The following is a 72,089-nucleotide window of genomic DNA, read 5'->3' on the forward strand; positions in this document are numbered from 1 at the left end:
ATGTAATCTTGATGAACCAGATTCTTCACTTAGAAATCTCTTGTGTAAGTCTGAATTTTCCAAGAAACTAAAGATAATATCATCAGAGATTAATGAGACATTTTAGCACATGGCACAAGAGTATACTGATGACAATATGAGACTGAGCAAAATCTAATCTAATTATGTACAAAAATTCACAGATTTTCTAACCATTTTTTGGAGTTAGAACTGATTCCTTTTAGGTGATCTTAATCATCCCTAATTCTAACCTGTTCCTTTCAAAGTGATCTCTACTTAGAGCTTTTGTGAAGATGTCAGCTATTTGCTTGTCAGTAGCACAAAATTCTACAGTGATCAAACCCATTTCATAGTTGTCTCTCAAAACGTGATGCCTAACATCTATGTGCTTAGTTCTTTTTTGATGAACCGGGTTCTTGGTCATACTAATTACACTAGTGTTATCACAAAAGATGGGGATGCAACCAACATCAATTCCAAAGTCTATTAATTATTGTTTGATCCATAACAATTGAGCACAACATGAGGCAAAAGCAACATACTCAGCTTCAGCAGTAGATAAGGCCACATAATTTTGCTTTTTGGTGGCCCAAGACACAAGACATGAGCCAAGAAAGTGTGTCATACCTGAGGTGCTCTTTCTATGCATAAGAACCTGCATAATCAGCATCAGCATATCCCACTAAGTTAAAATTACAAACTTTTGGATACCATAGACAAAGTTTAGTGGTGCCTTTTAGGTATCTCAAGATCCTCTTGACAACAGTCAAGTGAGACTCCTTTGGATTTGCTTGAAATCTAGCACAAAGGCCTACACTGAAAACAATGTCAGGTCTGCTAGCAGTGAGATATAACAAAGAGCCAATGATTCCCCTATACAGCTTCTGATCAACAGATGAACCAAGTTCATCTACATCCAATTTTGTGGTTGTTGCTATCGGAGTGTCAACTTCTTTGGAATCTTCCATTTTAAACCTTTTAAGCAACTCTTTCACATACTTTTGTTGATGGATCATAGTTCTATTTGAATTTTGTTTAATTTGTAAGCCTAAAAAGAAATTAAGCTCACCTATCATACTCATTTCAAATTCACTCCCCATTAGTTTAGCAAATTCTTTAATTAACATATCAGTAGTTGCTCCAAAGATTATATCATCAACATATATCTGAACTACCAAGAGATCTTTACATTTTTTCTTTCGAGAATGAAGTATTGTCAATTTTACCTTTCTTGTAGCCATGCTCAAGCAAGAATTTTGATAATCTTTCATACCATGCTCTTGGAGCTTGCTTGAGCCCATAAAGTACCTTATCAAGCTTGTAGACATGATCAGGATATTCCTTGCTTTCAAAGCCCGGAGGTTGCTTGACAAACACTTCTTCCTTTATATAGTTATTGAGGAAGGCACTATTGACATCCATCTGATGGAGAGTGAATTCCATATAAGCAGCAAAGGCTATAAGGAGTCTAATTGCCTCCAATCTTGCAACTGGAGCAAAGGTCTCATCATAGTCTATGCCCTCCTCTTGACTATATCATTGAACCACCAATCTTGCCTTGTTCCTTGTAACGATTCCATCTTCGTCAAGTTTGTTTCTGAAGACCCATTTTAAGCCAATTACTAATCTGTCCTTGGGTCTTGGTACCATATGCCAAACTTGACTTCTCTCAAATTGGTTGAGTTCATCTTGCATTTCATTCATCCAGTCTGCATCCTGCAAAGCCTCAGTAACATTTTTAGGTTCAATAAGACATAAAAAGTCATCAAAAGCACAAAGATTCTTCAAAGAGGATCTGGTTTTGATTCCAGAGGTTGGATCAGTAATTATGTTCTCAATGGGATGAGAACTTTGATACTTGTATGGTTTCACAACCAGCTGGTTTCCCTTAGATATTCCTTCAATATTTTATTGCTGAGGAACAAGTTCATGGACAGATTGCCTCGAGGTTTGAGGATCAGTTCTTCTTTGTTCAATTCCCCCTGTCAAGTTGCCCTCGGTGGAAGGACATGTTCTATCACCTGTTCCTTCCTCTAATGCAGCTTCAGCATGGGCTGTGATTTCATTTGAGTTTCTTACCAGCCCAATTGCTTCATCATCATGTTCCTACCTCTTATAAAGAATGTTAGTTTCATCAAAAACCGCATGTACACTTTCTTCTACACACATAGTTCTTTTGTTATAAATCTTATAAGTTTTACTATGTAAAGAATATCCCAAGAATACTCCCTCATCACTTCTGGGATCAAACTTACCTAGGGAGTTTTTACCATTATTGTGCACAACGCACTTGCATCCAAATGTCTTAAGATGGGATATATTTGACTTTCTCTCTTTAAGTAACTCATAGGGAGTCTTCTCAATAAGAGGTCTAGTCATGCACCTAATTATGATGTAACATGCAGTGTTCACAGCTTCTGCCCAGAAACTATGGGGTAGTTTACTAAAAAGAAGCATAGTCCTAGCAATTTCCTCCAATTTCCTATTCTTTCTTTCAACCACTCCATTTTGTTGTGGAGTTCTAGGAGCAGAAAAATTATGATCTATGCCATGCTCATCATAAAATTCAGTAAATTTAGCAGTTTCAAATTCATTACCATGATCAAACCTAATTGATGCAAGTTAATTACCTAGTTGTTTATGAGTTTTTCTAACAAAAGAAGTGAACATGTCAAATGCTTCATCTTTAGATGTTAGAAACAGTGTCCAAGTAAACCTAGAGTAATCATCAACAAGCACTATAACATATCTCTTGCCACCTCTGCTCAATGTTCTCATTGGTCCACAAAGATTCATATGGACCAGTTCCATCGTCCTGGTAGTGCTTAACATTTTCTTGCTTTTGAAAGAGGATCTTACCTGCTTCCCCCTTGCACAAGCCTCACAAACTTTATCTTCCTTGAACTTAATGTTAGGCAGTCCTATCACTGAGTCCTTGGAGACTAGTTTGTTGAGTTGACTTAAACTGTTATGTCCAAGTCTATTGTGCCAAAGGAAGGGATCATTATCCAACACACTTAAGCAAGTGAGTTCATTATCTGAAAGTGTGGATAGATCCACAATATATATGTTGTTTACTCTTTTTCCCTGCAAAACTATCTTGTCAGTGATAAGATTAATTACAAAGAATTTTGTAGAGGTGAATGCTACCATATTACCTCTATCACACAATTGTGATACACTTATTAGACTGTACTTCAGTCCATCTATCAAGTACACATTCTCAATAGAGTGAGAATCAGTGTTTCCTACCTTTCCAACCCCAATGATCTAACCTTTTTTCCCATTTCCAAAGGAGACATTACCTCCTTTAAGCTCCTCAAGTGAAAGGAACTGGTTCTTGCTTCCTATCATATGCTTTGAGCAGCCACTATCCATGTACCATATTTGGTTGTTCCCCTTCACTTGGACCTGCAAAAAGAAATCAGGGTTTAGTCTTAGGAATCCAAACTAGTTTGGATCCCTTTCTATAGGCAAAAGGATGAATCAAATTATTTTTAGCTCAACTTGGTAACCTATTCTTCCCTTGAACAAATTCTTTGTTCTTTTGACTTGCATTTTCTTTTGAAGTGCATTCACTTTTATAGTGACTTTTTTTTACCACAGTGTGTACAAATCTTGTTCTTAGAAAGTGTGAGGTACTTTCTTTTGGGATCCTACTTAGGTGTCAGGTTCCCAAATCCAAGTCTTCTTCTATTGCTACTATGGTGTTCTTATAGCCATGAAAATGCATCAGAGGACCTGTTCCATTTAAAAGTTTTGTCTAGCTCATGCTTGACCTTACTTAGATCCTCCTTTAGGATTCTTACCTGCTCATCCCTTTTGTACAACTCATCTTTTATTTTTTCTATATTTTCTTCTAAAGTGAGTTGTGTGTGATCAGCTGTCTTTTTACCTATTCCTAATTTCAGTTTTAGATCTACAGATTTAAGCTCTAGGACAATTGAGTCAAGTGCATGAATCTGGTTCTTTAACACAGTATTTTTACTTACAGTTTCACTAACCCTAAGTTCCAGATTTTTGCATTTAGCCTTCAAAATCACATATTCTTTAGACAGATGTTCCTTTTCATTGTTTACATCCTCAGATTCATCAATTAGTTCTAGAAGTAACTCATAACCTTTCTCTAGATAATAATTTAATCTTGTCTTTGAGATGAATTACACTTACCTCAGTTTCTTCATCAGATTCTCCAATGGCCATAAATACTTGTTCATCCTCATCATCATCATCTGAGATTTCATCTGAGCTTTCTCCCCAAGCAGTGACCATAGCCTTGGTTGATCCTTTGTTGTTGCTTTTCTTGGGTTGAACATGTTCCTTCTTCCTGTTCCTTCATTTAGCTCTTTCCTTTTTCCATTCAATTTCCCATAAATGGCAGTTCTTAATGTGGTGATCAGTCTTTTCACACTTGTATCAACCATCATTGGTTTGCTTCTCAGGAGTTTTTGACTTGCTATAGCTTCTACTTCTTGAAGAACCTTTTCCTCTCCTCAGGTACTTCTTGAAGTCCTTGGTGATCATAGCCATTTCAACATCTTCTAGATCAGAACCTTCAGTGATTCTGAGTGTCAAGCTCTTTTCCTTCTTAGGTACATCCATTTTCATGGTTTGTCTCCTAAGTTCATAGGCAGTGAGATTTCCAATTAATTCATCCAGTGGAAGAGTGACAATATTATTTGATTCCTGAATGGCAGTGATTTTGCTCTCCCAAGTGATAGGCAAAACCCTAGTCAATATCTTCTCGACTCTATCTTCTTCAGGAATAATCCTTCCAAGAGACTTTAGCTCATTTGTCAGTGTAGTAAACCTTGTGTACATCTCTTGAATGGTTTCTCCTTCCTTTATAGCAAAGTTCTCATATTGAGAATACAGTAGAGTTCATCTGGATCTCTTCACCTGAGGTGTTCCTTCATGAGCCACTTGCAATGTATCCCAAATTTGCTTAGCAGTGGTACAACTTTGGATTCTGCTGTACTCATCTGGACTAAGTCCACAAACAAGCCATTTCTTGGCTTTAGCATTCTTCTCCCATTTTTTCAAGTCCTCAGCAGTGCAATTCACTCTTGTCTTTGGCACATCTACTCCTTCAACATTTTTCTTCAAGGTGGCCAGTGGACCATCGGTGACAATGTCTCATAGCTCATAGTCTTATCCTATAATGTGATCTCCCATCCTGTTTTTCCACCAAGAGTACTACTAGCCATTAAAGAGTGGTGGCCTAGTAGTGGATTGCCCTTCCCAATTTCCAGGTGGTGCACTCATGTTGATCTTCTCCTAAGGCGTAAGCCTCTTCAAGGAGAACCCGCTCTGGTACCAATTGATGTTTTATACTTCAATGCCACACAGGGGAGGGGGTGATTTGCGTAGTGTCCAATTTTCGCGTGCACTAACTATAGAAGGACCTGGTTCTTCTATGTGTTCCTTATACTACTGTTGCAGAAATAGTAAATGCGGAAAGTAGCACACAAGTATTTTTACGTAGAAAACACCCGGCTCAAAAGGTGAAAAAACCACGACCTACTACTCAGTAGGATTTTCCCCAACACTTCACTAAATCACTGAGCCAAAACAACATTTATAAAATTCTTTGTTTACCTAAGGATTACCTCTAATCCCGTTGTGGCAACCAACCTCTAGTTGTTGCGACAACTTCAAGTTAACTCTAATTTGAATACTCAGAGTACCTAATACAATTGCTTCTAGATAAAGCTGAAAGGTACAATTTGAAAACACACACTACAATGAAACTAGAATAAAAGACAGACACCTGGAGCTGGTTCTTCTATCAGGTTCATGTAGCTTCAGGATCGCACACTTGAATCACACAAGAGTTGCTTGCAAAATGCCTTGCTATTTTGCTCTCAACTCACGTTTAACTTCATTGTTTGTGCGTACCTCTAAAATGAGAACATCCTGCAATTTATAGAATTAATAGAATAGGAAATAACTAGAGTTCCAATGCTATACTCTTTCTTGGTGGAAGAGTTCTAATTATCTTCAACTTCTAACTCCTCCTTTATCTTGGATAAAGTTCTCTTCGAGTAAGGAGTCCTTCTCCTTATCATTTATGCAACCTTTTCGATCATGAGATATCATATATAACAACTTAAGCTTATCTCCTTCACGTGCATCCCTTATGCTCGAATCCGCCCGTGACTGTGTACACTGTGTATGGACCTGGTTCATGTTTGAGTTCCTTTGTCAATCATTAAAACAAACTTTACTTGGGCCAATATTTCTACATGGAGGAACAAAAAGAATGACTAACCTGCAATTTGAACTTTGAACTTGCTGCTATGAATGAAAATGGAGTTCTTTTTGTATTTGTAAAAGAAAAAATTGAATATTTGTTGCTTTTAGGAGATATTAGCAGACTAGCGGACAAGATAAAGAATTGGAAAAGATCATAAATTAGAGCTTCAATCAATAAAAAAGGTCTTGACTTTTAAATTTAATACATTTTAGTTCCTTTTTAATACTTTTGAGTAATTACAAGCTGACTTTTGAGAATTTGGGTATTATATGAAGGACATATTCAACAAATTTTATTTTAATTTGAAAAAGTCTCTCGGGCTTACGCCTCACTACAAAAACGTGCCTCAAACGCCCGAGCATATGCCTCAAATGCCCGGGAGTACGCCCCGAACGCCCGAGCATACGCCTCGAATTGTTGGGCATACGCCTCTTGAGACTTTCGCCCCACACCATCGCCTCGGGGCATTTTTGGTGTGCCTCACCCCGAAAATGCATTTTAAAACACTGCTCCTGCCTTATAAAGATAGAGAGCTTGTTTCCGATAAACCCTCGACTCAAGACAAGCATAATCACAGCAATAATAAAAAGTACGATAGTGAAGAAGCCATGAAAAGAAGCAGAATTTTTCCCTGAGATTAGTTAATGAGAATGGTCTCTTTGTAAAAGGATTTAGGGTTGAACAATATTTAATGAATATGCTTTCATCTTGAAACTCCTAAATTTAAAAATTATCTCAGCTTTAGTGGTTAAGTTAGTTTAGAGTATACCTGTTAATCGGGTCGGGCCAACCCAATAACATCCCGGTTCGACCTGGTTCGACCCGGTTCAGCCCGGGTCAGCCCGGTACGCTAGAGGTGGGACGGGTTGGGGGGGAGCCAAGCTTGAACGAGCATGTTTTAGTAACCGGTGCCCCGGAACCCGGTTACCCCTTACCGGGGTTTTTACCGGGCTACAGCCCGGTTACCGTTGTCAATTTTTTTTTAATGTTTTGACTGTTGCCAACAGTCAAATTTAAAAATGACTGTTGGGCAACGGTCATTTTTTGCAAAAATGGCCATTTCGGCCTACCCCCTTAAAACAAAATAGCCCCTCCACCCCTAGTAATTAATAATTTACAATTTTAACCTTTTAAAATCTATAAATAGCCCCCCTTCTTTATTTTTCTCACAGTTTGCTCTCTTACTACTCTATTTCTCTCTAGATTATATTACTTTTTGCTCTTAAATTCTCAATTACTTATTATTTAAAGTTTCATCAAATATTTAATTTAGTCACTACAAAATTATAATTATCAAATATCAAGTATTCAAATGAAGTGTGGTATCAATATTCAATGTCATCAAATATAAAGTATCAGTCTATCAACTGAAGTTTGATATCAAATTTAGTGCACCACCCGAAATTCCGGTACACTCGTTTCATCTCTTTCTCTTCTTTAGTGTATATTTTTATTTTATTATTTAGAATTATTAATTTAATTTACATAATAGATATATTTAGAGCAGCCAAAAAAACGTGTACTAGTAGGGGTGGTAGTAGTAAGAGTAAAACTTCTAAAAAATTAAGAGGTGGTGCTGGTTCTTCTAGTAGCTTTACACATATTTTTGAAAGTTCACCTAAAAATTTAAATGTAGATTATGAGCAACTTCAAAAGAATTATGGTATAGATGATAATTTAGATGATATTCAATCGCCTGATAATCTTGAAACACCACCAACTATACCTGGTAATGCTAGTCAAACTCAAAATACTAGGGGTGAAGGTCGTGGTAATACAGGTAGGCCTCCCCTCCCTATTAAGAGAAATCGAAGATTAACAAGTAAGTGTTGGAATTTTTTTGAAAGACTAGAAGAAGATAAAAATTATGTAAGATGTCAAATCTGTAAGGAAGTTTATAAACATGAAACCGGAGGTAAGGCAGGGGGAACGGGTCAACTTCGTAGACACGTGGTAGAATTTAAAATTGCATCTACACCCACCACTTCCTGAAATATTTCATGTTAGGTGTACATGTCATATTTATAATTTAATTGTGAAGAGTGGCCTTGAATTATTTAGAAATGAGATCACTTTAGTTAGAAGAGTTGTTGGTGTAATTCAAGAAAATAATAGATATTCTAGATTAAATGCATTTAAGGAAAAATATGTACAGTATGGACTAAAACCAAGACCCATGCCTGAAGAAATAGTTACTAGGTGAAATTATGCTTATTTATTCTTAAGATGTTGTCATAAATATAAAATGCCTATAACTGAAGTTGCTAATTCTCATTGTACCGTTCCTAACCGTTTGCTAACATCTAGAACTTGGGATGTCATTGAAGATGTTGTAAAAAATTTACAAAAAATTTATGTGGCTACACTTGAGTTTTCTGGAGCTTATTATCCTACTATTGACAATGGTTTAGTTCATATTTCTGAAATTTCTCTTTTACTCCATAATTTGAAGTAGAAAGAAGGATATTCTTCTGTTGTTGAATCTATGCTAGATAAATTTAAGAAATATTTCTACACAATTCTCTCTATTTACCTAATTGGTGCTATTTTAAACCATTCTATCAAAATGGCCACTTGTCGCCAATTAATCACTGCTTTATATATTTATATGGATATTGGACCAACTGAAACCCCTGATATTGAAACTTGTATTTCTGATCTACACAAATATTTACAAACTTTATATAATTATTATGCTAACATTGTTGACGCTTCTGCTGCTGTAAATGCAAATATTCCTTCAAGTTCAGTTTCAATATCTACATCCGGTGCTTTGGAGGATAATGATGGTATTGAAGATTATTTGATTTGGTCTACACTAGGAGAGCATCAACAAACCAGTAGCAGGAACATTGATGAACTCCAATTCTACTTGTAAAAGTCACTAGAGCCCCCGCACAAAGAAATTTCTATCGATGGGTTGGTGGAGGAGCAACTCAAATCAATTTCATGTTCTTTCAGCCATGGATTGAGACATGCTAAATGTGCAGATTTTAACAGTCGCATCAGAAAGTGCATTAAATCAAGCAAGGCAACAACTAGGAGATACTCGTCATTCATTGGGCAGCAACGCTTTGGAAATTTTAGTGTGTTTCAGAGATTGGATAAGATCAGAACGGAGAAATCAAGGGCATGAAGAGGTAGATGAAGCGGATGATCAAGAAATTGGAGATATAATAGTTTATGGTTCTGATTCAAGCAATGCCGGAAACCAAGAACCTCATGTTGACATGGATGAACTTACAAAAATGATGCAAAGCATGTGATGTACTCTTTCTTATTTTTTATAATTGTTGTAAACTTTTAATTTGCAAGTTCAAAAATAAAAAAAATCAAAATAAAACTTGTAAATTAATTTGAAGTATTATTTATTATTCAATGAAAATATAAAACGAAAGCCTTCGGAGTTTGATCCTTACATATTGCCTATTGCTCTTATTAAATAATTTTTTGTAGCCACTTACTTTCAAATTTTAATTTTAAAATTTTAAAATTCAAATATCAAATTTAAAACTTTAAACTTTAAAGTTAAGTATCAATAACATTGAATAAGAAAAAAAAATACTATAATTAAAAAAAATAAAAAAAAGTAACACGGCCCGGACCCGTTAAGCCCGAACCCGGATAGGCCCTAGTTAGACCAGAATTTTTCAGCCCGTTTATCCAGCCCACTATCAGCCCGGAATAATAACCGGACGAGCTGTATTTTTTTTTTTGCATCCAACCCGAACCAACCCGTGTGATTAACACCTCTAGTTTAACCAACCCGTGTGGTTAACACCTCTAGTTTAGAGTATCACTAAGGGGGCAAGATGGACCATACTTGCTCCTCCGAACTTTTAAAAATACCATTGTTTTGTCGTAACTTCTCCTTTAATAACTATAATATGTATCTTATTGTCGTCCCCTAAATGGTAAAGCATATAGGCCCTCTCTAACTTAAAATAAGTGACACTTTTCATACGAAATGTGAAATATCACAAGGATCTTAGATCCTGAAAACTTGTCTCATAGTCTAAATTAGGGGGCGGAGAAGTACGCATTTGTTACATTTATATATGATGGTTGAGGGCTAAACAAAAAGGAAAAGCCAATCTAAACTGACACTTGTCCTGCTGATAAATCATGCCTTAAAGATGTAGGACTTGGATCGGTATCACAAACTTTGTAATTTGTCATTACTAAAAGAATTGGAATAAGCTTTGAAGTTCATCGCTAATTTGTCGACAAATCACTAGAAGTTAACAAATGTTTTTTGATAATTTGTTGCGAACATATCACTAAATAGAATTAGCGATAAATTTTACTGTTTAACTATATAATTTGTTCGTTGCTAATTCCTATTTTTTTAATGATGTGTTCCTCTGTTCCTCGCTGCTGAAGAAGAGAATGAAGAGAACGGGATTGATAAAAAGTATGCCAAGATGCAAATCTAGTTAAGAAGAATATGTACTAATTAATCTAATATATTTAATTTTGTATTCTTAACATATTTGTCTATTCTTATTAAGTTAGGTGATTAAGTGTCAGTTACTCGATCAATTAAGCTTCAATCTCAAGCTAGTCGATATCGATTATGCAAATATATCTCAAACTTCATTCAATCACATATTAGTTACTTGAAATGTAGTTTCAAAAACAATTGAGCAAAATTCAATTAAGAGATGCAAAGGAAGTTGACGCGGAGGCACATTTAGGAGTCGTATGTTATGAGTTCAAATTTCAAATTCTATTGCGACCCATTTGATTTACTGGAATATTTAAAATCTATTATTTTTACTTATTTAATGAATTTTTTTATACATATATTATGTCTGAGCCAAAGTTCTGAAAAGACGCTTCATATAACATGAAGTACAATATCACCATAGAATTTAGAAAAGCAATGATGTTTTTAGGATGCCCAAACCGACCTCGTGTATCAGAAACTAACAGTTAGAAAGATATATGTAGTACTGCCAAAAAGAACCAAGCAAATATGTCAATGCCGCACTAGAAAAGGAGTCAACTGAGAGTACCAACTTATTTTTGCTTTAATGGTCCTATTTTGATTTAACTCATCATCTTTCACTGTAAAAATGGTGTCTGCTGAGGATTTTGACGTTGTAACAATAGCCATTATCTCAATAGGAAAATAGTAAGTAATTTGTACAACGACAAAAGAAAAAAGCTTAAAGAGTAGTAAATTATTTGTACAACGACAAAAGGATAAAGAGAAAAAAAATAATATATACTAATAATAAATTAGATGAGTAAAGGTTGTTATCCATTATACTTTATAAGTTAGTTTTCTGATAATCATTTTACCATTGACAAGTAATTACAGCACTTAACACGTTTATATTTCGTACTTGGTAAAAACAAGAAAATAAGCAGACTTGCTTCTTTCACCTAGCTATTAAATTGCATATATTAGAAAGGTGTGAACAAAGATCTTCCACAGAAATCATGATCACCTCAGTTGCACAAACAACAAAATCAACAATATGGGGTCCAAAGTGCTAAGGTTTTTCCATAATTATCAGAAATCTTAGGGGCATTCTTGTATCTCATTTCCTTATAAATTGAACACTGGTATGCTCTAAACAAGCTTACTCAAAAACCAAACTTGTACTTGCATTCCATAAGTTCCTCATTCCTTATCAAACACAGCATATAGCAAAACAATGGGAAATTGCATAGTTTTGCAAGAAAAGGTTGTCAAAGTAATGAAAACAAATGGGAAAGTCCTTGAATATAAACCTCTGGTGAAGAAAGACAATGAAGTGTTGCCTCTAGTACAAGAGCCACCAACAAAAGTGCCTGTCAAAAAGAAGGTCACTTTTGCAGAAGAAGTTGAGGAAAGTAGCAAAAAAGGTTCAGATCAGGTTTTAAGGATTAAGCTTGTCATTAGTAAGAAAGAGTTGCAGGCTCTTTTGAGTGAAGGAGGAGGATTAACAGTTGATGGAATGGTTCAATATCCACTTCAGAAAGAACACAACTCCAATATTGAGATAATCAAGAGTGATGAGTTCACTGATGATGACAATGATCATTGTATACGATGGAAGCCTGCTTTAGATAGTATACCTGAATTATACTAGCTTATTAGTGAAGGGGAGCCTCGGAGTAACGGTAAAATTGCATCCGTGTGACCTAAAGGTCATGGGTTCGAGCCGTGTAAGCAGGCACTAATGATTGCATTAGGTTAGGTTGGCCCTTCCCCTGACCATGTGTGAGCGCGGAATGCCTTGTGTATCGGGCTGCCTTTTATATACTAGCTTATTAGTCTTCTTTGGGTTTTAGTTTCCCATGTTGTAAACTTGTAATATAACTATAGTCAACTATAGTAAGATGCTAAGAACCAGAGAGGTACCAAGAAAACAGGTACTACTGTTTTAGTTTCTCCTCCTAGAAACAGAAGTACTTGTTTTCTTAGTTCAAGTGAAACTTTGCAAATTCAGTAGCTAGTCTTCTTCAATATCTCCACTTTAATTTCCCCTACGCAAGTTCTGGCGCCAAAGTTAATAAACTGCAAAGTTCAGGGGAGTAATCAGGACCAGAAATAGTTCATGCACCAAATAAAATGTTAAGTTTAGGGGGTCCCAAGATATTTTGCCATTTTAATATATTTACAATCTTGCTACTACTTCTAAAGCGCTTTGTTACTTACTATATTAACATCGTTAATAAAAAATACTCCACTAGAATGAATTATGAATGAACACACCAAAGAAGCAGTCTGGAATTCTCATCTACAGCTAGTCCTCAACCTTACTCCATTTTTTGCTGGAAAACCTCCCCTTGATTCTTTGAAGGACATGGTCACGTAAAGATAGTTTATGTGTGTTTTTCGCTCGTCACTCGCGCCTTGTATGAGTGAATAATACATTACTTGAGGGGATATTAGTTCTACTCCGAAAAAAAATTGGAAATAAGAGGTCATCTGCAAAGGTTAAGCGTGTAGCTATACTTTACGAGACAAATTTAAAGAGAAATTATATGGTAGCATGGTGCATGAAGCATTCCACGTTCACGCAGGATCCAGGGAAGGGCAGCACCCCAAGGTGTGTGATATAGGCAGTGGCTGATTCCACGGTTCGAACCTGTGACCTATACGGGGATAACTTTACCGTTGCTTTGGGGCTCCTAAACAGAAACTATATATTGTCCTATTATGTTTAAGGGTGGAGCAAAACCATGCTCATGTATTAGCCATTGGGTGCCCTTAGACTTTGGGTAATGTAAGGGAAGAAAAGAAAAAGGTAACCTAAGTGGACTGGCAGCAGCCATAGATTAATGGGTGAGAGTGACTAGTTCAGCCCTTGACACCAGAAAAGTCATCAAATAATACTGAGGTACTAAGTTGGTTGGTAATAGAAATGAGATAAGTAGAAAAGATTTTAGGGTCCTACCCAAATTCTATGCAGAAAAAACTATCGTAGCAAGTAATTTTGTTCGCTGAAATCCCAAAAAATATAGAGATTAGCACATGACCTAAGTTGAAGCTAATATTGTTCCGCAATGGTTTATCAAGTTATTTAAAAATATATGAAGGCATAGGATCACTTTCCCTGAATGGGGAGCGGCAAGCTAGTGAGTTCCGAATACTATTGGTAATACCAAAAAGAAAAAAGAATTCATATTCCTATAGATAGGTAGATGTTATGCATTTTCCTGCACTTTTCTGGTTAACTACACCACACAGCTAATTGTTAGGACATAATATTATTTGGTAAATATGGACAGAAATTAATGGATTACCTGTTACTAGAGCAGCTTCCACTGCACCGTATGCAACTTCCTTACATCATGATGGAGAGCTCCTAATGATGGTTTCACCACATCTAAAGGCCAAATTAATTTTATAAACACACCCTCCCTAGTGCATATATTCACGTTTCTAACAATAAGAACATGATTTAGTGTCACATGAAAAGTTTCCACTAATAATAAATTGCATTTTTTAAGGAAAATTGGAGGACTCTCGAGTGAAGGTAGAATAACAATGAAAATTGGGACAAGGTAATGCTCCTCTCACCAATTCATCACTACAATAGAAATGAGAAAGATATTTCACAACTAAGGTTAGATTGACACTCAGAAGGAAAACTCAATCCTAACGGAGATATTTGAAAAAATTGGTCTGATCGCAAATCAGCTCACATCTTCGTGCTATCCTACAGGCGACAAGGGAGATTCAGAGGTTTAATAAGTTTGAACTCAAGTCAGCTTTACTTCTTCGGGCTACCTTAAAGGGAGATTGAGATGTGCTTGACAATCAAATTACAACTCTTCTATTTTGAAAAAGTTAAAGATTATTGTAAATTACGCATGTACTTGCTCATATAATCAATCTCAAACCATGACAAAGAAGGATGGTTGCAGTATGTTAACGACAACCTTAAATCTAGTCAATTTATGATTAATCATTAAAATATTTGGACATAGTATGAATATTGATAATTCATATGCAACTTCTAACTAGATTGAGACTTATACCTAGTTGTTGTTGCATTGTCGTTATGTAGGGTGTGATGTAGGCAACCTACCCTGAAGCAAGCATCAGTGGCTGATTCCACGGCTTGAACCCGTGACCTATAGATCACACGGAGACAACTTTACCATTGCTCCAAGGTATCCCAGGACAAAACCATATTATCTGCTATTCAAACATCGATCAGCTTCCGGGAGATTAATAATATTACCCAAGATATGCCCAATAGAATTCAAATGGACGATCGAGAAGAGTATTAAAGACAACGTGTTATTATAGAGTTGAAGCATAAATGACCTTACATTTCTGTGCATGTACATAACCTTGTTACCAAAATGTCAAGCAATCACCAAATATATATACATATATATATATAATTTATTTACACCATATATGTTTTGTTTCTCTGGTTTCATCAGTGCACGGATTTATCTGCAATATACTGCACACTGACTAGCTATTCCTGTTCCCTTTCAACTTCCAGGCTAATCTCATTCCGACGTGTGAACGGAAGAGTAAATGGTGGATTATACTGCAAGCAGAAGTATAAAAAACACACAACTAGTATGTCATTTGGGGGTTACACTAGGCCAAAATATGTTCCCCAGGAGAATTACAAGTACTATTGAAATGGTTCTACGAATATACCTGTGCAACTTCTATTGAGGCACCATCTTTTACCCGAAACTCTGCATCTCCCTTTAGCGCAGCACGGAGTCTTGATTCTCGGGCTTTAACTTCTTCATCAGTCACAAAACCTTTGTTGAAATCGAATGGGAGAAAACTAGCTAAGTTAGGATGTAAAACTTCAAAAATAGAATTCCTAAATGTTTTTGCTTTTGAACTCTGAATGGAAATTGCTATCTACCACAGCAGGCATATAGGACATCAAAGGAAAAACACAGAAAATACAACTAGATGAAAAATTCTCTCATGTCATAACAAGAGAAGCTATCAATAAAGCACTAAGTAAACTTAAACAAGATTTACTTCCATAGACCAATGAGACAGAGCTCTGCTTTCCGATTACTAGGATATTGAATTTCAAATTAACTTAAAATGCAAATCTGTCTAGAATTTTATATTAGCAGCAACAACTACGCCTCAGTCCCACAAAGTTGAGGTCGGCGCTATGAATCCTCACTTCTTTCTGTAAGCTCAACTCATATCATCATCATACAAAATAGAACTTTATATTGACATGCTAAAATCTGAAATCACAAACCTGAAAAAGCAACAACGGCGACAGTTTTCCTAGGCACCTCCTTGATAGTTACGGAGGAATCCTTTGGTAGTGGCAAGTCTGAACCATACTTTGAGGGCATGACAAAGGACATCCTCCACTTTCCTTGATCTTCCACCTAATGAAATTCTTAATGAGATTCCAGTGGGTGTAATTTTGGTGAAAATATGAGCGCATGACATTCCAAATTAGAAAAACATCCTCTCTACCTTCCCGCAAGTAGGGGTATGGTCTGCATACACGCTACCTCCCCAGACTCCACTTGTGGGATTTTACTAGGTTTGTTGGTGGTGGTGGAGGCGCGGCGGAGAAAGAAAGAGGGGGGGTGGGGGGGGGGGGTGTTAAGAACTATAATATTATGATCAGACATCAAGCTAAACTGAGTTTTTCTTTTCTAGAATGGACTAATTCTGGTTTCAAAGGTTCTGGAAGTAAGGAATTCTTATAGGATGCCAATCAATACGGCGGGCCCATTTTCACAAAAAATTGGTCTTTTAAGTTACAAAATGTTATTCTCGGAGATCTACTTAAGAATTACAAGAAAATGTGTTATCATTTATATGGGGGTGTATTTTATTCGGACCATAATCTTTATCATTATGAAGATTGTTCTTTGTGACTGTTATTCCGTTCGACACTTGTTCTGGACTAAGATTAAACATCTGCATTATATGGACAAACCTATAGGTGTACACCATGTGTGTATGTAAGTATTTGATAGGAGTTCGTGCATTTCTTGTATACTTTGAAGAACCTGCAAGAAGTACCCACACCCATGTCACACCCGTTTGAAGGATCCATGCAACATAATAAAACCTGGAATCTAACAGTTTCCACTCTCTCAGAATTTGCAATACTATCTTAGAGTAGTACAGATTCAAACTCTAAGCAACCAGAATGTTTACGTTTTGTATGTACCCCCGCTGGCGTATAAGCCTAGCATACAATTGAAAGATCCTCAAATCTCAATCTAAAGCACATGTCATCTTTTATCAATTCTAAATCAAGAGCTTAAATGTTTTCCTAGTGATAGGTAATCAGACGATGTTTCTTTTCAACAGAATCAGTAGTAAAGTCAGTATTTCCATTTGACGATATGTGGTCATTTTAGAGTAGTTCTTCATTTACCATTTCCCAAGTTATGTGGTGACTCAACTTCAATATATTATCAGTTTAATATTTTGAGTAACACCATGTCATACAAAAATGCAAGCATATTAGTAACCACACCATATATCACGAATGACATAGTAAATATACATTGCAAAAGAACTAAAGGGAAAAAGGAACAACCAGTAGAAGAGCTGTACCCGTTTAGTTATCACTGGAGTAGTCATTTCCATCCTCTCCCCATCAGATTGAGTTCTACGAGTGATAACTGGTGTTGTCATCGCCATGCTCTCCTTCTTCGTGTTCTGGAAATCACCAAGAAATAGAACAGAGCCAAAGAAGACCACCATTACAATGTGGTTGGAGGCGATCTAAGTTTGACTCTCTATAAGTACCTTTAACTACCTTACCAAACAAGTACTCAGCCAATGTGTTGAAGGATTGAGATGCACCATTAAAGTCAAACCCATACTTCCCAGGCATTGTAGCCTCAGCAACAAAGTAAGGCTGTTCAAAGTCGCAATATTACTTTAGATAAATTAACTCAGAGTTTATAATGAACTTTATCAAAATAAAAAATAAAAAACTCAGAGTTATTGTTAAGAGGACAAGAAGGGAAAGAATAACTATCAACATGACAACATAAAGAGATATCGGTGATTAAAGTTCTAATAATACAGCATATCTATAATCAAGAGAAATGCTATTAAGAGAGGTTAGGAATAACTGAGGACAAGAATTTAAGAGCATATACAACAACAACAACAACCAGTGTATGGGGTCTGGGGAGGGTAGTGTGTATGCAGACCTTACCCCTACCCGGGGGTAGAGGCTGTTTCCGAAAAAGCAAAGAATAAGAGCATATACACATAAGAAGAAATATGTGCACCATAAATAACAGGGTGACTGATGGTCCAGAATTCAATTTTAATACAAAGGTAGATCTGCCAAAAAACAATTTGTGAATGAATGACTTTCAAGTATCAGGATCCAGGGCTTTAATGTTCATGGAAAGAGCTTATGATATGCTTAATTCTAGGTTATCAAACCAAAAGTTAGAACATCATATGTTTATTTCAAAAAACTGGCACCTCTGCTTTCTCATCATGTTTTAACACCGAGTCAATAACATGTTCCTCAAAATTGAGGAAACTCCTGATTTGTGATCACTAGTCTATTTCTGTCAATTTCATTCTTTTCCAAAATACTTTTGAATACCAAATCTCTTTCAGGTTCGTTTATTTCTTTTTCTTTCTTATTGATAGACATGCTGACTCCCCACTATAACTATCAGTCTCCAGTTGTGCCAGTTCCACTTCCATATGTATTGTACCTTTCAGAATTGCATTTTCAATCCCCAGGTACTTGTGTTTTTTTTTTTTTAATGACCATAATAAGGGAAAACACAAATATGAACTAAGGCCCATTATGTAGAATCAAGTTACAACAAAATCTTCACAAATGTCTCTTGTATCTAATTACATGGCCTAGTAACTTTTACCAACTAATGCTTTCTTGTATTAGTACCCTTGATTACTTTCTGAGACGGAGCATTCTACCATATATCAAGAAATTCTAACTAAAGGATTAATCTTTGTTTGAGAATATTTAGCTGGTGTGAACAAATATAATAAACGTATCTTTGCCTAATATTTGTATCTATGTAAGTAGTATTCTAAAGGTGTTCTCAAAACAAGTTTGCCCTCTATCTTCAACATTTTTTTAATGAAGGTTTAAACCTTTTTTTTCCCGTCAAATATTGCTCCTCTCTCGTCTGGAACCACTCCCCCGATAAAGTTGCAGAATGGATGCATACAAATCTAGACTCTACTGGGAAAAAAAAAAAAGGAATGACAACATTAGTAATTTATAAATAGAATCATAGAGAAAATACCTCAACTTCCCTTATTTCATACTGATCACTGCGTTTCAAAACATTGAATTTCACTGTCTCCAGATCCGGCACTTCAAGAAGATAACAGCGATGGGAGCTAGTCATTATTTTTAACCATCTAAATTCTCATTATTATTAAAATAGAGGATATAACAATCATAGAAAAGATTGAGAAAGAATACCAGACATCAAAGCTTCCTCTAAAGTCCGACTTTCGAATATCCTCTTCGGTAACACGTATTTCGCGGTTTCACCAGCCAATTCCGTCAGAACTGCGAACAATAAAAAATTTAACAATATAAGTAGCAATTACTCAATTAGTCAATTGACTAGGTTCTCATTCCTAAACTAGCCAGAGGACTACATAGAATCATTTATATCCGTTCCGCTTTAGCCGTCAAGCACAAGTTCATTCCAACACTGGTAAATAATTAGTCTCTTAAACTAAATTAATTCTTTTCTAAGAAGTTCTCTAATCTGACTTAAAAGAGTCCTGGAAGCACTGGACGAAATGTTTTAAACAAATCAAAAAAAGAATTGGGAGAGAAATGCTTAAAATCCGATTAAAATGAGGAATTAGGAAATGGAGTGAAGAAATTACGTTTCTGAGAGAGAGAAGAGGTTTGGGAGGCGAGAGCGATGACGAGGGAGATGCGAGCTTCGAGAGCTGACGTGCCGTTTCTCCGCTGCGAAGCAGTTGTGGCAACGCGGGAGCTGCTTCTGTCAACTGCCATAGAATTGATAGGCGAAGGTCTGGTTCTGTTTCTGCTAAGATTGTGAGCAGAAATGGAAGAAGGTGAGCACAGAAGCATCTTTAACTACGTTACAGTGTTTGTTTCACTCCTTTTGAAATTCTGTGCTTCAAAGAAGGGGATTGTGGTTCATCTATATTTGTATTTGTCGCCCCCGAATTACTTGGTTAATTCCTTATCACATACTGTGTATGTCACATGTTTCTCTTACGCGCCCCCTTAACAAATAGTATTAATTAAGAAAGTGATTGGATTATTTTACTTTATTTATGTCTTACATATAATTTTTATTTATTAAATATTTATTCTATTTATATGTTATCTCTGTCTTGAACAATTATTATTAAAAAAATAAATAATTAATTTTATCTTAAACTTGTAAAATAACAAATTAGAGACAAATATTTTTAATAAATACAAATATTAATATGAGTCAGGAGGGAGTATTACTTTCGTTACCAAAAAGGAAACAATGATTTGGAGTAGTGCTCTTTGATTGAAGCCTTGAACGAATATTAACAGTTTCCTTTTTTCCCACATAGATATAGAGAATATAACAATCATTAAAAGAAAAAAGCTACTATCTTATTCTAATAATTAAAAAATAGTTCCTCAGTTTCAATTTATGTGAACGTACGGGATTTAAGAAAAAAAATAAGATTTTTGAACTTGTAGTATAAAATAAAGAACAAATATTTTGTGTGGTTATAAATCATTGCATAAAATTAAATTATTTTCAAATATAGAAATGAATCATACTAAAAAGGAAATATATTCACATAAATTAAAACGGAAGTTGTAACTTTTTTTTTGTAATTACCAGAATAGTTTGATCAAAGAATGTGCCGTCCTTCAAAAAGCAACTAGAGTTTTCACGGTAAATAATCCAGCCTTTTCCTATAACTACGTGTATATTTCTACTACTTGTTATGGCGTTATGATCAGTCATCATTGAAAATGCATAGACTGTTTTGTGTATATCAATGTACCTTATTTTCAAAAAGAAAGACACCCAAAACTATATATTTATTATAAAATAAAGACCGTAAAGTAAAGATAAGTATAGAGAGAAACTGATATATTATTCAATTTCAAAATGACGTACATAATAAACTGAAATCTCCTCTATTTATAGAAGAAAGGAAATTGCTGTGTAAGATTCTTGTAAGTTGCTACTGCAAGCTGCTGTGTAAGCTGCTTGTAAGCTGTTGTGTAAGCTGCTACTCCAAGTTGTTGTGTAAGTTGATGTGTAAGTTTTTTGTAAGTTGCTATGTACCAGATATAAATAATCTTCTACCGAGGATAATATTTATCCATAACGGAGTACCGAAAAGATAAGCTTATTGTACCAGATATAGATAATCTTCTACCGGGGGTAATATTTATCCATAACAGAGTACCGAAAGCATAAGCTTCTTTAGGAGGCTTATTTCCAATAGAGTACTAAATAGATAAATATATTTACGGTGGAGTCTCATATGGATAAGCTTCTTCAGGAAGCTTATTTACAATGGGAAACTAAATGAACATCCATAATATAATATATTTATAACACTGCCCCTTGAATGTTCACTAAAAGATAATGTGCCTCATTAAAACCTTACTAGGAAAAACTATGTGAAAAAAAAATCCTAGTAAAGGAAAAAGAGTACACATATTTAGTAACACGCATAACTAATTGTCTCATTAAAAATCTTATAAGGAAAACCCTATGGGAAAAATCTTAGTAAGGAAAAAAAGAGTATAGCGCGTATTTTACTCCCCTTGATGAAAACCTTGTTTCAAATATTTGAATCTCCGCATTCCAATCTTGTATACCATCTTCTCAAAAGTTGAAGTTGGCAAAGATTTAGTGAATAAATCTTCCGGATTGTCACTTGAACGGATATGTTGCACATCAATGTCACCATTTTTCTGAAGATCATGTGTGTAGAATAATTTTGGTGAAATGTGCTTTGTTCTATCTCCTTTTATAAATCCTCCATTTAATTGGGCTATGCATGCAGCATTGTTTTCGTAGAAAATTGTGGATCTTTTATCACATTCCAAACCACATTTTCCTTGAATAAAATGAATCACTAATCTCAACCATACGCATTCCCTGCTTGCTTCATGAATAACTATTATCTCAGCATGATTTGAAGAAGTAGCAACAATAGATTGCTTTGTGGAGCGCCATGATATGGAAGTACCTCCACATGTAAACACGTACCCGATTTGAGTTCGAGCTTTATGTGGATCAGATAAATAACCTGCATCTGCATAACTAACAAGATCTGCACTACCTTTGTTAGAATAAAATAAACCCATATCAAGTGTTCCCTTTAAATATCGCAATATATGCTTAATCTCGTTCCAATGTATCCGTGTATGAGAAGAGCTATATCTTGCTAGTAAATTAACAGAAAATGCTATGTCATACCTTGTAGTATTAGCAAGATATATAAGTGCACCAATTGCACTAAGATAAGGTATTTCGGGACCAAGGAGTTCCTCATCCTCTTCTGGAGGTTGGAACAAATTCTTATTCACTTCAAGTGATCGAACAATCATTGGTGTACTCAATGGGTACGCGTTGTCCATGTAAAAGCGTTTTAAGACCCTTTATGTATAGGCAAATGATGGTAGGCTATAATTACATGTCTTAGTCGCTTATTTCACTCTAATTTACTGCACTTTAACTGAGTTTGAGCTTTAATCGCTAGTGTTTTGCACTTATTGTGTATTTTATGCCTTGTAAGAGTGATTCCGAGCGATGTAGATATTATGGAGCTAATTCGAGAGATTTTGAGCTTTGAAGTCTGAGTAAAAGCCCAAAGGATTAAGTCGGGATCGTTTTTGGGGTCGAGGACCAAGTCTAGACGTCAAAATCGAAGATAAATCCGTACTCTGAGAAATTTGCACTAATGCGACACACTATGCCATGCACTGTGCGACGCGCTAGTGCAAATGCTGCCTAGAACTCAAATTGCAAATCGTACTGGAAATATCCACTACCGCATCGCATGGTGCGGCGCGGCATGTGGCGCGGTAGTACAAATTTATTAGAGTATCGTCCCATTTCCGCTAAAAAGGGTATTTTCGTTCGGGTTTTATTGGGGGATGGCTTAAATACACGGGAAAATATCATTTTCGGAACTTTTGACAGATGTTCGACCTAAGGAGGCCAAGGAGGCTAAGGAGGAGTTGGAAGAACACAAGCACAAGGATTTCATCATTCCTTCCTCACTCAAGATCCGGGTTTGGATTGAATCTATGTTTTTATATACTTTAATCACATTTGTGAAGAACTTCTCCATGTCTATGAAGTAGATCCTTTTGGGTTTTGATGGATTTGGTGTATTGATGATTGTTTGTAGATTATAACTCTATTTTTTATGTATTTGAATCGTTTTGGAAGATTTAATTGTTGCATCTATATTCACTTGTTCTTGTAATCGAAAGAGGTATAACTTGTGATATCTTTGCATTATATTGTTGGTTGAGTTCATAGATTCTTTTAAGTAATCAAAAGAGGCTAGTTGAATCATTGATTAAACCTAGTTAGGAGAATAATCGAAAGAGATTTTCCTAAAGACTGATCCATTACGAATTCTTGCATATCTTCGCAGTGCTTAAATTGGTTCATATTGAGAGGTTGAGACTTAATCGAGAGAGGAGTTTCTACTAAACAGTTGTACTGATAATTAAGTAAATTCGAGAGACTCACTTGAACATTAGAAGTGAATTATCTAGAGTTAAATTCCAGACAATTATCTTGCACCTATCCTATCAAAACCCAATTTTCTCCCATTGATATCTTCCTTTGCTTAGGCCTTGTTTCGATTATCATTAGTCAATTAGCTCTAGATTCTTAATTAATTTTAGTATTAACCACATAAATCTAAATTGTTGATCATCTTGGATAGCAATCTAGCTATAAACTATGATAATACTGTTTAACTCCAATCCCTGTGGATACAATATTATACTATACTATCTTTGACTAGCGAGCACAATTTAAGTGTGTATTTTGCGCTCGTCAAATTTTGGCGTCGTTGTCGGAGATTGGCAATCAATAGTGTTTGAAATAATTTGTAGTGCTAATTCAGGATTTTTTTTTTACTTTTATTTTGTTCTTCACGGGTTTCTCCTCCGTGTGCAGGGCAACAGGTTAAGTCTGTAGTGTATGACATGATTTTCTTGTAAAGAAGTAATACCCTACAACCCGAAATTGGAAAAACACTTGCGGTAACTGAGGAAGGAGAAAGAGTTTACCGTAAGGTTCTTGGGGCAACCTTCAAACCAAGAACACATGGCTAATAACGATGATAATGAGGTAGAGGCAACTGCAAGGATAGTTGTTGAGGCAGCCCATAGAGCTGCTGAGGAAACTGTCTAAGACAATAGGGGTCGAAGATTCAATCTAAATCGACCCTTGATTGAAGACCAGTTCAAGAATGCGGTACCAAGGCTTGGTAGAGCATTGGGTGACTACGCCAGACCAGTCTACAATCAAGGATTGTCAAGTGTTAGACCTCCTCCAATTGCAGCCAATAATTTCGAGTTGAAGCAAGGTTTGCTTCAAACCATTCAAAACAACTGCGTTTTCATAGGAAAGATGAACGAAGATCCAAACACGCATCTGATGGACTTCAAGGAGATTTTGAACACATTTTAATACAATGGGGTGTCACAAGATGCTGTGTATTTAAGGGCATTCCCCTTTTCACTTAAAGATGATGCGAAGCAGTGACTTTGAAGCTAGCCAAATGGATCAATTAGAACATAGGAGGAAATGACCAGAAAATTTCTTGATAAATATTTCTCCTCAGCTAAGACGGTCAAGTTTAGAAGAGAAATCCATAACTTCTTCCAGAAAGAGAATGAAACTGTTTTTGAAGCATGAGAGAGATAGTTAGGAGGTGTCAACATAGCGGAATTGAACTCTGGATGAAACTCCAGGATTTTTGGGATAGATTGACACCGACCTCGCGTAGAACATTGAGCAATGCAGTTGGAGGCCCCTTTATGAAGAAGACTCCAGAGGAGATATTTACAATTCTTGATGAGTTATCCGAAGATGCTAATCAGTGGCTTTCTGATAGTGTGGAAAGAAGACAATCAACTGGTGTTCACCAAGTTGATGCTACTATATCTGCGCAAGTACAACTTGATGCTATGGCTAAAGAAATACGAAAGCTAACTGTAGCTTTGATGCAAAATGTATACCACGCATCTTGTGATATATGTGGAAGAGGACATCCTACTCATAAGTGTCAAGCCTCAACTGAGGAAGTGAATGTTGTAGGAAACTATAATTTTAATGCAATGTGTCAGAGGCACCCCAGTTTTTCATGGAGTTCACCTGGGGGTACTGCAAATGCGTGGCAACAAAACAATCCCAGATTCCAGGAATAAGGAGCTCCAGGTTTTCAAAATCAGCAGAGGCAACAATATCAATCTCCACAGTCGAATCAACCCAGCACGGAAGATCTTATGAAGACCTTCATTATCAAGATGGATGAGAGGCTTGATGCCCATGATGCAGCTATCAAAGAATTTGGTACATCTTTTCGAAGTCTGGAAAGACAGGTTGGGCACTTAGCTACTCTAATGTCTAAGAGAGCCCCAGGAACACTCCTGGCTGATACAGAAGGAAATCCCAAAGAAATAGTGAATACTGTAACTTTGAGAAGTGGATAAATGTTGAAAGATCTCACCCCAATCCACAAACATGTGAGACATGAAAAAGAAAGGGGGGAGCAGCTGAAAATAGGTGTCGAAAAGAAGAAGGAAGAAAACTCGAGAAGGGAGGAACCTGAGGCTAGCAAGTATATGCATGTGCTTCCTTTTCCCCAAAAGCTAAGTAGAGAAAAGCTGGATAAGCAGTTCGAGAGATTTCTAGATATGCTGAAACAGGTTCATGTAAACCTACCATTCACAGAAGTGCTCTCACAAATGTCGGCTTATGCCAAGTTCTTGAAGGAGATCCTGACAAAGAAGAGGAAAATAGAAGAGACCTCAGTGGTCAAGCTCACAGAGCATTGCAGTGCAATATTGCAAAACAAACTCCCACAAAAGTGTGGAGATCCAGGGAGTTTTACCATACCTTGCTCTTTAGGCACTGCTAATTTTGATAAGTCTCTATGTGATTTTGGTGCCTCAATTAATTTAATGCCTCTATCTATATACAGGAAACTGGAGAAGGAGATTGGAGAGATAAGTTCTGCACCAATATCTTTGCAGCTGGCAGACCAAACGACTCTAATACCCGAGGGAATAGTTGAAGATGTCTTAGTTCGGGTAGATAAGTTTGTATTTCATGTTGATTTCATAGTGGTTAATATGGAAGAGAACAAGGAGGCCCCCCTCATCCTAGGAAGACCATTCCTAGCAACGGGTAGAGCAATATTGGATATACATGATAGAAAACTCATGCTTAGAGTGGGCGAGAAAACTGTGACTTTTGAGATGGATGTAGAAACGGAGGTAAAAAGGGAGAAGCTAGGTGATAGTGTGGTGTGGAAAGTGAAGGGCGTGACAGAGAAGGCTGCAGGGAGTGAAAAAAATAAGTATGGGGTGTACCCCAAGAAGGCTGAGAAGAAGCTATCTGCATGGATGAGTGCACTAGTTCGGGCGCGAGGGATGGAGCCCAACTTCGACTCAAACCCCGACTAGATGTTCAAGGAAGTTGTCCTTACCTTTTTATTTTTATTTGTGTATCATAGGGACATGACACAATTTAAAGTGGGGTGGGGATGTATATATGTAAAGGAATGTATAAATGTCTATTGTGTTTTTTTTTTGGTAATTCATTTGATTCGTTACTTGCGTGTGGTTTTGTTTCTTTTGATTGAATTTTTTAAAGTCGAAAAAAAAATATTTTCTTAAGGTAGTATAATAATTCTCCCTTGGTTTTTCTTTGTGCCGCGGTTCTTTTCCAAGGGTTTTGTTTGAACCGGGTGTAGTTAGTTTTATTTTTTAGGAGTTGGAAAACTTGTGTTGTGATTTGAAATGAAAGCAATATCTCTTGACTGTATTATGCCTTGAGAATAGTAAGTGCTTTAGTTATGACGTGTAGGCTCAATTGTTTAACTCTTGTATAAGCATCTTAAATGGTACGATCTTAACTTTGCTTAACTGTTTTGACTAGAGTGTCTTGGTGAGTTCGATTTTGAGTGAGTTATGTGCCATGTATGTGTGTGAGGTTTCGTGTATTTTCTGCATTACATTTGATGTCTAGAACTTGTCCCGTGTGTTTCCAAAGCAAAATCGTAATTTTATTCAGTCTTGAAAGTGATATAGGTGTTTCTTTGTTGAACCAGTTATATGTTGTACCCACCTAATAGTTATATATATTAGTTAACCCCTTTGAGCCTATAATCTTATTTCTTTGGCAACCACATTACAAGCCTTACCCATTTTACATGTCGCGAGCACTTGAAATTTATGAACTTTGTAAAAGTTAAAGTGTGGGTGTTGGTTGGTTTTTGAGTGGAACTAATGAAATAAGGAGAAATGTGCAATATTTTGAAAAAAATAATAAGAGCCTGAATTGAAAAAAATATAGTTGCATTGTTGTGCAAATATTCATTGATTTATGGTAATTCTTAATGTGTTTGTGCTTAAAGAAGTTGGGAGTTCACATATATTGATGTAAGGGTGAAGTTATGGTTTGACATAAGTGTGGGGTTTTGAACAATGAAACGTATGTATTAAAGTGCTTAGGGAGGTGTAGTCAAATATTCAAATGTATCATACTTGTTCTGCAGCCTACATTACAACCAAATAAAGTCATACTTGATTCTTGACTGAATGAGCTCAATTAGTAGAGTAATATATTACGGGCAAGCTTGTTGTACGTCTTGTGTAGCACATGAATATTACTTCTGAGAGTAAGTGAATTCTTTCTATCTTGAGTTCCTAACTGTTCTTAAACTTTATTATTTTTGGAACTACTCTCTATTGTTGTGTGAGGACACTTGATTCACGAAGGAAAGGTAATGTCGTTGACCTCTGTGTTAGAGTAAGTGAGCAGGTTATAAATAATACATGGTGCTTTTGAGTCAAATCTTGAGGCTAGGATGTTACGATATTGTGCTTAATCTATTTTAATCACTCTTGGTGGGATGAGTTATGAGAATTGTTTAAAAAGGTCGTGTCTATATAAAGTATAGTTTGATTGCTCGAGGACAAGCAATAGTTTAAGTGTGGGGTGTTGATGGTAGGCTATAATTACATATTTTAGTCGCTTATTTCACTCTAATTTACTGCACTTTAACTGAGTTTGAGTTTTAATCGCTAGTGTTTTGCACTTATTGTGTGTTTTATGCCTTGTAGGAGTGATTCCGAGCAGTGTAGATATTATGGAGCTAATTCGAAAGATTTGGAGCTTTAAAGTCTGAGTAAAATCCCAAGGGATTAAGCCGGGATCGTGTTCGGAGATTGAGGGCCAAGTCTGGATGTCAAAATCGAAGCAAAATTCGTACTCTGAGAAATTTGCACTAATGCGACGCATTATGCCATGCACTGTGCGACGCGCTAGTGCAAATTCTGCCTAGAACTCAAATTGCAAATCGTACTGGAAATATCCACTACCGCGTCGCATGGTGCGACGCGGCATGCGGCGCGGTAGTACAAATTTGTTAGAGTATCGTCCCATTTCCGCTAAAAAGGGTATTTTCGTCCGAGGTTTATTGGGGGATGGCTTAAATACACGGGAAAAATACCATTTTCGGAACTTTTGACAGATGTTCGACCTAAGGAGGCCAAGGAGGCTAAGGAGGAGTTGGAAGAACACAAGCACAAGGATTTCATCATTCCTTCCTCACTCAAGATCCGAGTTTGGATTGAATCTATATTTTCCTATACTTTAATTATATTTGTGAAGAACTTTTCCATGTCTATGGAGTAGATCCTTTTGGGTTTTGATGGATTTGGTGTATTAATGATTGTTTGTGGATTATAACTCTATTTTTTATGTATTTGAATCGTTTTAGAAGATTTAATTATTGCATCTATATTCACTTGTTCTTGTAATCAAAAGAGGCATAACTTGTGATATCTTTGCATTATATTGTTGGTTGAGTTCATAGATTCTTCTAAATAATCAAAAGAGGCTAGTTGAATCATTGATTAAACCTAGTTAGGAGAATAATCGAAAGAGATTTCCTAAAGAGCGATCCACTACGAATTCTTGCATATCTTCACAGTGCTTAAATTGGTTCATATTGAGAGGTTGAGACTTAATCAAGAGAGGAGTTTCTACTAAACATTTGTACTGATAATTAAGTGAATTCTAGAGACTCACTTGAACATTAGAAGTGAATTATCTAGAGTTAAATTCCAAACAATTATCTTGCACCTATCCTATCAAAACCCCATTTTCTCCCATTGATATCTTCCTTTGCTTAGACCTTGCTTCGATTGTCATTAGTCAATTATCTCTAGATTTTAAATTAATTTTAGTATTAACCACATAAATCTAAATTTTTGATCATCTTGGATAGCAATCTAGCTACAAACTACGATAATACTGTTTAACTCCAATCCCTGTGGATACGATATTATACTATACTATCTTTGACTAGCGAGCACAATTTAAGTGTGTGTTTTGTGCTCGTCAGTAGATTGATAGATAAAGATACCGTCTGCTAAATGTTCAATTTGCAGACCAAGACAATGTTTTGTCTTTCCAATATCTTTCATCTCAAATTCTTTCTTAAGATATTCAATTGCCTTTTGGAGCTCTTCTAGAGTTCCAACATGATTTATGTCATCAACATAAACAGCAAGTATAACAAATTCTGATGCTATTTTCTTTATAAAAATACATGGACAAATAACATCATTTATGTAACCCTCTTTCAGCAAATATTCACTAAGGCGATTATACCACATGCGCCCAAATTACTTTAAACAGTACAAAGATCTTTGTAATCTGATTGAAAATATTTTTCGAGATTTTGAATTTGCTTCAGGCATTTTAAATCCTTCAGGGATTTTCATATAAATTTTATTATCAAGTGAACCGTACAGATAACATGTAACTACATCCATTAGATGTATTTTAAACTTTTCATGTAGTGCTAAACTGATAAGATATCGAAATGTTATGGCATCCATAACAGGTGAATATGTTTCATCAAAATCGACTCTAGGTCGTTGTGAGAATCCTTGTGCGACAAGGCGAGCTTTGTATCTTTCAATTTTATTTTTATCATTCTTTTTTCGCATAAAAACCTATTAATGACCAACTAGTTTTATACCAGCAGGTGTTTGGACTACTGGTCCAAAGACCTCTCTTTTAGCAAATGCGTTCAATTCTGATTGAATTGCCTCTTGCCATTTTGGCCAATCAGATCTTTATCGACATTCTTCGATAGATCGGGGTTCAAGATCCTCACTATCTTGCATAATGTTAAGTGCAACATTATATGTAAAAATATTATCCACTATTATTTCAGATCGATTTAAATTAATCCCTTCACCAGTAGAACTATTTAAAAGCTTCTCACTCATTTGAGTCTCGGGTTCATTGATTTCTTCAGGAATCTCAGAACTAATAGATCTTGGGTCTCTTCAGAAGATCTCTTCACAGTATCGTTTTGATCATTTATCGATTTTCTTTTTTGAGGGTTTCGATCCTTAGAACCCAAAGGCCTACCACGCTTCAGGTGTGCTTTAGGTTCACTAGCTCTCATGCTAGTAGATGGTCATGCAGGGAGATCAATTCATATAGGCACATTCTCTGCAGGGATATGTGACTTAGATATCCTTTTCAAATCAGTAAACGCGTCTGGCATTTGATTTGTTATATTTTATAAATGGATGATCTTCAGGACCTCCTAATTACATATAGGGGTACGTGGATCAAAATGAGATAATGATGAAACTTTTCACACAATTTCTCTTTTGATTTCCTTTTTCTCTCCCCCTAATTGTGGGAAATTTATTTCATCAAACCGACAATCTGCAAATCGAGCAGTAAATAAATCTCCCGTCAACGGTTCAAGATAGTGAATAATAGAGGGTGATTCAAACCCAACATATATTCCTAACCTTCTCTGTGGGCCCATCGTACTGCGCTGTGGTGGTGCTATTGGCACATATACAACACATTCAAAAATTTGTAGATGGACAATATTTGGTTCATGACCAAAAATTAATTATGACGGAGAATATTTATTATAATGTGTCAGTCTGAAATGGATAAGTGATGTTGTATACAAGATAGCATGGCCCCAAACAGTAGTGGGTAATTTTATTTTCATAAGTAGTGGTCTTGCTATCAATTACAAGCGTTCAATAAATGACTTTGCAAGGCCATTTTGGGAATGAACATAAGCTACAGGATGTTCAACTTTTATCCCAACTGATAGACAATAATCATCAAAAGCTTGAGATGAGAATTCTCCAGCATTATCAAGGCGAATAGCCTTTATAGGATAATCTGGGAATTGTGCCCTTAATCGAATTATTTGGGCTAATAGCTTTGCAAACGCCAGGTTGCGAGATGATAGTAGGCACACATGAGACCATCTTGAAGATGAATCTATTAGGACCATAAAATATCTAAACAACCCACTTGATGGGTGAGTAGGTCCACATATATCCCCATGTATACGTTCTAAAAAGGCAGGGGATTCAATGCCAACCTTCATTGGTGATGTTCTAGTGATCATTTTGCCTTGATAACAAGCATCACAAGAAAATTCATTATTTGTAAGAATCTTCAGGTTCTTTAATGGATGCCCACTCGAATTTTCAATAATTCGTCTCATCATTATTGATCCAGGATGTCCCCAAACGGACATACCAAAGCACAAAAATATTTGAATCAGTAAACTTCTGGTTTACGATAGAGTGTGCTTCAACTGTACTAATCTTTGAATAGTATAAGCCAGAAGATAAAGTTGATAACTTTTCTACAATGCACTTCTGGCCAGAAATATTCTTTGTAATATAAAGATATTCCATATTTATTTTATCTATCGTCTCAACATGATACCCATTTCGGCGGATATCTATAAAACTCATCAAGTTTCTTCGGGACTTGAAGGAGAATAATGCATTATCTATTATAAGTTTTGTTCCCTTAGACAGAAATATAGTGGCTCTTCCGGAGCCTTCAATCAAACTTATATTACCAGAAATTGTTGAAACATTTATTTTTTCCTTATACAAATAGAAAAGTATTTCTGATCTTTGAATATGGCATGTGTTGTTCTACTATCAATTACACAAATATCTTCATGATTGGTCTTTGATCCAAACATAATTTGAGGATTATCCATATTCTTCAAAATGATATAAACAAAATAAATATGATAGTAAATATCATTATCAAAGCATAACTTTTATTTATGTACAACAATTACATAACCATACTATCTATTACAAACAACAAAAATTAAAATATTTACATTTTTACAGATTCATCACCGATTACATGAGTTGTTTCTCCTTCCGGGAGTGCAAAGTAATCAGCTACATCCAAATGCATGAAGTCTAAATTATCTTCAGAAATAAAATTTGCTTCAGCATTTTTCTCTGTCTTCTTCAGGGAGGCTTGATAAAGTTCAACCAGGTGCTATGGCGTACGACAGGTACGTGACCAGTGCCCTTTTCCTCCACATCTATAACATGTATTTTTTGCCCTTGTTGCTCGCACCGCTTCATACTTTTGTTCCTTCCTTTTCCACTGCTGGTGGTGAGGAGGGCTCTTTGATGCATTATTATTACCATGATTAGAGTTTATTCCCCGACCACGACCATGACCACGACTCCTTCCACGCTCAGCTTGGTGGAAGTTCATCTCATTCACTTCAGGGAATGGACAAGAACCAGTAAGTCGGCTTTCATGATTTTTTATTAATATCCCATTATATTGCTCGTCTACAAGAAGATGTGAGATAAGTTCAGAATACGTTTTGAATCTCATCTCTCGATATTGCTGCTGCAGGAGCATATTCGAGACATGAAAAGTGGTGAAAGTTTTCTCCAACATATCATGATCAGTAATATTATCACCACATAATTTCAATCGAAAAATAATTCTGAACATAGCAGAATTATACTCACTTGTAGATTTAAGATCTTGTAGCCTTAGATGAGTCCAATCATAGCGTGCCTGTGGAAGAACGACCATCTTCAGATGATCATATCTATCTTTCAGTTTATTCCACAGTATGACTGATCTTTAATAGTGAAATATTTCATTTTCAAGCCTTCATCAAGGTGATGGCGTAGGAATATCATTGCTTTGGCACGGTCTTGGTTTGATGCTTGATTTTTGTCCTTGATGGTGTCTGCCAGACCCATCGCATCAAGATGAATTTCAGCATCAAGCACCCAAGACATGTAGCTTTTGCCCGATATATCCAGGGCTACAAATTCAAGTTTAGAAAGATTTGACATTATTTAGAAAAAGAAAGTTCGTACCTCTGATACTTTCAAAGTATTTGCTCGAGATGGCAGATTCTTGTGCTGATAACGTGTTATAAAATAAAGACTGTAAAGTAAAGACAAGTATAAAGAGAAACTGATATATTATTCAATTTCAAACTGATGTACATAATGAACTGAAATCTCCTCTATTTATAGAAGAAAGGAAGTTGTTGTGTAAGATGCTTGTAAGCTGCTGTGTAAGCTGCTACGCCAAGCTGCTTGTAAGCTGATATTGTGCCAGATATAGATAATCTTCTACCGGGGGTAATATTTATCCATAACGGAGTACCGAAAGGATAAGCTCATTGTACCAGATATAAATAATCTTCTACCGGTGGTAATATTTATCCATAATAAAGTACCAAAAGGATAAGCTTCTTCAGGGGGCTTATTTCTAATAGAGTACTAAATAGATAAATATATTTACGGCGAAGTCTCATATGGATAAGCTTTTTCAGGAAGTTGATTTACAACGGAGTACTAAATGAACATCCGTAATATAATATATTTAAAACAATATTTTTTGTTTCTAATGCCTATGTGATTGTATAATTTCTTTGCTTGGCATTATTTTTCTCAAATGTATAAAATATTAGCTCGAAACAATTAGGTATCATTACACAAATAGCCGGCATATTAATTGTTTATTTTTTTTAGCCATATACATAAATTATACATTGATTATACACATACAATACATTAATTATGCATATATTATACATTCAACATCTAATATTTCAAAAACTTATTGGGTTGTTTGAATAAAAGAAAACGCATTTCCACTTTCCATATCCTTCGAGAAGCGGAACTTCAGAAATGTTCCTTTTTCTGTAACTACTTTGGAATAAAGAAAGAATAAGAAAATAAACCTGGATTTATTGCAAAAGCGAAGAAACTTGCAATAAAAGATGGAAAAAGAAAGAACTAGGAAATAAATCCCTTTAAATAAAATCTTTTATTACCACCAAAAAAAAGAGAAAATAAATCCCATTCTGCAACTACTTTGGTATTTTCCTAAATGAAAGCTACTTACTATAATTCTTAAGCACCAGACTTGTATAAAAACAGGTGACCCTAAGGCCACCTTAAGGTTTTGCATAACAGACTTGGTTTTGCATCAATCTTGCTCCTTCTCATATTCTTTGAGCTCTTAGTTTCTTTGCTTATGGTTTTTTTTTGCAGCAGCCATTGTTTGTTGCTCGTGCTATTGGTCCAGTCTTGTCTCCTTGTTCCGTCTTTCTCCTTGGCGAAGGAAGATGGTCCCGCGGGGATAGCGACTCTTCATCATCAGCTCCTGATCAAATTGCTGCAACCCTCAGTTTGCCTTCTCCACAACAAGGCACTGAGTACTTCGAGTCTGGACTGAGTTTTGCAATTCCTTGCGCAACAATCATGCCCTTTTTCTTCCTAAAGAATGCCATCCCACCACCACCTCAGTCTCATGACCTATCACCGATTGTCACCTTTATGAAGTTCTTCTATAAAGACTGTACCTTTTTTCAATGACTGTGGCAGAAACAAGGTTCTTCAAAAGCACTTATCTTTATGGATCAACTCGGCATCAATGACTACAAGCATGCATTCTTACATGGAAAATCTATATGTGAAATGTCTCATCTTGTGCCTGAAGTGGTGGAGACTATTAAAAGTTCAGTTGAAAAGCTCATCAATGAACCTGGAGTAAAACAATTATGGTCTCTGAAATTCTTCGTGTGGGCTGCTTTCCTGGTTTTTGGACTCTGTGAGGGTGATCCAATTCGCAAAAACAGAATATGCCACAGGGGACTGAATATGTTCTCGAAGCTTCACAATAATCACCTTTATTCAGGAGCTGCGATTAAAATACCCTGAAGTCCATATCATATATGCAGATTACTACAAAGCATTCACAGCTATTCTAAAAATCCATGGGCTTTCTGGGATTCAAAATGAAAACTTTGATGAAGGCATGTTGTGGCTACGGCGACAGTCCATTCAAATTTGATATGCAGAAACAGTGTGGAGCACAAAGAGTTGTTGCATGTTCTGGTAGGGCTTCGTATCTTCATTCGGATGGATTTCAACTGACTCTTGAGGCGTTGGAGAACCTGATGCATACGCTCTTCAATAAGAAATGATTTATAGTCCCAAAATTCAAGTTTGGAGAAGAAACAATAGCAGCAGTAACAAGGGATCATTCCAAGATTCATTCACGAGTTAGAGATAAGTCTTCTGTTGTTAGGCATTTACTCCTCGCCAAAGCCAGTTCTCTGTATGCAATACAATAGCATTGGATATTTTTCTAATCTGTTTAATTTGAAGGCTCGGTTCTCATTGCTTCATATGTAAAGGGGAATGCGCTCTTAGCTTATGTAACAACTAGCAATTCATTTCACTCATACTCAATAAAAGTATCCCGATTTAATTCAAATATTTTTCCAAGGTTTATTTATATATTTGTTATCTAGTTTATTTTGCTGTTGCCTTTCAACCTCTATCTCTAAGCGTGAGATTAAAAAAAAGGTGTAACTATTTGTAAGAAGCTTAGCAATAGAAATAAGGATCTTGCCATCAATTAACTTCATATTATATACTTAGATGAGTAAGATTCCTTTTCTTTTGTGAAAAGACTTGGGCACCATGGGGTTGTGACTTATCATCTATGATTTGATGCTAGAGAACTAAAGCAACTTTTTTGCCCAATTAACCTTTTGGCCTAGTTGAAGGATCAAACATAAGCAGACCAGTTGTGAGTCTGGTTTACCTTTTGGTATCCGCTGTTTGTATATAAAAATTCAGTTAACAGCAATTCAGGCTCTACCCCAATTCACTTCACTTGATAAAAAAAGAATTTAAGAATTAGGAGAAACACAGTTAATTCACCTTTCTATCAGATTGAATCACTAGGGATGGAGTTGGGGATTATGGGGGAAGGTAAATAGAACCTAATCCATTTTGTTTGACCTTAAAATAACATATGCCGCATGATATTAGCCATCTAGACATTTTGATGTTAACACATATACAATAGAACAACAAACACAAGATGTGCAAGGATAAAGAATTCCTACTGCATCACAAATGCTCTAGGAGATGTTAATTATGCTATTCGGATGCAGAAAACTCGTGTACATGTGGTACCCATTTTCGACAGAAAGAACTAGTAGCTTGCCAATGGGTTGCAACGAAGAGACAATCAATTTTGTAAGTTCATAATTCAGTTCATTAGGTACCATTGTCTTGTCATTTTGCAGTCTATCTGTTGAACCACCTTTCACTATCTTCTGGGAATCAGGAATAGATCCCACGAACTGCATAATTATTTATATGCTGCCACATTACTAGGAGAGACATCATTTTTGAAAAGTCAAGGAACTTAAATACAGAGGACTTCAGAAAACAATCATATCTCAATCTTTCATACAACGTAGGTCAGCAATTCCACTTATAAAAAAAGGAAGTAAAGCAGTTTACAAAGCACCCAAAGATCAACAAACATTAACAAACAACGCAGTACCTTGTCTCACCATCCTTCACATATCTGTAGGTGCTATGATAACAATTAGGCATACGAAAGAACCATGTGTTATTCAAACAACCCCAGGACCTTCATTGGAGTCCCTTTTAGGAAGGCTCCTCCTTCAATGTCCTCGCTTAAAGGAAACACGCCATTCTTAAAGAAATAAAAAAAGGTTGCTTATATGACACGAAGGTTACTGGATGAGAAAAAGCTAACTGAAAAGCATTGCACAGTAGCTTAGAACATAGATACTTTCCGACATGCTTGACATAGAATAGCTACGAATTAGTATTTGTAGTTTCTTCATTTCAGAGAGAAATCTCATAAAGGAATTTACCAACAATTTGGACGAGCTTCCTTAACTTAAAGAGTATAGAAGGACGGCGAAAAACCGTTGCACAAAAAGCGGCTCAATGTGCAAGTAGATTAAATATAGTAGAATGAATCTATGAAATTTGTTGATTTTGAATAGCAAACAAATTTGCTTTGGTTAGTGGATTGGGGATTGCATAATGGGGGACAAAAGATAATCAATTTTAAGTTAACCATTACATTACATGCATCAATATGATTAATAGAAAACTAATTGAACAGAGATCATGGAGTCATATATGTTCCTGATGTAATATGACTGAATCTCCCAATAAAATCATGATAAAAACTAAATAATCAAACTAGGGCATAATAATACGCCTATTGCCGTCAGCTAAATTTGGGGAAACATGAAACCAAATAGATGAAAAAAAGCTCCGAACCATTTCTCGATTTGTGCGTGTCATCCTTGCGCAGGGGCCATGCTAATCTTCTCTGTATCGTTCCAATTTTATCGGATGTCCCCGAACGGACGAACCGAGATGTTGAGCTCCGTAATATAACGGGGAAACATAGAAGCTCTTGGTCGGTGTGGGATTATCTAGTTTGAGGGCTCACAACCGGAAAGGGTTTTGTTTATTGTTTTGGGTCCTAAAGTTTCGAAAACCAAACTTTTCTCCCTATTTTAAGAACGTTTATTTCAACATCACCCCTTAAGTATTTCATTCACGTAATGAAGTTCCCTCTAAATTTCTGAAGATGTCAAAATTACCCTCCTTTTTCTACTATAATATCATAAAATTAGATTTTTGACCGTCTTTTAAAAGACTCAACACAAACAATTGGCTCATTCTTTATCATTATAACAAAGTTCGATTAAACTCGATTTGATGCTCAGATCTATATTATTCTAATCTCTTGACAATGTTATATCATGAGTTTTACCTTAGACTGGGGAAATACCTAGCTGTCAATCAGTTTTGTGTTTCTTCACTGTGCATAACATTTACTTGGTAATAAAATATACTCCCTCCGTTTCAATTTATGTGAACATATTTCTTTTTTAGTCCGTGCCAAAAAGAATGACATATTTTCCTATTTGGAAACAATTTACCTTTATACAATGATTTATAGCCACACAACATATATGTGCCTCATTTTACACCACAAGTTCAAAAGTCTTCTCTCTTTCTTAAACTCTGTGCCCAGTCAAATAAGTTCACATAAATTGAAACGGAGGGAGTATATAATTACCAAAAAAATATTGTATCATGACACTGTCTAAACTGCTCTAATTTATCAAACAGATCAACGGCTTATTATCGGTTTTAATATTTTTTATCTAAACTCAAAATTGCTAATTTATAAAATTCATTGTAACACTATACTTATCAAATACTTTTCATCAATTAATCCAATTGAACTCTAAAAGTAATTTTCAAGAAATATTTCGCAAAAAATAACTTTCGTTGTACCGAATACACCTTTTAACATATACTTTGATATGACCGAAGTCATTTTCCAACACATGTTTATGACAAATAGCCCGTGGTGAAATCCTCCTGCTAAACAATAAACTTCGAACGACTTCCTGAGAATCCCGATTGACTCATTCCTTTAATAAGGTATAGTAATGGTATAAAAATTTAATATCATTTTAATATTTTATTTGATTAGTAAATTTGGTATAAGTTATTTCGAGATTATAATTAGTATCGGGATAACTTATATTTTGTAGAGGGTGGAATAATTAGTGCCGGAATAACTTATATCTTCTTTTTAGAAATTATGCAATTGTTATTTTTAATACAAATACCAAACAATGGATAAAAAATAATATCAGAATAGATAATCATAATATAATTTATCCCAATATAACTTATTCTGACATAAGCCGTATTCAAACCAATAGACCGATGGAGTCTAATGCCAAAAAAGATGCAACCCAATTTCCTTGAGGATGTCAGAATTCAGATAAAGCTGATGCACGTGTGTCCTAATTTTATTTTTATTTTTTGACAATTAGATAAGAATAATATTTGGACAAGTACATAAAACTTCAACTTAAAATCTGTGTACTTTCAGGAAGATTTTTTCAATATTAAGCAACAAGGGAGGATATTAATATCAAAAGCTTGGCTTGCCTATTTCTAATGTTCTATGAATTAATCAAACTTTAATTAACATTTTGAAGCAGCGAAGCAATTAAAATTGAATACAAAATGGGACCACTCATTCGTCTGCATATTTTCAAAAAATATTTCCAATTACTAAATATGGATATAGTTGCTAAGAATGGACAAACATTAGCTAAAATCTTGAGAAGAGATCAATCTAACTATTTTAGGATGTCAGTGTTTATTTAATAACTATAAATTTATAACACTCAATACAAGTAATAATTTTTTTTTAAAATGAGCAATCATATTAAAAAAGAATTAAACAGAAAAAATAAGAAACTAAAATGACGACATTGACAAGAGTGGTACGTATTATAGATAGACCAATGTACTTCATAAGACATAGAGGGATCAAGGAAATATGGAAATAAATAAGAAAAATGACACTGTATAGTCACTCTCAAAATAATAGTCGAAAAATATATGGTTTTTGTATAATTTTGTATATATATATTTTATATGTTATATACAAAAATTATATAAATTCTATACACTTTTCGGCTATCAAATATAAATAGTTTCTAGCATGGGCTAAAAATGAAAAAAAGCCCAAATAAATAACCTAAACTGAATACTAGCAATTTTTAATAAATGGAGCAGATGCAACGTAGAATTCGAACTTCCTTTTCCACAGCCTTGACCACAACTTTTTATTTATTGATAAAGACTTTTTCTTTATTTCTGGATAAAGACTTGGCCTTTTATTGTTTTTTTTGTTTGTTTATCTGCAAGACTTGACTTCGGAAATTTATTGGTCAAAATATTTGTATTTTCCCGTAATTAGAAGCTAGATAGTAGACCGGCATAATTGGGAGCGAATGATACCAAAATAATGACCCAATAATAATTGAAATAAGTGCAAGTACAAGAACCTTGTAATCTGAAGTATTTCCTTCTTTTTTTTCCCTCTTTTTTTATTATTTCCTTTTTCCTTTTAGGTATACAAAAGAGTAGTGTAAAAATATATATTCATATTTAATGAAAAGACGATTATATTCTCAACTATGAAATTTTATTTTAGGTAAAAACTTATCCGTATCGGGTGTTTACATCTAATGTAATTAAGTTAACCATAAAACACAATATAAGATCTATTAACAATCTTATTTCAAATAAATAAAAATAAAATAAAAAAAGAAATTAAGTCATACTAACATAAGTTAAAAAGAATCAGGGTTGCCGTCAGTTCTTGATTTTTCTTTCTTTTATTCTTGTGTTCTTACGACGTTCTTTTATTTCCAATCTAATTCCAAAGTTCTGCTTCATCAAGAGGAGTACCTTTAATGGTACGAGAACTTTCATTATCTCCTTCACCAAAATTAAGTTGCCCGGTTTCAATGAACAACTTGAAATAAAAGAAAGATGTGTCAATTGAAGGTTTTACCTTCCGGCCTCCATTTAGACCCTGAAATTCAGAACTGCAAAATCATATTAACCTATTATGTTATGCAGATTATACTTTATGCTAAATTTTCGTCTTGTTAAACAGATCCATCATTAGTGGGGTAAAAACAGATCAATTTTGAAATAATATAACTGTGCAAAGCAAAGTTTAATTTTTTGTCGTTTGTTAATCTTTAGATGTGTTCCACCGAGAGTATGCTAAGTTAAATGCTTCTTTGTTTAGTTTAAAATGTTTAATATTTTTTTCAAAGTTAAAATATTTATTTAAATAATGATAGTTACCCTAGTAAGAAAAATTAAATTTTGTGTTAGTAGTGGCCAGTAATGGCACAGAAAGTGAACAAAAAATTAATGTCGTCATCCATTAACGTTACAGATCGGAGCTTGCAAGACTCTATGTATTTTTAACATTACTAGTTTCTGAACACGTGCGTTGCACGTGTTTCCCACTCAAGAGTGTTTTGATTATTTGGGTAAAAATGCAAAAAATGTCATGTCATTTTATTATCTTCCTTTCGTAGTTTTAAAAGCTTGATATTTTCTTCAAACCTTTCACATTTTCTTTCTGCTTTAGCCAATTTATTAAATTTTCATTGAGAAGGTTTTCTTAACTATGATCCTAGCTAAATCACAGAGGGGGTGTAAAGTATTAAAACTAATTATCCGATAAGTAAGAAGCAAGAAGCCCCCCCCCCCCCCCAAAAAAAAAAATTAAAAATCATGCATAAGAGGGGACAAGTTTTGTGTTCTCTAAATAACGATAATTCAAACACCACAATTTAGCTTGAATATATCCTCAACAAAGCTAGCTATTCAGGAAAGATGAAGACACTCAACCAATATCAAAGAGAATTATACTTGCATGTCTATTTCATATGTTGAGCAAGTAGACCAAATTAGAACAATGATCTTCAGTTCTTCACGAGAAAAGGAAAATTGCCAAATTAATAATATTTGATATAAGAAATCTTCAAAGAATTTTAAAAGACCATATATAAATTGTAGAGAGTCTGAAAAGACAGTACACTTATTGTATTATCAATGCAAAGGTAAAAGGAATTAAATAAAATGTGAAAAGGCTTACTGTGCATAATAAAAATTGTGAAAAAACTGACTAAATGTATATCTTTATGTATTATGATATATAAATATATATTTTTGTACGTTTAATTTTGTACATATCTTTTTCTTTTTTCGTGATTTTGTTTTATTTTTAAAATTAAATAAATGAAGAAGCAATTAAAGATAAAAAAATTTCAAGTAATTGAAATCTCCAGTTTTGGCCTATTTTATACATAGAACGAACTAAAACTATTTTTCGCAAGTTAATTTCTGCTGCATTTGTATATAATTTTTTCCTTTCTATTTCTCGTAATTATTCTTTTTTTTTTTCCACTTTGTTTGTTTTTATTTTTATTTCCGTATGTTACTCCACGATTACTCTCCACATTATGCCTATATTTGTTTCTAATCTCCTTATAATTTTGTGCAAAATTCCTTAAAATTAATTTTTAACTAAAGTACTCAATACATTTTTCCTTTAAATTTAAAGTACTTAAATGAAACAGGGAGAGAGGACATAAGAAGAAAAACAACATTCACACGTATATCAAATCTTTCCTTTTCTTTCCTTGTCTCGTAACTTTCACTTTCTTTTTTCTTTCTTCACTTGGTTTGTTTTCATTTTCTATTTTCTATTCCTCCATATATTAGTTACTCCCCACTTCATGCCTTTTGTTTAAAAAATAAAATAAAAAATCTCCTTCTAATTTTACTCAAATTTTTACATTAATGTGATATGATATGATATGATATGATATGATATGATATGATATGATGATAATCAAGTACCATTCTACAAGATATATATTAGTAGTATTTATGATGTCATGTTATAAAATAGTGTTAGATTGTTGATGTCTTGGTTCCCTAAGCTCATTCAATCTTTGCATCTAACCTTTTTTCATTTATATGCACTTCACAATATATGAATTTGGTGACAATGAAAAGAAAGATGGTGAATGCATATGGTGTGTCTCTTTATATAGTGGTATTTAAAATTTAATGTTGAAGAATCATTTTAAATTCTATAATTAAGTTTACGAATGCATGAAGTTGTAACGAAAAGAATATAAAAGAGTTATAACTGTGTTTACCCGAAAAATCGAATAACGTTAAATTTAAATATGGTTCTAAGGGTATGCAAATTTCTTTGATATAAATGACAATACATGTATTTTTGCTGTGTAAATGGAAAATGATGGAAGGGAAGACTGAAAATTATTAGAAGAACAAGCATAATGAAATCTTGAGCCCCCTTCCTATTGAGTCTATCTCTCCTTTTATAGTAGAGGGTCACTACTTTATTAGTAACAACATAAAATAATACATATAGTGGAGAACCCATGATGGTTTGTCTCTCCCTCGATTCTCGCCAAGATTCTCTCCCTTGGTGCGGTTGTAACGGATCTTGTCTTGCGAGCTCGGCACTGACTCGAGCTTGGTGCTAGATCGAATCCCCGGTCTTAATTCGAGCTCGGTTCTGCCTTGGAGCATCGATATTCGGGACCCGCGTCGGTCGTCGTTACCCCGTAGTCCGATCCGGATGCGGGTTCGATAATGATATCGAGTTTTGCGGTTGATTGATCTTATGGCTCGAAGCTCGACGTCTCTACTTCGAAATTCGTCCGAGCTCGCCATGTGGATACCCTTCGATTGAAACGTTATTATCTCGACCAGTCTTTATGATTGAGAATCGGTTTTGACCGTACACAGATAGTCCCCTCGTTTCTCGGAAAGGATGTGGCGAGGAACGATATGATTTCCCTGCGGCTCGATCAAATTTATGCCGACGTTTCTATCGAACCCGATCTCGACGTATGTGATGGCTGTCCCATCGGCTCGGTTTTACCGAGGCATTTAATGTGTGTCAGACGGTGGTCGGCCACCGCTGATACCGAACCGTCAGGCCTTAGTCTATAAATAATCTTTCCACACAACTTTTACCATTTTTGCGCCTTCTCTTCCTCCAGACTTTCCTATTTATCCTCTCTACTTTGCTGCTTCGGGGCCGTTCATACCATAATTTTGGTGCTGTCCATTTCTTCCCTTGCACTCTTTCCTTTCAAATCAATGGCAAAAACTTCCAAAACTGTACCTCAGAAGGAAAAAGCCTCTTCCTCACGGCTGTCTGATGATAAGGCACCGGTGGAGCTGTCAGTTCATGACTATGTTCCTGGCCTGTGCATTTTGAAAACCGATTTTAAGGTGGAGAACCCTTCTTCCGTTCCGGGTCGATGTGAACACGTATCGATGTATACATGCTCTATAACGGAGGATCACCTCGAGGCCGTCCGAAAGGACTGCAACTAGGGTTCCGAGGTCGTGCTGCAAATTCTGTCTTCCGACGAGGATGTTATCACTTATGTGGAGGGTTTTTTAAGTGTTTACACTTATCCCTTCACACTGGACCCGTCGACCCGGTGATTATTGATTTCTGCAAAAGGTATCAAGTCATCCTTGGCCAAATCTATCCCTCTTTATGGCGTATAGTGATCCTGTTGCGCTTCTTCTCTACCAAAACCGGAGGGTTGGATTTTTCTCTGAACCACCTTATCCGACTGTATCGGCCTCAGATCTTTCGAGGACTAATCAAACTTCATCGTCGGGCATCGAAGGCATTGATGTTGAGCATCGATGAAGACAAGGATCGAGGTTGGATGGGTCGTTATATCCGAGTGAGGACCCGTGATATCATTCCGGAGGAGAGGATGTCGTTCCCTGAGGAATGAAATTTTGACCGTAAGTAATTTTTGTTCACTTTTCAGGTGCTTTTCCGATTTTTTCTGATGTCCTTCCCTGATGTTCAGCTGCCCCTTGGATGCCACAAGCGGTGCCTGACCTCGAGGACTGGGTTCGGAAGTTGGCCTCGACCTCCTTTTACGCCGAACGCGCTTGGCGTGATTTGGCAAAAGGCAGATGGGAGGCCAAGAATCATGGTGAGGTTTGCTTCTTGTTTCCTTCGAAGTATTCTTTACGTTCTATTTGTTACCGATTTCCTCTTATGCAGGCGTAACCAGGGATGCCGTTTTGAGGCCTTCGAGCGGCGAGGAAAGAAACAAGTCCCTGGTCCCTAAACATAGGGAAGATAAGAAGCGAAAAGCTTCCTTTCGGTCAGGGGACCCCAAGCCCAAAACTCGCAGGGTGAAGAGAAAAATAATTTCCCTTTCGATTGACTCGGTCCAACGACTGAGAGAAGAAGAAGAAGAAAATAGCTCCTCGCTTTGGTAGTTCGGTCTACGGAGGTCATCGAGGTTGCCAGAGCTACCGAGCCGATGGCGACTGTACCTGTCGGGGTTGTTCCCGAAGACCAGAATCTCGACCGGAATACTCCGAGCGATTTGCTCGGGGCTATGCCAATGGGTGATTCGCCTTCTCTTCCATCTTTTTCTGAGGAGGCGCTGAAGGAAGCTCGAGAATTGAAGACTCCTGATATCGGCGCAGGCTCTGGTGCAGGGGATCCTTTCGGGGATTATTTTACTGGAGTCGACGACGGTTCCGATATCGGTTATGCTTCTCTTTTATTGGAGGAGGCTCAGCATTTCATTACTCGGGTAATGATTCTTCCATACTTCGTTTATTTGTTCTTTTCCATATTTGACTTTGTGTTTCTTACTGTGTAGGCCATTGGTAGGTTTCGAGTTGATTTTAGCCATTGTTAGGCCGAGCTCCGGAAGGTCTCAGGTGAGAGAGATGCCATGCGGCTTCTTTGCAGCCAAAAGGACGAGGCTATAAAGGACCTCCAAGCGGATTTGGCTAAGGTCCGTGAAGAAGGGGTTGAGCTTGATAAGCAGGTAGGCCTCGTTCTGTTAAAGTATGGGTCTGACTCAACCGTGGAAGTTAACCCTTCATTGTCTCAGTTGCAGCAAAAGATCAAAAGGATCGGGTTACTTCGAGAAGAATTCGATCAAATCTGAGCTGAATGCAATCGGTGGAAGGAGACCCTCGACCGCCTGGCAGCGGAAAAAGAAACAATCTTAACAAAATTATTATCGGCCGACGTTCAGCTTCGAAGTGTCAAGAAAAAGGGGTCGGTTCAAGCTAAGAAGATCGAGGAGCTTGAAACATGACTTGCCAAGGCTAAGGCGGAGGTTGAGTCATCGAAAGTCTTGGCGGATAAGTCCATTGCTGTATATCGGGTTGATGCTGAGGCTGCTCAGATGGAGGCCCGGGAAGTGGCGAAGACCGCCGATACTCGAGCTCATTGGATTGCCGAACTTGCTAAGTGTAGGTCTCGGAGGGAGACCCTCGAGGAGATACACGCTCGAGGTTTCGACCTTGCCGAAGAGGTAAAAAAGGCAAGAGAGCTCGAAGCGGAAGCTGAAGCCTTAGCTTCTGACGATGATGATGATGATGGTAGCAAAAGCGGATCCGAGGACAGGGAAGAGCTTGACCAGGAAGCTTAGTTTCTAATTCTTGATGTTTGTACATTAACCTCGTACGCAAATTTTGTATATACATGTGTAATCAACTCGACTTTTTTTGTTTTGTTAAGACTTTTAATCGAATGTTGACCTTGTAGTTTCTCTGATCGATCAGATTTGTAGCCCCTGGGTTTGCTTGTTGATTCAATGATTCAAACCTTTGAAGGAACATAATCCGTAGGCGTAATGTAATGGTTGAGTTAATGTAAACTCAGAGTAAAAGTAGCTTATTAGCCATCGAGTGAATGTTTTGAACTTAAAATATTGTAGCCCGTAGGTGTAATGGTCGAGTGAGTGCTTGCTCGAACTCGGAATAACAGCAGCCCGTAGGCTTAATAATCGAGTGAATTTTTCGAACTTGAGATCATGTGGCCCGTAGGCTTAATATTCGAGTGATTATTTCGAACTTGGAATGAAAGTATCCCGTAGGCTTAATGGTCGAGTGAGAGCTTGCTCGAACTCGGAATAACAGTAGCCCGTAGGCTTAATATTCGAGTGAATGTTTCGAACTCGAGATAATATGGCCCGTAGGCTTAATTGTCGAGTGAGCGCTTGCTCGAACTCGGAATAACAGTAGCCCGTAGGCTTAATGGTCGAGTGAATATTTTGAACTCGAGATAACAGTAGCCCATAGGCTTAATGGTCGAGTGAATGTTTCGAACTCGAGATAATGTGGCCCGTAGGCTTAACGGTCGAGTGAGTGATTGCTCGAACTTGGTATAACAGTAGCCCGTAGGCTTAAGATTCGAGTGAATGTTTCAAACTCGGAATATAAGTAGCCTGTAGGCTTGATTGTTGAGTGAATCTTAATTCTGGTTGAGCAATAAATCTCAAGTCATTACACATGTGTTTATGTTTGGGCCAATCTATATGAGCATGGTTCATTTTGACCATTTGGCTCTTATAATTTTTCCTGTTGTTGTGAGATGACTTTCTTGTATCTGAACTCGATGTATTTGAGGGCCCTGATGCCCCCCGGTATTCGAGGTCTGTCGGAAAGAGGCCTCGAATATTGTTGAAAGTGCAGCATGATCGATGGTTGCCTCATTAAAAACCTTGTCGAAAAACCCATTTGGGAGAAAACCGGTCTAAGGAAAAAAGAGTGCAACGCGTGCTCTTGATTGGAAGATCTTCTTCAGCTCTTGTTCGGACTTCTGCATGGGTTAGTTAGATGAATATGGAAAGGTCGTGCCTTAACAGTAGTACCATTTTAGATGTGATACATTCCAATTGCTTGATAGCTGTTTGCCGTTTATGATGCCGAGCCTGTATGATCCTTTTCCAACGTTCTCGAGCACCTGGTATGGTCCTTCCCAATTTGGTCCCAATTTTCCTTCGTTTGGATTCCGAGTATTGATGGTGACCTTTCTTAACACTAAGTCCCCGGGCTTGAAATGGCGGAGTTTAGTTCTTTGATTATAGTACCTTTCGATTCGTTGCTTTTGGGCAGCCAGTCGGATGAGGGCAGCTTCTCATCCTTCGTCCGATAATTCAAGGCTGGTGTTCATGGCCTCGTTATTTGATTCTTCTGTCATGAATCAAAATCTGGGACTAGGTTCACCGACTTCGACTCGTATCAATGCTTCGGAACCATATACTAAGGAGAACGGGGTCGCCCCCATACTGGATTTTGACGTTGTTCGGTATGCCCAAAGGACTTCGGGCAGGATTTCTCTCCATTTTCCTTTTGCGACGTTCAATCTCTTCTTCAGGTTTTGAAGAATAGTCTTGTTCGTTGATTCGGCTTGACCGTTCCCACTGGGGTGGTATGGTGTTGATAATATCCTTCTTATTTTGTGATCTTCGAGGAATTTTGTGATTTTGCCACCAACGAATTGTTTCCCATTGTCGCATACTATTTCGGCGGGTATCCCGAATCGGCATATGATATGATCCCAAATAAAGTCTATGACTTCTTTCTCTCTTATTTTCTCGAACGCCTGTGCTTCAACCCACTTAGAAAAATAGTCAGTCATAAATAAAATAAATTTGGCTTTTCCTGGGGTCGACGGCAGAGGGCCGACGATGTCCATCCCCTATTTCGTGAATGGCCACGGAGATAGGACCGAGTAAAGTTGCTCCCCGGCTTGATGGATCATTGGCGCAAACCTCTGACATTTATCACATTTACGAACAAATTCTTTCGCATCTTTGCCCATATCGATCCAATAATACCCCGCTCTGATCACTTTTTGGACTAATGCGTCGGCGCCGGAGTGATTTCCACAAGTGCCCTCGTGTACTTCCCGAAGGATATAATTGGTATCTCTCAGACCCACACACACCGCCATAGGTCCATCGAATGTTCTTCGATATAGTGTTCCGTCCGCAGCCAATGTAAATCGAGCAGCTTTAGTCCGTAGGGCCCTGGAATCTTTAGGGTCTGAAGGGAGCTTTCCATTTTTTAAGTACTCAATATACTTGTTTCTCCAATCCCAGGTTAAGCTAGTAGAGTTTATTTCGGCGTGCCCTTCTTCGATTACCGATCTTGAAAGTTGGACGACAGTCCCCGAGCTCAAATCATCTACCTTGACCGATGATCCCAAATTTGCTAGAGCATCGGCCTCATTATTCTGTTCTCGGGGGACATGCTGTAGGGTCCATTGTTTGAAATGGTGTAAGGTGATAAGCAGTTTGTCCAGATACCTTTGCATCCTACCTTCTCTGACTTTGAAGGTTTTGTTTAGTTGACTCACCACCAGCAAAGAGTCACAGTGCGCCTCAATGACTTCTGCTCCCAAGTTTCTAGCTAGTTCGAGACCTGCAATCATGGCTTCATACTCGGCCTCGTTGTTAGTTAACCTGATAGTTTTAATAGCTTGCCTAATAATGTTACCCGTGGGGTTTTTTAAAACTATGCCTAACCCAGACCCCTTTATATTCGAAGCACCGTCCGTAAAAAGGATCCATACCCCGGACGATATATCTGATTTCAAAAAGAGTTCCCTTTCGACTTCGTTATGAGGGTTGGCGTGAAGTCGGCCACGAAGTCTGCCAAAATTTGAGACTTGATGGCCGTGCGGAATTGATATTCGATATCGTATCCACTGAGTTCGATGGCCCATTTGGCCAATCGGCCTGATAGTTCGGGCCTATGTAAGATATTTCGGAGTGGGTAGGTGGTTAATACGCTTATGGGGTGACATTGGAAGTGCGGCCTTAACTTTCTAGATGCGCTTACCAGGGCAAGTGCCAATTTTTCTAAGTGCAGATATCTAGTTTTCGCTTCTCCTAAGGTCCGACTTACGTAATAAACGGGAAATTGCGTAACTTTCTCTTCTCGAACTAGGACGCTGCTTACGGTGACCTCCGATACTGCCAAGTACAAGTAGAGCTGCTCGTCCGCTTTCGGAGTATGAAGCAGTGGCGGGCTCAAGAGGTATCGTTTCAATTCCTGTAACGCTTGTTGGCATTCCGGCGTCCAGGCGAAGTCGTTCTTCTTTTTGAGTAGGGAAAAAAATTTGTGACTTCGATCCGATGACCTTGAAATGAACCGGCCTAAGGCTGCAATTCTCCCCGTTAACCTTTGTACAGCTTTCACGCTGTCCACGATGGTGATGTCTTCGATGGCCTTGATTTTGTCGGGGTTGATTTCTATTCCCCGATTTGAGACCATGAAGCCGAGGAACTTGCCCGAACCGAACCTGAAAGCACATTTTTCGGGGTTGAGCTTCATGTTGAATTTTCTCAGAATCTCGAACATTTCCTGCAAATGGGCCAAATGGTCCTCTGCGCGCAGGGACTTAACTAGCATGTCATCAATATAAACTTCCATCATTTTACCTATTTATTCTTCAAACATTCTGTTTACTAGGCGTTGATAAGTAGCTCCTGCATTTTTTAGCTCGAAGGGCATTACGTTATAACAATATGTTCCATATCGGGTCACAAATGAAGTCTTTTCCCGATCGTCCGGATTCATCTGAATTTGATTATACCCGGAATAGGCATCGAGAAAGGTGAGAATCTCGTGGCCGGCCGTGGCATCGATCATACGATCGATGTTGGGCAGTGGGAAGGAATCTTTGGGGCATGCTTTGTTCAAATCCTTATAGTCCACACACATTCTAAGTTTGTTTCCTTTTTTAGGTACAACAACCACATTGGCTAACCATTCGGGGTATTTTACTTCCCGAATGGACCCTATCTTGAGAAGTTTGGTTACCTCGTCCTTTATGAATGCGTGCTTTTCCTCGGACTGGGGCCTTCTTTTTTGCTTCACCGGTCTGAACATAGGGTTCAAGCTTAACTGGTGCGTCGTTATGTCCGACGGGATCCCTGTTATATCTAGATGGGACCAGGCAAAACAATCGATGTTATTGATAAGAAATTAAATGAGTTTCTTCCTGAGTTTGGGGCTCAAACCCGTTCCCAGGTATACCTTTTATTCGGGCCGGTGTTCAATCAGTACGATTTGCTCCAGTTCCTCAATTGTTGATTTGGTGGCATCGAAATCATCGGGGGTTACGAAGGATCGAGGGATCCATCGATCATCATCGTCCTCTTCAACGTTTTGCTTACCTGGTCGGGTCGAAGCCGATGTCTGTGATTGCTATTTGGCGCTCAGCTTTGAACATAATCCTTTCATTGGTGAAGATGAGGATATTGATTTTGCTTCTTCGACGGAGAACATTTCCTTTGCGGCCGGTTGTTCCCCGTACACTATTTTGATACCTTTCGATGTTGGAAATTTGAGGACCTGGTGTAGGGTCGAGGGTACGACTCTCATGCTGTAGATCCACGACCTTCCGAAGAGGGCATTATATCTCATATCACCTTCAATTACGTGAAACTTTGTTTGCTGGATGGTTCCGGCTATGTTTATCGGTAGGGTGATCTCACCTTTAGTGGTTTCACATGCCATATTAAATTCGTTTAGAACCAGAGTTGCGGGTACGACCTGATCTTACAGGCCGAGCTGTTCTATGACCCTCGATCTGATGATATTGGCCGAGCTACCTGGATCAATTAACACACGCTTAATTTTAGTTTTATTCATGAGTACGAATATTACCAGCGCGTCGTTATGGGGTTGGATGATTCCCTCTGTATCTTCATCACTGAAGGATAAAGTCCCTGCGGGTGCATGATCCTGGGTTCGAGATCGCTTCATAATTGACGTTTTAGCGTGTTTAAGCATCGGTCCCTGGGGGGCATCAACGTCGCCGACGATCATGTGAATGACGTGTTACAGTTCTTCTGGCTCGTTTCGCTTACCGAATTCCTTGTCTCCAAATTGGTTCTTCGCCTTATCGCTCATAAATTCCCGAAGGTGCCCTTTATTAAATAAGCGGGCCACTTCCTCTCTTAGTTGCCTGCAATCTTCCGTTTTGTTACCATGGGTGCCATTATATTCGCACATTTGATTGGGATTCCTTTGGGCAAGATCGGTTTGCATGGGTCGAGGCCATCTGGTGTCTTTGATGCGTCCGATGGCCGATACGATGGCGGATGTACCAATGTTGAAATTATATTCCGATAGTCGAGGGATTTCTATAGGATCCATATATTTATCGAAGCCGCTCTTGCTCATAAGTCCCCGAGAATTTTTCCCCCGATCAATCCTTCGATTGTTCCGAACCGTGTCACGTGCTGAACTGTTGTTCATCCGATCTGTGTCGTACAGTTGGTATCGATCTCTGTTCGACCTTTGCTCTCTGTTGGCTTCCCTTTGATTTTTAGTGTTTTTAGTGGTTCTGTCGTACGGGCCCATATGGAACTCCCAATTGATCATCTTCGACCCTGATTTTTGATTGGTACCGGTTGTGTACATCTGCCCAAGTTATTGCAGGGTACTCGATCAAATTTTGTTTCAACCGATGTGACGCTGTCGAGCTTAGCCCGTTCAGTCCTTGGGTGAAAGCTTGTACGGCCCAATCGTCTGTGACCGGTGGCAAGTCCATACGCTCTATTTGAAATCGGGATACGAATTCCCTCAGCATCTTGTTACCCCTTTGCTTTACTTTGAAGAGGTCCGATTTTCTTGTTGCAGCCTTTATGGCACCAGCATGTGCTTTTACGAACGAGTCCGCTAACATGGCGAAAGAATCAATGGAATTCGGCGGTAAGTTGTGATACCAGATCATCGCTCCTTTTGCGAGGGTCTCTCTGAACTTTTTCAACAACACGGATTCAATTTCATCATCCTCCAAATCGTTGCCTTTAATGGCGCATGTGTAGGAGGTGACGTGTTCGTTAGAATCGGTCGTACCATTATATTTGGGAATTTCGGGCATACGGAATTTTTTGGGGATTGGTTTTGGGGCCGCGCTCGAGGGAAAAGGCTTTTGTATGAATTTTTTCGAATCGAGCCCTTTTATCATTGTCGGAGCCCCCGGTTTGATCGACCCTAGCGTTATACGTTTTCACTTTTTTGTCGTTGGCTTCGACTCGCTTCATGAGTTCCTAGAGCAATTTAGCAATTTCAGGAGCAATCCCCGATTCCCGCTCGTTTGATTTCACTACGGCGGGTTCCGTTCTGGGTGTGACTTCCCAAAAAAGCGGATTGGAGTTCGGCCCGCTTTGCGTATGGGTTTGGCTCTGCAACTGAGCTATTGCTGCTTGTTGGGCCTGCAACATTTCGAAAGTCATACGCAAGCTGACCCCGATTTCCCCCGTGCTGTAGGTGTCTCGGGCTATAGATCGAGCACCGCCCTGAACGCTCCTATCTGGTTCAGAACGCTGATTCGCTTCTAGAGCTATTTGCGAATTGATATCAAGTGGTACTTCGGCTCGAATTTTGGGTTCTTCGATTCGAGCCTCGTTACCGTTGTTAGGTAGCCTTCCGACCCCGGGTACCAAGTTGTTGGTTTCATCTTGAAGGCCGGCTTCGATAGTGGTATTTAAAATTTAATGTTGAAGAATCATTTTAAATTCTATAATTAAGTTTACGAATGCATGAAGTTGTAACGAAAAGAATATAAAAGAGTTATAACTGTGTTTACCCGAAAAATCGAATAACGTTAAATTTAAATATGGTTCTAAGGGTATGCAAATTTCTTTGATATAAAATGACAATACAGGTATTTTTGCTGTGTAAATAGAAAATGATAGAAGGGAAGACTGAAAAATATTAGAAGAACAAGCACAATGAAATCTTGAGTTGTCTCCCTATTGCAGTCTATCTCTCCTTTTATAGTAGAGGGTCACTACTTTATTAGTGACAACATAAAATTATATATATAGTGGAAAACCAATGATGGTTTGTCTCTCCCTCGATTCTCGCCAAGATTCTCTCCCTTGGTGCAGTTGTAACGGCTCTTGTCTTGCGAGCTCGGCACTGACTCGAGCTTGGTGCTAGATCGAATCCCCAGTCTTAATTCGAGCTCGGTTCTGTCTTGGAGCATCGATATTTGGGGCCCGCGTCGATCGTCGTTACCCCGTAGTCCGATCCGGATGCGGGTTCGATAATGATATCGAGTTTTGCGGTTGATTGGTCTTATGGCTCGAAGCTCGACGTCTCTACTTCGGAATTCGTCCGAGCTCTCCATGCAGATACCCTTCGATTGAAACGTTATTGTCTCGACCGGTCTTTATGACTGAGAATCGATTTTGACCGTACACAAACTGAAACTTTATTTCATAAAGGATTTAACGGAGGAGAGGAAATTGAATAGAAAAAGGAAAGAATAGAAAGAAACTGTGATAATACCAGAAAAACGATAGTTCATTAATCCTCCATAATATACAATAATGGTTGAAAGTATGTCAATACCCATTATTGGGACTATTTAATTTCTATCATTAATGTTATAAAAAGTTTTACCGGAGCATTAGGTATAAAACATCATTTAATGAGAGATAATTTTTTTAGGTAGAGGATAATTTGGTCCTCTAGCTTTTGAAGGATATTTTAGTAAAATAACTTTACCAAAAAGTTTGCAAGACTTTATTAAGTATTTTTAATATTATTGTTTAAGATGATATGGAAAATACATGATAATTAACTATGATTAAAGACTAATATTTTTAGTTAAATAATGTGACATGTGTTATTTGTTTATTGGATGAATATAAACACCTAGTGCTATATGTCGTTTTTACAAAGTATACTACAAAACAAGTAAGTTCTTCATTAAGTAATAATTCATTTTTTGTACCCTTGTCAACATTAATAACTTACACTTTTACAGATGTTTATTGGAAAGAATAGTACACCTAATTTTCCTTGTCGTAATAAATAAATAAATAGTTAGGTTTGTAAAGCAGACAAGAACAGCGAATGGGAGAACTGAAGAAATGACTTGCTAGTTCTTTTTAAATTATCGTGTAAAGTAAGAACTCTAACAAGTGCTCATTGTTTAATTGTTTGCAAAAACCAGTAGAATTGAAAATAATAAAAAGAACAGCAAAAGGAGGTAATAATAAATGTTTTCCCAAATGTAAACGAAGTTTCGTTCTCTTTTAGCTAATTTTGTTACTACTTCCGTTTCAATTTAAATGACATATACAAATTTTTATATTTTGAAATAATTAACTTTAAACTTTTTATTTTACCAACTTTACCCTTAATAAGAAACTTTTATAGTCATACAAATGTCATGGTCCACAAAGTTTTTGCCCTTTAATTTTTTTGGATCACATATTTTAAAAAAATAATTTCCTTAAACTTTGTGTCAAAGTCAAACTATATCATCTAAATTGAAACGAGTGGCGTAATAATAATATTAGAGCAATACCCATTTTGAGGAAGGGAAGATGGAAAGAAATGGTTGGTAGAGGAGTCAATTGAATTTAAGGAAAATGTCCAAAATTGTCCCTAAACTAATGAATACAGAGCAATTATGCCATCCGTTTGATTTTGGTACCAAACAATATCCTTGTTGTTAAATTACTGGACCACTTATACCCGTAAAAACTACCAGAGCTCCGGCTCAAATTTGACACATTAAAAGATTTTCTTTTTTGAATTTTTGACTCCACCTTCCACTCAACTTTCAAACACCTACAATGTGAAGGCTACGCCTTATCTTCTGCCTATCACTCGCTGAAAAAACCTCTACAGTGACACTTTCAATGGGGAAATCATCTTATGGACATAGAACCTTCAAGACAAGAAAATCATTCAATAAAAGAATATTGCATAGATTGCAACTCCATTAAATTCATAGTAATTCTTGGGGATAAGCTCATCTTTTTTTGGTCTCTAATATCATAAACATAAAATAGTAAAGTCTATTGTTTACAAGAGATCACTACGAATGACAACTTTTAGAACACAGTGATAATCAAGTACTGTTGATCCATAATAAAAATTATAAACCAAGCATTTCATATAAGAAATACTGAAATCAACAAGAAGTATACTAACAATCTAAACTTGAACACAAATAGTTTCCTACTTTGTGATGATCCAAAAGGTCATCTTTTGTTTTAGAACTCGAATCTGCGCTCTTAATTCATAAAAATCTTATTTTTACCCTTCTCGATTTACGTACACGATCCGAGCAGGTTTTCAGAAAGCTTTTATGCTGAAAATTGATAAAAATAAGAATCTATGCCTTAAAAGTTAATTTTAGTTGACTTTGGTCAATATTTTTAGTAAAGGGGCTCGGATCCATATTTTGACGGTCCCGGTGGGTCCGTATCAAATTATGGGATCTGGGCGTATGCCCGCAATCGAATAAGGAGGTCCCTAGCTCAAGTTATGAATTTTTGATGAAAATTAAAAGTCTGAAAAATTAATTATTTTTAATAATTGATTGATGTTTGGCATTGTTAGTGTCGGGTCCATATTTTAATTTCGGAGCCCGATACAAGTTCATTATGATATTTAAGAGTTGTATGTGAAATTTGGTGAGAAACGGAGTTGATTTGACGTGATTCGGACGTCCAGTTGAGAAAATAGAAATTTTAAAGTGTTCTTGAGAATTTCATTTGATTTGGTGCTAAATTCGGAGTTCTAGGTGTTATTTTGGCGATTTGATCACGCGAGCAGGTCCGTATGATATTTTTAGACTTGTGTGCATCTTTGTTTTAGAGCCCCGAGGGCTCGGGTGAGTTTCGGATAGGCTACCGAGTGAATTGAACATAGAAATCATAGCTGGTGTGCTTCACGTCTGCAGAATTCGCAATTGCGAGGTCGGGCTCGCAAATGCGAGCATCGCATTTGCGAAGAAGCTTCGCATTTGCAAGCAGTGGGGTTGGAAGGGGACCTTCGCATTTGCGAGATTTTCATCGCATTTGCGATGGTTCAATGTTCGCAATTGCGAACAAATGGTTCGCATTTGCGAAGGCAGTAGAGATGCGAGGAGTTCGCATTTGCAAAGGCAGTAGAGATGCGAGGAGTTCGCATTTGCAATACTTTTCTCGCATTTGCGGGCTTCGCATTTGCGAAGCCTAGGTCACAAATGCGACATCTACAGCTGATCAAAATGACTTTTGGACGGGATTTTTGATTTATTTCCCAAATCTTCAAAACCTAAAACACAAGAAGCGATTTTCCAAAGACCATTCCTTCCTCAAATCATAGGTAAGTGATTCTAAACTAGTCTCTTTCAATCTTTTACATCTAATAACAAGATTTCAACCTAGAATCTAGAATTTTTATGGTGAAATTAGGATTTTTGGGTAGAACTTAGGAATTTCGAAATTTGGGGATTTAGACCTCGAATTGAGGTCGGATTCCAAAACTAATTATATATCCAGACTCATCTCGGAATGGGTGTTCGGATTTCGTAAGTTTTTTCGAGATTTGAGACGTGGGTCCCACTGCCGAATATTTTAATGAATTTTGAATTTTATCCGAAAAATTAGTAAATTCATATGGAATTAATTCCTATGATTCGTATTAAGTATATTGAACTGTTTGTGAATAGATTTGAAGCTTTCGGAGATAAATTTAAAAGAAAAAGTTGTGGTTGAGTAATTGATTGGAATTTGCATAGCGAGGTAAGTGTCGTGGTTAACCTTGACTTGAGGGAATAGAACCCTTAAATTAATTGTTATGTGAATTGCATGTGAATGACGTGTAGGCGAGGTGATAATGTCTATACGTCGTCAATTTAATTATTTGCCTGATTGCTTGAAAAATCATAAATTATTTTAAATCATGAATTAATTATTATAATAATTGTTTCTCTCCCATTCCTTGTCAAATATTAATTCTTGAGTTCCTGCATTAATTGTTACATGCTATTTGAATTATGTGACTTAATTGTTATTTGACATTTAGCATATTAAATATTAAACTGCATATTTTCTCTCTGATTTCCATAATAATTTGCTATTTGTCTTGTTTGTTTCATAATTAAATTATAATTATTGTATGTTTGTTGTTTTATAATTTTATATTAGTTGTTGCATTTATTGGAAAATTTCTTCTATAAGAATTGGTAAATGAATATGTTGGAGGATCGGGTTGTACGCCGCAATAAAATTGATTATAATGAATATATTATAGGATCGGGTTGCATGCCGCAACAGACTTATTAAAAAGTCCATATTAGAGGATCGGATCGCACGTCGCAACAGACTTATTAAAAGTCCATATTGGAGGATCGGGTTGCACGCCGCAATATACTTATTTAAAAGTCGACATACATATATATATATTGGGGGATCGGGTTGGATGCCGCAACAAATTTGATTAAAATGAATATATTGTGAGAGCGGGTTGCACGCCACAACAGATTTGATGAAAATGAATATATTGGGGGATCGGGTTGCACGCCGCAACAGATTTGATTAAAATGAATATATTGTGAGAGCGGGTTGCACGCCGCAACGGAGCCGAATATGAATATATTGTGAGAGCGGGTTGCACGCTGCAACAGAACTGAATGTGAATATATTGTGAGAGCGGGTTGCACGCTGCAACAAAATCGAATGTGAATATATTGTGAGAGCGGGTTGCACGCTGCAATAGAATTGATGGAAATGATAATTGATTATGACTGCTGAGTTGGCTTCAATTATTATAAACGAGTTACCCGATTTATTTCTATTATTGTTGTTGTTACTAATATTGCGTACATGTAATGTAAGTGACCTGCCTTAGCCTCGTCACTACTTCATCGAGGTTAGGCTCAGTACTTACCAATACATGGGGTCGGTTGTACTGATACTACACTCTGCACTTCTTGTGTAGATTTTGGAGTTGGTTCCAGCGGCGTACCATAGACTTGCTCGGATTTCAGGTACTCAGAGGAGACTTGAGGTATAACTGCACGGCGTTCGCAATTTTGAAGTCCCCATTTACTTTACTTTAGATGTGTGTTTGTTTCCAGACAGTTTTATTTTATTCAGACCTTTATTTGTATTTATTCTAGAAGCTCGTGCACTTGTGACACCAATTCTGGGATGGTATTTCGACACAGTTATTTTTTATGGATTATTCATTATATTTCAGACTTTACTTCCGCAATTGTTCTTTGTTATTAATAAATTTAAAAATTGTTTTAAAAATGGATAATATTATTCTAATGTTGGCTTACCTAGCAAGTGAAATATTAGGCACCATCACGGTCCGAAGGTGGGAATTTCGGGTTGTGACAGTTGGTATCAGAGTACCAGGTTACATAGGTCTCATGAGTCACGAACAAACTTAGTAGAGTCTGAAGGATCAGTACAGAGACATCTGTACTTATCTCTCAGAGGCTATGAAGTTTAGAAACAATATCACTTCTTTCATTCCTTATCGTGCGGCATTGATTTTGCTTGAAACCTATATCTCGTATTTCTTTGTATCTACTCGTGTATGACATTGCACACTCGGTATCAGTGGTGCATCGACGGTTTGTGATGCCGCAGATGAACTACGAGGGAGCCAGAGATGCTCAAACATTGCCTCAACGTGTGATTCCGACTGAAGATGCGGACGTATAAAGAGATCACCCAGTGAATAATGTGGGGGGTGCAACGTACCTTGGCATCTGGTTGATTTATACGAGTTGTGAAGGTTAATATTGTGGACCATCGGACGTGGTGAACTATGACTTCACGCCGAGTGAGGGAGTCCACTATCAATGAATGGATTACGAGTCATGTGTTATATTAGTTTTGGCCTGAAATGTATATATGTGGTACTGAAAGGTTCCCCCAAAATTTACATATGTTTAAGGCATGAGATTTTGTAGAGGATAAGGTTGGGACTTGCGGTATGTCCGCCTCCGTAATAAACTTATACTTCAGTACCAAAGGAGTTAGAGAAACAACATTAAATTTACAGAAGGTCTACTCAGCGTGGACGTCACGGTTGCGGATTTTGGGGTGCTTCGGAGAAAGCATAGTGGTTGACGAGATTCTGGACTAAGAATTGTCTATATGGAGCTCTACTTTTGTGATCATTGTATATAAATAAGGGTAAAGTTTACCCCAAAGAAGAATCGAAGAGTATGTTAAGAAATGGGTCAGCTCAACAGTGTTGAGTCAGCATAACAAAAGAAGAAATTGGCCTTGGGAGAGATAATTCTCCACAGGTGTTTGTGGCAAGCCTATGAAGAGGGAAGACAATCCAATACAACACCGCCCACTTGGCTCGGTTCTCAGAAATGCTTTTGAAAGAGTTTGTTTCCCATACTCTCCATAATGCATGGCGCATAGGGTTTGAACAATTGTGTCAGGTCACCATGACAGTGTCATAATATGCCATCAGGTTCAATACGTTAGCTCGTCATATTCCTACTTTTCTTCCTACAGGTAGAGAGCGAGTCCAAGGAATCTTTAAAGGACTTTATTATGATCGTAAAATTTTGTATGACTCGGGAGCTACAGGCTGATACTTCATTTCCACTAGTGGTAGAAATTGCCAAGATATTAGAACGTGTTCGGGGTGAGGAAAAAGGAAACTAAGGAGACCAAGACGTCTCGAGGTCCTGGGAGATTTAGTGGATTCTACTTTGTGAGTATAAATCATTATGGTGGGGGCTCGGGTAGTCGTCCAACCTAGTTCGCACATCGGATTAATCGAGGTGCTCCAATAAGTTATTTTAATGCACCACAGACATAAGTGTCCTACAATGGTTATTCTAGTTATCTGGCACATACTCAGTATGAGCAGCCAAACTCGCAAATGGGTTGTTATGAATGTGGTGCTACTAGGCACATCATGAGAAAATTGTCCCAAACTTGGGAGAGGCATATTTCATCAAAGCACTCAGGCTACGTGCCCCATTGCAGTTACTACACCACCCACACGACCAGTTAAGGGTGGAGGACAGGCGGGTAGAAGGCGTCCTAGAGGTGGAGACCCAGCCGTTGTTATATTTGTTTTATGGTATTGTGGAGGTCGTTACATCAGATGGTATCGTGGTAGGTACGACCTCGATTTAAAATAAAGGAATAATTTTCTTAACTTGATTCGGTTCTGAGTATCGAAACGAGTCATAATATTATGCTCCACTTATGAGAAAGCTTCGTAATTCTATAATCTACTTATGTGTTTACTCCTGTTGGGAGATTCTATGGAGATAACTATGCCAATCATTCCATGTTGGTCACTAATAAGAGCTGTGAGGCTAAATGTGGCTTTCTGTTACTCATTTCGGTAAGTTTTGATGTAATTTACGGATAATTAATCACAAATTATGAATTATATGCCCTATCGGTGTGAGGTTCATTATGTGTTGTGATTTTGTATAACCGAAATTATTTAAAAGGAGAAAATGGAAGTTTTCGATTGGCACGATATGCATATTACTTGTGATTCAGAACTGAGGACGAGATCCTCCCTTTTTAAAATAAATTGATATGTTTAAACCGGGCTACGAGCTGCGGTGGAAGTTATATAAGGACGAGATCCTTGAGATGAAAATTCTTGTGTTTAATCTCTCCCTTGTGAAATTAAATTTGTACTATAGTAATAATAAGGGAGTCATGCCTGTTAGACTTATGTGAATATTCTTGTATGAAATTCTCTGTGCATACTTACCAAACTCGTATTGTAATTATTGAGTTTTAACCTACCACGTAGGAGCCCGCCCAGGTGGCGTTAAAGGTAACTCGTTAATTCGGGTAAATAATTATGAGGTCTTCATGCCTCGCATTTCGTTATCAATATTGTGAAGGTGTGAAATGAGATTTTTGTTAACATGAAGTTAATTGACGATTCTGTAATTGATTATGAACAACTATTAAGACCAGATTGACCCAGAAGGGTGCCCCATTTAGATGGTCAGACGAGTGTGAGTTGAGCTTTCAAAAGCTCAAGACTGCTTTGACTACGACGCCAGTGTTGGTATTACCCACAGGTTCAAGATCATATACGGTATATTGTGACGCATCTCACATTGGGCTTGGTGCAGTATTAATGCAAGATGGCAAGGTAATTGCATATGCGTTGCGGCAATTAAAAATTCACGAGAAGAATTATCCAGTTCATGACTTAGAATTGGCAACCATTGTTCATGCGCTGAAGATTTGGAGGCATTACCTTTACGGTGTCTCGTGTGAGGTATTTACTGATCATTGTAGCCTTCAATATCTGTTAAAAAAGTGATCTTAATTTGAGGCAGAGAAGATGGTTGGAGTTGTTGAAAGATTATGATATCACTATTTTGTATCACTCCGGAAAGGCCAATGTGGTGGCCGATGCTTTGAGTAGAAAGGCTGTGAGTATGGGCAGTCTTGCATATATTTCGGTTGGTGAGAGGCCATTAGCTGCAGATGTTCAGACTTTGGCTAATCAATTCGTGAGGTTAGATGTTTCAGAACCCTGCCGGGTTCTAGCTTGCACAGTCGCTCGGTCTTCTTTATATGAGTGCATCAGAGAGAGGCAGTATGATGATCCTCATTTATTTGTCCTTAAGGACACGGTGCGACGCGGTGATGCTAAACAGGTTGTTATGGGGGAAGATGGGGTTCTGCAAATGCAGGGTCGTATTTGTGTGCCTAATGTGGATGGGTTTCGTGAATTAATTCTTGAAGAAGCACACAGTTCCAGGTATTCTATTTATTCAGGTACCGCCAAAATGTATCAAGATTTGCGGCAACATTATTGGTGGAGGAGAATGAAAAAGGATATAGTTGCATATGTAGCTCGGTGTCTGAATTGTCAGCAAGTTAAGTACAAGTATCAAAGACCTGGTGGTTTGCTTCAGAAGTTAGAAATTCCTGAGTGGAAGTGGGAGTGTATCACTATGGATTTTGTTGTTGGGCTCGCACGGACTCAGAGAAAATGTGACGCAGTTTGGGTCATTGTGGACAGGTTGACCAAGTCAGCACATTTCATTCCAGTGGCAGTTACCTATTCTTCAGTGAGGTTAGCTAAACTTTACATTCATGAGATTGTCCGCCTTCAAGGTGTGCCCGTGTCTATCATTTCTGATCGAGGTACGCAGTTTACCTCGCACTTTTGGAGGGCAGTACAACGTGAATTGGGTACGCGGGTTGAGTTGAGCACATCATTCCATCCTCAAACAGACGGGCAGCGGGCAGTCCGAGCGTACTATTTAGATCTTCGAGGATATGCTTCGCGCCTGTTTTATTGACTTTGGAGGTTCTTGGGATCAGTTCTTGCCGTTAGCGGAGTTTGCCTACAATAACAGCTACCAATCGAGCATTCAGATGGCTCCCTACGAGGCATTATATGGTAGACGTTGTAGGTCGCCAGTTGGGTGGTTTGAGCCAGGGGAGGCTCGGTTATTAGGTACAGATTTAGTTTAGGAGGCCTTGGACAAGGTCAAGATTATACAGGATCGACTTCGTACAGCTCAGTCCACGCAAAAGATTTATGCCGATCGTAGAGTTCGTGATGTGGCATTCCTGGTCGGAGAGAGGGTATTACTTCGGGTATCGCCCATGAAGGGTGTTATGAGATTTGGGAAGAAGGGCAAGTTGAGCCTTAGGTATATCAGGCCATTTGAGATCCTCGAGAGAGTGTGGGAGGTAACTTACAGGATGGCGTTGCCACCTAATTTAGCAGCTGTTCATCCGATATTCCATGTGTCCATGCTTCAAAAGTATCACGGTGATCCATCCCATGTGATAGATTTCAGCTCTGTCCAGTTGGACAAGGATTTGACTTACGAGGAGGAGCCGGTTGCAATTCTAGCCCGACAAGTTCGCCAGTTGAGATCAAAGAGTTACCCTTCAATTCGAGTGCAGTGGAGAGGTCAGCCTATTGAGGCAACCACTTGGGAATCCGAGTCCGATATGCGGAGTAAATATCCCCACCTTTTCACCAGCCCAGGTACTTTTCTATGTCCGTTCGAGGACGAACGGTTATTTTAGAGGTGGAGAATGTGATGACCCAAAAGGTCATCTTATGTTTTAGAACTCCTTAAAAATCTCATTTTTACCCTCCTGATTTGTGTGCACGGTCCGGGCAGGTTTCCGGAAAGCTTTTATGTTGAAAATTGATGAAAATAAGAATTTATGCCTTAAAAGTTGATTTTAGTTGACTTCGATAAATATTTTTGGTAAACGCACCCGGATCCATGTTTTGACAGTCCCGGTGGGTCCGTATCGAATTATGGGACCTGGGCGTATGCCCGGAATCGAATTCGGCAGTCCCTAGCTCAAGTTATGAATTTTTGATGAAAATTAAAAGTCTGAAAAATTAATTATTTTTAAGAATTGATTGATGTTTGGCATTGTTAGTGTCGGGTCCGTATTTTAATTTCGGAGCCCGGTACAGGTTCATTATGATATTTAAGACTTGTCTGTGAAATTTGGTGAGAAACGAGTTGATTTGACGTGATTCAGACGTCCAGTTGAGAAAATAGAAATTTTAAAGTGTTCTTGAGAATTTCATTTGATTTGGTGCTAAATTCGGAGTTCTAGGTGTTATTTTGGCAATTTGATCGCGCGAGCAGGTCCGTATGATGTTTTTAGATTTGTGTGCACCTTTGGTTTAGAGCCCCGAGGGCTCGGGTGAGTTTCGGATAGGCTACCGAGTGAATTGAACATAGAAATCATAGCTGGTGTGCTTCAGGTCTGCAGACTTTGCTATTGCGAGGTCTGGCTCGCAAATGCGAGCATCGCATTTGCGAAGAAGCTTCGCATTTGCGAGATTTTCATCGCATTTGCGATGGTTCAATGTTCGCAATTGCGAAAAAATGGTTCGCATTTGCGAAGGCAGTAGAGATGCGAGGAGTTCGCATTTGCGATACTTTTCTCGCATTTTCGGGCTTCGCAGTTTCGAAGCCCAGGTCGCAAATGCTACATCTGCAGCTAATCAAAATGACTTTTGGACGAAATTTTTGATTCATTTCCCAACTCTTCAAAACCTAAAACACAAGAGGCGATTTTCCAAAGACCATTCCTTCCCTAAATATAGGTAAGTTGATTCTAAACTAGTCTCTTTCAATCTTTTACATCTTATAACAAGATTTCAACCTAGAATCTAGAATTGTTATGGTGAAATTAGGATTTTTGGGTAGAACTTTGGAATTTTAAAATTTGGGGATTTAGACCTCGAATTGAGGTCAGATTCCAAAACCAATTGTATATCCGAACTCGTCTTGGAATGGGTGTTCGGATTTCGTATGTTTTTTCGAGATTTGAGACGTGGGTCCCACTGCCGAATATTTTAATAAATTTTGGATTTTATCCAAAAATTAGTAAATTCATATAGAATTAATTCCTATGATTCGTATTGAATATTTCGAATTGTTTGTGAATAGATTTGAAACTTTTGGAGACAAATTTAAAAGGAAAAGTTGTGGTTGAGTAATTGATTGGAATTTGCAAAGCGAGGTAAGTGTCGTGATTAACCTTGACTTGAGGGAATAGAACCCTTAAATTAATTGTTATGTGAAATGCATGTGAACGACGTATAGGCGAGGTGACGAGTGTCTATACGTCGTCAAATTAATTGTTTGCCTGATTACTTGAAAAATCATAAATTATTTTAAATCATGAATTAATTATTGTAATAATTGTTTCTCTCCCATTCCTTGCCAAATATTAATTCTTGAATTCCTAAATTAATTATTACATGCTATTTGAATTATGTGCCTTAATTTTTATTTGATATTTAGCATATTAAATATTAAACTGTATATTTTCTCTCTGATTTCCATAATAATTTGCTATTTGCCTTGTTTGTTTCATAATTAAATCCTAATTATTGTATACTTGTTATTTTATAATTTTATATTAGTTGTTGCATTTATTTGGGAAACTTTCTTCTATAAGAATTGGTAAATGAATATGTTGGAGGAGCGGGTTGCACGTTGCAACAGGATTGATTATAATGAATATATTGGAGGATCGGGTTGCACGCCGCAACAGATTTATTAAAAGTCCATATTAGAGGATCGGGTTACACGCCGCAACAGACTTATTAAAAGTCCATATTGGAGGATCGGGTTGCACGCCACAACAGACTTATTTAAAAGTCTATATATACTTGATTGAAATAAATATATGACAGACTTGATTAAAATGAATATATTGTGAGAGCGGGTTGCACGCTGCAACAGAATTGAATGTGAATATATTGTAAGAGCGGGTTGCACGCTGCAACAGAATTGATGGAAATGACATATATTGTGAGAGCGGGTTGCACGCCGCAACAGATTTGATTAAAATGAATATATATTGGGGGATCGGGTTGCACGCCGCAATAAATTTGATTAAAATGAATATATTGTGAGTGCGGGTTGCATGCTGCAACAGAACTGAATGTGAATATATTGTGAGAGCGGGTTGCATGCTGCAACAGAATTGAATGTGAATATATTGTGAGAGCGGGTTGCACGCTGCAACAGAATTGATAGAAATGATAATTGGTTATGACTGCTGAGTTGGCTTCAATTATTATAAACGAGTTACCCGATTTATTTTTATTATTGTTGTTGTTACTAATATTGCGTACAGGTAATGTAAGTGACCCGCCTTAGCCTCGTCACTACTTCATCGAGGTTAGGCTCAGCACTTACCAGTACATGGGGTCGGTTGTACTGATACTACACTCTGCACTTCTTGTGCAGATTTTGGAGTTGGTCCCAGCGGCGTACCATAGACTTGCTCGGATTTCAGGTACCAGAGGAGAATTGATGTATAACTGCACGACGTTCGCAGTTCTGAAGTCCCCATCTACTTAAATTTAGCTGTGTGTTTGTTTCCAGACAGCTTTATTTTATTCAGATCTTTATTTGTATTTATTCTAGAAGCTCGTGCACTTGTGACACCAATTCTGGGATGGTATTTAGATACCGTTGTTTTTTTATGGATTATTCATTATATTTCAGACTTTATTTCCGCAATTGTTCTTTGTTATTAATAAATTTAAAAATTGTTTTAAAAATAGATAATATTATTCTAACATTGGCTTGCCTAGCAAGTGAAATGTTAGATGCCATCACGGTTCGAAGGTGAGAATTTCGGGTCGTGACATACTTCTTGCTGCAGTGTCGTACAGCAAAGGAACTGTAACATTTTGATAACAAAATATGGAGGCTTTTAAAACCAAACTAATCGTTTAGGGGGATAGGCTCTTATGTGCATTTCACCATGAATGACTTAATTATCTAGTGGAAATTTGACAACGACATACCAAATCAAAATCCACTTGACCACTCGGCATGAAAAACTCGAGTTGACCATCGCACTCCCTTCTCTCGACAATGTTGTCACCAAACATAATCACCGACGCCATCGACTTCCATACCTTGACCATCACACAAATTATCTCTCTACCATCATCGATTTTGTCCCTCTCTATATCCATTTTCCTTTGTCCTTGGCCAAAAATATTATCACCAACAGCCCTGTCTCATGATTAAGAAGAATGGAAAGGATCTGCTTGTAAGGGTTTTAATGTGTTGTCCATCCTTCAATACATGGTAGCTGTGTGTTTTGGGATGGTGGTGTAACGGAAACGATGAAGGTTGTGTAGCATGTATGGAATGCTTAGCCCCTGATCGGTCTAACCCTTAACACTTCACTTTGAAGTGTCAAATATTTCATCTGAGTTGGACTTCCACATAAGCATAAGCATACTTTTTAAATGTGTAATGACCCAACCGGTCATTTTAACTTTTAGAAATTCGTCCCCTAAAATAAAACTCCCCGAACATGCTTCTATTAATTTATAACTCGCGGGGATGGTTGGTTCGGGATTTGGAAGTGTGTGGGTTGAAATCGGAACGCTTGGTTCCTTAAGTTAGCTTTTAAATGGACAAGTTTGACTTTGATCAACATTTTGAGAAAACGATCCCGGAATCGGGATTTGACGGTTCCCGTAGGTTCGTATGATGATTTTTGGACTTGGGCGTATGTCCGAATCGGGTTTTGGATAACCCGGGAGCATTTTGATGCTTAATAGTAAAAATCAACTATTTGAAGGTTTAAAATTCTTTACATTTAACTTTGGAGTAGGAAGTAAATTGAAGAACTTGAAATTCTTAAGTTTGAATCAATTTGGTTTACGGTATGATTCTTAGATTTGATGTTGTTTTACGCATTCCGAGAGTTCGATTGAGTCCGTTTTATAATTTCAATCCTGTTGGTATATTCGGGCGGGGCCCCGAGGGTCCCGAGTGTTAACCGGACAAGGCTCGGACCAATTTTGGGAAAATGAGCAAGGACTGAAGCTCCCAGCTACTGTCATAATTGCACCTGCGCTTGGACAGTCACAGGTGCGAGCTCGCAGGTGCGAGCCACCAATCGCAGGTGCGAAAGAGAGGAGCCTGCCCAGCCATCACAAATGCAGAGTAATTTGGCGCACCTGCGAACGCGCAGGTGCGAAGGTCTTGTGCGCATAAGCGAAGGGATGCGCAGGTGTGAAGGAATGGGCGCACTTGCGCTTACGTAGAATTGAGCTCTTTTTCTGCAGGTGCGGAACCAGGAAAAGAGGGAAAATGCGCACCTGCGAGGAATTTCCGCAGGTGCGAAAGCCGTATGTGCGGTACCTCTTCCGCATGTGCGAAAATCATTGTTGGGCAGAATGGTTAAAAGTCGGGGCTCAGACATTTTGAACCCATTTTCCCTCCATTTCCGGGCGATTTCAGAGCTTTTAAGAAGGGGGTTTCAACTAGCAATTTAAAGGTAAGTTAATTCCACACCCCTTGAGTTAAATACATAGATTATAGGTAGATTATAACTAGTAAATCTTAGAAATCAAGGGTTTAGGTAAAAAACCTAGATTTTTTATAAAAGTGAGATTTTAGCAATCAAAATAGTTATGGAATTGGGTAGAAATTATATATTTAAGTTCTTGAGATTATGGGTAACGTTTTCATCCGAAAATTACCAGAATACGAGCACGTGGGCCCGGGATGAACTTTAAAAATTTTACCAGTTTGGATAAGGTAATTTATTTAAAAGATAAATTTCGAATCATTTAGCATATATTAATTATTTTGTATAATATTTGGATAGTTTTGGATTTTCGGTGTCGAATCGAGAATTCAACGCGACGTGGTAATCGGAAAGTAGACTTTGAGACGAGGTAAGTCTCTTGTCTAATCTTGTGAGGGGAAAATTACCCCATAGGGATTAAATTGAATAATTGTTGCTAATTGCGGGGGCTACGTACGCACGAGGTGATGAGAGTCCGTGCATAGCTACTATTAATGCTAAAGTCCGGGTAGTTTAGGACTCAAAGCATGAATTACATGTGTACATTGTATTCTTTGTTTAATTAATATTAATTGATATATATGAATATATTGTGAATTGTCAGATAAAGATATTAAAGGATGGAAATCTCATATGCTTGATTTTCTGTTTAAATTAATTAATTATTAAAAGAAATTATTCTTCCTCCCGAATTTATCTTATAATAAATATACTCTCCTTCCGGAGGTACATAAGAAAATGTCCTCCTTTCTTGTGGAGCGGGCCGAACGCCTCGGCAGGATAGATGCATCTATGGATCGCGCCGCACGTCCCTCGGCAGTGTACACGACACTCTGGATCGGGCCGTACGTCCTCGGCAGAAATCGTGCTTAATAATAATAATTACACGATACTTTAATAATTTATTTCAGCTTGTGAAGCTAATTGATAAATTGGAAAAATCCTTAAAATTTAATAAATTTTTATTCCTGCTTGTTAAGGAATTAATTATTATTCCTGTAAATGAGATTAATTGATAAATTAGAAATTATTTGAATTTAAGGAATTTAATTAATATATTGAGAATTGTTGCATTTAAAGGAATATGATTATTTTCGCTGATTAAATAAATTATTATAAATTCTGTGAATCATGTTGATTTAGATATTCTAGTTGTATTTCAGTTATTATTATTGACCCATAGTGAGTGTCTAAATTGGCCATCTCGTCTCAACCACTTCGAGATTAGGCTTGATACTTACTGGACACATTGTTTACGTACTCATACTACACTTGCTGCACTTTTTGTGCAGGACCTGAGGAAAGTACTAGTGGGGGACCTATCGTCTTATACCCATGTTATCTAGGGGCATAGTGGTGAGCTGCACTTTTTGAGCCGTTCTGCAACTACTAGTGTCTCTCCTTGTATTTTTCATTCTGTCTATTTTTATTTCAGACACAGTATTTGAGGTTTTGTATAATCTACTAGATGCTTATACACTTGTGACATCAGGTCTTGGCACACACATTGGTAGAATTTGTTGTTTTATTATTTTCTTGGTTTTAAATTTTGTCAATATATGCTTAATTTATTAAGTTATCTTGCCTAGCTGTAGTGTTGGGCGCCATCACGACCTATAGGTGAAATTGGGTCGTGACAATTATACTAAAGTCTGTCTGATAAGAGTTTGAAAAGTTATGACCAGGCCTGATAGTGTCTTGCGGATCGGTACGGAGACGTCTGTACTTATCTTCGAGAGGCTATAGGGTGTTAGGAAATTACCTTTCTTCATATTCCATCGTGCAATTGATGTAGTTCTAAATATCCTTCTCTTATTCTCACTCAGATGGTGAGAACGCGCTCGAATAAGGTTCCAGGCCAGGGAAGAGCTACTTCCCCAGTTGCTAGAGGCTGAGGCCGAGGGAGGGCTCCAGCCCGTGGTAAGGGGCGAGGAAGTCCCAGGACTGTTCCAGTTATGCCTCCAGTGGGTCTAGCAGAGAACCCCATTGTTGAGGAACAAGATGAGGTGCTTGTGGCAGAGCCAGCTCCGGTGGATTTCACATCTGCACCGGGATTTCAGGATGTCATGGGTCGTATGATGCGGTTCATGGACAATATGACTCAGGCCGGTTTATTTCCGGCAGACCCAGCCACATCACAGGCGGGCGGGGGAGCACAGACCCCTACCGAGCAGGCTCATGGACAGGCAGCTACTATATATCAGACCCAGGGTGCACTACCCGTGGGTGGAGATCAGCCAATGGCAGTAGCTACACCTGAGCCCAGGCCAGCGGTAGCCGCCGATCCTCGAAAACTATTGGACCGATAGACTAGACTACATCTTCCTGTCTTCGGGGGTGAGCGACATGAGGATCCACATGACTTCATTGATCGTTTCAGGGAGAGACTGCACAACATGAGGATATTGGAATCTCATGGGGTTGACTTCGCTACTTTTCAACTAGAGGGCAGGGCCGGTAGATGGTGGCAGTCTTATGTTCTTGGCAGACTAGCAGATTCTCCTCCCATGACTTGGGATAGGTTCACCCTTATCTTCCCGGAAAGATATATTCCACCCTCCCAGAGGGAAGAGTTGCAGTTTCAGTTTGAGCAGCTCCAGTAGGCTCAGATGTCAGTGACCGATTATGAGGCGAGATTTTCTAAATTATCTCACTATGCACTTATGATACTCCCTACTGAGTCGGAGAGAGTGTGGAGGTTTGTAGCCGGTTTTACATACTGGCATTCAGGCCACTATGGCTCGAGAGGTTGAGATGGGTACTTCTTATGAGCTAGTTGTAGAGATAGCCCAGAGGATTGAGGGTGTGCGTCAACGGAGCCGAGAGCAGATTATGAGAGATAAGCGGTTCAGGTACTCTGGAGAGTTCAGAGGTGCTCCGTGTGGGGGCAGAGGTCAGTTCGTGAGGGGGCAGTCCAGCAGTCCCCCATTTCCATCACCACCACCTTCTCGGGGTACTCCAGTGCAACCTTATCTCAATGCTATACTAGAGAGTTCTCACCACCCACCTGCTATTCAGGGTCCTCCCAGTGGGTATTCGGGTCCCCAAGGCCAGACTCTTAGTCAGAAGCCCATCGCACTGAAGAGTTGTTACGAGTGCGGGGATCCCAGTCACATGTGGAGGTTTTGCCCCAGGCTTCAGGGTAGACCAGTACAGCAGGGTCAGCAGCCTATGCTTACTAGACCAGTTGCTCCACCAGTAGTCCGACCACTAAGAGGTGGAGGACAGGTGGGCAGGGGTTGTCCTAGAGGTGGAGGTCAGCCAGGCGGAGGCCAGCCAGTTGGCGCTCCAGCTTGGTTATATGCTTTTCTGGCTAGACCAAATGCAGAGGCCTCAGATGTTGTGATTACAGGTATAATTTCTGTTTGCAGCAAATATGCCTCAGTATTATTTGATTCAGGATACATGTATTCATATGTGTCATCTGCTCCATTCCTGAGTGTTTCTCGTGAGTCCTTGAGTACTCATGTTTATGTGTCCACTCCTGTAGGCGATTCTGTTATTGTGAACCAGATCTACCGGTCTTGTATTATTATATTATGTGGTTATGAAACTAGAGCAGATCTCTTATTGCTCGAGATGACCAATTTTAAAATTATTCTGGGTATGGACATCTCCATATCATGCTATTCTAGATTGTCATGCCAAAACTGTTACCTTGGCTATTCCATCTTTTCCAAGGATGAAGTGGAAGGGTTCGTCGGTTAGTTCATTTAATCGGGTTATTTCTTTTATAAAGGCTCAACGCATGGTTGAGAAGGGTTGTTTGGCTTATCTAGCCTATGTAATGACCCAACCGGTCGTTTTGACTTTTAAAACCCCATTCCCTTAAATAAAACTTCCCGTATGTGCTTTAATGATTTATGACTTGTGGGGATGGTTGGTTCGGGATTTGGAAGTGTTTGGGTTGAAATCGGAACACTTGGTTCCTTAAGTTGGCTTTAAAAGGCCAAGTTTGACTTTGGTCAACATTTTGAGCAAACAGACTCGGATCAGTGTTTTGACAGTTTTGGTAGGTCCGTATCGTGATTTGGGACTTGGGCGTATGCCCGGAATCAATTCCGAGGTCCCTAACCCGAGATA

The 72,089-nt window shown here is 37.7% G+C and overlaps 2 protein-coding genes, 1 non-coding gene and 1 pseudogene across 3 annotated transcripts; 2 read left to right on the plus strand and 2 right to left on the minus strand.

Moving 5' to 3' along the window:
* The first annotated feature begins 11,832 nt into the window (after positions 1-11,832).
* Positions 11,833-12,701, plus strand: LOC107809955 (uncharacterized). Its single transcript, XM_016634661.2, has one exon. The coding sequence runs from the start codon at positions 11,923-11,925 to the stop codon at positions 12,337-12,339; it is 417 nt and encodes a 138-aa protein (XP_016490147.1). The 5' UTR covers positions 11,833-11,922; the 3' UTR covers positions 12,340-12,701.
* Positions 12,702-14,982: 2,281 nt separating this feature from the next.
* On the minus strand, positions 14,983-19,931 carry LOC107809960 (heme-binding-like protein At3g10130, chloroplastic). Its single transcript, XM_016634668.2, has 8 exons — positions 19,581-19,931; positions 19,162-19,251; positions 18,980-19,050; positions 17,491-17,592; positions 17,286-17,390; positions 15,958-16,093; positions 15,381-15,490; positions 14,983-15,264 (listed from the first exon to the last, which is right to left on the minus strand). The coding sequence occupies exons 1-8, from the start codon at positions 19,789-19,791 to the stop codon at positions 15,190-15,192; spliced, it is 900 nt and encodes a 299-aa protein (XP_016490154.1). The 5' UTR covers positions 19,792-19,931; the 3' UTR covers positions 14,983-15,189.
* Positions 19,932-25,230: 5,299 nt separating this feature from the next.
* LOC142178304 (GDSL esterase/lipase At1g28650-like) lies at positions 25,231-35,255 on the plus strand (annotated as a pseudogene).
* Positions 35,256-37,404: 2,149 nt separating this feature from the next.
* Positions 37,405-37,507, minus strand: LOC107810952 (U6 spliceosomal RNA). The gene has a single exon (XR_001653785.2). It is a non-coding gene; the product is annotated as a U6 spliceosomal RNA (small nuclear RNA).
* Between the last annotated feature and the right edge of the window lie 34,582 nt (positions 37,508-72,089).

This window comes from Nicotiana tabacum, chromosome 24 (genome assembly GCF_000715075.1).
Source record: "Nicotiana tabacum cultivar K326 chromosome 24, ASM71507v2, whole genome shotgun sequence".
Classification (NCBI taxonomy): Eukaryota; Viridiplantae; Streptophyta; class Magnoliopsida; order Solanales; family Solanaceae; genus Nicotiana; species Nicotiana tabacum.

Bases quoted from the DNA above. Each gene is read 5' to 3' on its own strand.
- LOC107809955 (XM_016634661.2), top strand. From the start codon at position 11,923: ATGGGAAATTGCATAGTTTTGCAAGAAAAGGTTGTCAAAGTAATGAAA.
- LOC107809960 (XM_016634668.2), bottom strand. From the start codon at position 19,791: ATGCTTCTGTGCTCACCTTCTTCCATTTCTGCTCACAATCTTAGCAGA. The intron at 19,252-19,580 runs GTAATTTCTTCA...TATTGTTCGCAG, and splicing joins CTCTTCTCTCTCTCAGAAAC to TTCTGACGGAATTGGCTGGT. The intron at 15,265-15,380 runs GTATATTCGTAG...TTCTGCTTGCAG, and splicing joins CCTCAATAGAAGTTGCACAG to TATAATCCACCATTTACTCT.